Source organism: Loxodonta africana, chromosome 3 (genome assembly GCF_030014295.1).
Source record: "Loxodonta africana isolate mLoxAfr1 chromosome 3, mLoxAfr1.hap2, whole genome shotgun sequence".
Classification (NCBI taxonomy): domain Eukaryota; kingdom Metazoa; phylum Chordata; class Mammalia; order Proboscidea; family Elephantidae; genus Loxodonta; species Loxodonta africana.
This window is the reverse complement of record NC_087344.1, coordinates 99,636,352-99,708,440: the sequence shown is the minus strand read 5'-3', so window position 1 is coordinate 99,708,440 and position 72,089 is coordinate 99,636,352. Positions and strand designations below refer to the sequence as shown.

Genomic DNA, 72,089 nt, shown 5'->3' with positions numbered 1-72,089 from the left:
TCAGTGGAAAAGAGGAAAACCCTCAACAAGGTAGAATGACACAGTGGCTGCAACAAGGAGCTCAGGCATAAGGATTGTAAGAGGATTAGGGTGGGATTGTGACACCACCCTTACTCAGGCCACTTCCCCAATCCAATGTAAAGGGAGTTTCCCGGGGTGTGGCCTGCACCACCTTTTATCACTCAAGAGGTAAAAGGAAATGGAAGCAAGCAGAGAGTTGGAGACTTCATACCACCAAGAAAGCAGCACCAGGAGTGGGTCTCATCCTTTGGACACAGAGTCCCTGCACCTGAGATGCTCCTTGACAAGGAGAAGTTTGAGCACAAGGACCTTCCTCCAGAGATGACAGAGAGAGAAAGCCTTCCTCTGGAGCCAACGCCCTGAATTTGGACTTGTAACCTACTAGACTGTGAAAAAATAAATTTCTCTTTCTTAAAGCCATCCACTTGTGGTATTTTTGTTATGGCAGCACTAGATGACTAAGACAGAATTTGGTACCGAGAGAGTGGGGTGCTACTCTAACAGATACATAAAATGTGGAAGAGGTTTTGAAATTGTGAATGGATAGAGTTGTGACAGTGGCAGAGGACCAGAACAGCAGATGACCTGCAGCAGCAGAGAAGTGGCAACAGCAGAAACCCAACAGCATCGGAGCCAGGATACCAGTGCGAGACGGCGCCTTGATGGTGGCAGTAACCTCTGCAGTCCCTCCAAGAATGTAGTATTGCTTTTGGTTTACTATTTTCCTAGGTAGGGGCAGTTCTAATGCTCCCACTTAGCCTTTGCTAAACTAAGAGCCTTTAATCCATTTGTCAGGAGCCCAATATGGGGGTTTTGCCAATTGCCAAACATGTCTATTCCAATTATGCATTACAGAACTGGAGAAATCACTACAGGTTGGATTTGGGGGCCCACTGTGACAGACATGAGCTAAGACTCCATTAATAACCTTACCTCCATATGCACCCATCTGATTGGTAGGCTACAGTAACATTTTGGGTCTCCTGGAATTAGTGTCAGTTCAGAGCCAATATTCAGTAATCCCTGAAAAGTCTGATTATTTCCTTTTCCCCAATGAACAGTCACTCTTGTAAAAGGCTGTAGGTCACTTCGGGGAATGCTGGGAGAAAGATTAAGAGTGTAAATTTTTGGAAATGTGGTGGAGTACTTCCTCAAAGGAACCCAGCCTCTCATTCTTTCAAGAAGTTGTGGTTCTGTAAACTGGCTCATCTTGGAATTGATTGAGGGGCCGTGACTCTCTAATCTGGCAATTTGAGTTAGACTGCTGTTCACTTAACCTGGACTTCTTCCACTTGTACAGATAACGTAAATATTTAGTAGATTTTCCATTTATTTAACTCCTAAGTACGCCATGATTCAGTACCCAATGAGTCAGACTATTCTGATTACTACTTTGACTCTGTTGTCCATTACAGTAACCATGCCCACACTGTCTTTGTTGGTTGACTGCCACCACTTGGCCCCTAACACTGTGGGGTCCAATCAGCCCCATTGTAGGTACGTGTCTTAATTCAGTTAGGGCAGTTCCCACTGTCAAATCTGACTTACATGAAATAGCAGTCACTGCAGTCTTTAAGGATGCTGGGGCTCCCTTCACAAATTTGTTCCTCATTGTTGTGGCAAAAGGTGTGTCCTCTGGGCTCTCCATGTACGGGTCTAACCTGATAGATCAACTCTAATATACCAATTTCCCTAAGCCTTTGGCTACCTTCTTCTATAGTATAATAAGGCAGGTCTGGTACTTCAACTTAATTTAGTGTAGACGACTATCAGTCATTTAGTGGTGTTGTAACAGAAATACCAGAACTGCATGGCTTTAACAAAGAAAAATATATTTTCTCACATTAAAGTAGGCTAGAAGCTCAAATTCAGGGCATCAGCTCCAGGAGAAGGCTTTCTTTCTCTACTGGCTCTGGAGGAAGGTCCTTCTTGTCAGTCTTCCCCTGGACTAGAAGCTTCTCAGGTGCAGAGACCTCAGGTCCAAAGGACATGCTCTGCTCCCAGGGCTGCTTTCTTGGTTGTATGAGGTCCCCATATCTCTCTGCTCCATTCTCTCTTTTATATGTAAAAGGAGATTGGCTTAAGACAGTAACTAATCTTGTAGATCTCATCAATATAACTGCCACTAATCCATCTCATTACATCATAGTGATAGAATTTACCAGACATAGGGAAATCACTTCAGATGACAACCTGGTAGACAATCATACAATACTGGGATACATGACCTAGCCAAGTTGGTGGATATTTTTGGGAGACACAATTCAATCCATGACATTCCACCCTTTGGCCCTCAAAAATTCATGTCCTTGCTACATGTAAAACATATTCACCCCATCAGATCATAGCAAAAGTTTTAAATCAATTTCAAGTCTAAAATCCAAAAATTCATCTCCATCTGTGAAATCTAGATTACAAGTTATCTGCTTCCAAAGTACAATGGTGCAACAGCCACAAGGTAAATATTTCCATTACAAATGGGAGAAATTGGAGGGAAAGAAGGCATAACAGGCACCAGGCAAGTTAGCAGAACATGTTACATTTGCCCTCAAGACTTTGCAAATAATCCTCTGGAAACTCTGGTGGCATAGTGGTTAAGTGCTAAGGCTGCTAACCAAAGGGTCAGCAGTTCGAATCTGCCAGGTGCTCCCTGGAAACTCTATGGGGCAGTTCTACTCTGTCCTATAGGGTCACTATGAGCCGGAATCAACTTGACGGCACTGGGTATGGTATGGTATCTCTGAAAGAATTTACACAATGTTCCTGCCCTCCACACTCTAGGTATTGGCCACACTCTCTGGATTCTGAGTAGAGGCCCCTCAGCCCTGGGCTTCAGCTTTGCCTTCCAGGCCCACTGGGACGGCAGCTCTGCTCCCTCAACTTTACGCGTACCATTCTCCTAGTCCAACTGAGTGGTGACTCCAACCTTAGAAACACCAGAGGCCATGGCTCCACCCTTTGAAACCCTAGAGGTTGTGGCCGTACCTTTCGAGACTGAGGCAGCTCAGCTTCTTGCATTCCATGTCTCTTCAGCTTCTGCTTCCTGGATTCTTGGCCGCTCAGCTCCGCCAGCCTCACGCCCACATCTGGCCTGCTGGAGCAAGTGTTCCAAAGCTCTGTAGCTCCACCAATAAATGCCTGGAGGAACCACACTCAGCCAGGAAGCCTCCTGCACCAGGGCACTCAACTCTCTCAATCTGTCAGTTAGCTCCAGCACTGTCTGATATTGGTCTCCTGGTTCAGATGTTGCCGGTTCTCTGCTGCCACCGGTCGTCTGCAGCTGCCAGTCTTCTGTTGCTGCTTCTCGGCACCTGATAATAGTTCTCCTCACTTCCTTCTGAGTCCTCTATCCATTCACAGTTTCAAAACCACTTCCATATTTTAGATATTTGTTAGAGCAGCACTCCACTTCCAGTACCAAATTCTGTCTTGTTCATCTAGTGCTGCTATAACATAAATACCACAAGTGGATGGCTTTAACAAAGGGAAATTTATTCTCTCACAGTCTAGTAGGTTAGAAGTTCAAATTTGGGATGTCAGCTCCAGGAGAAGGCTTTCTCTCTTTGTTGGCTCTGGAGAAAGGTCCTTGTAATCCATCTTTCCCTGGTCGAGGAGCTCCTCAGCCACAGGAACCCCGGGTCCAAAGGGCATGATCTGTTCCCAGTGCTGTTTTCTTGGTGGTACGAGGTCCCCATGTCTCTCTGCTCACTTCTCTTTTATATCTCAAAAGAGATTGGCTTAAGACACTATCTAATCTTGTAGGTCCCATCAATATAACTGTCACTAATCCATCTCATTACATCATAGTGATACAATTTACAACACATAAGGAAATCACATCAGATGAAAAATGGTAAACAATCATACAATACTGGGAATCATGACCTAGCCAAGTTGACAGATATTTTTGGGGGGACACAATTCAATCTATGACAGCCACCATGTCATTCATGCTTCAGTGAACCAGCCAAATAAACAATTAGATACTTTCTTAACCTCTCAAGCTGAAACATTGAATATTCTTGTGCTTAGTGGGCCCATTTCAACAAACTGAGACTGACCCAATTTGATATTCCTTGCACCATTATCCCACACCCTTAAAAGCCATTCTCACACACATTCCCAAGGTTTCTGTTTGTACATATTGGAAAAGTCAAGCAATTCTTTTGGAGTGTAGCATACCTCCTTCTGGTTCACACTTTGTACTTCACCTTTTGGGTCTTGTTGGGACTTTACTTATAGGTCTAGAAGCAAAAATGGGTGGTAGGGATGTATTCTGAGAATATTCAGCAATGTCTTGTAAGGCATCTGCCGCAGGCAATGCCCCAGGCAATGACTAAGATGTCTTCTCAGGGGATGACTCAGAAAAAGTTTCTTCAGACACAGCTGGGTTAGTCTCATAAGATGGGAATGGAGGGACTCTTCAGGTGTCAGTGAGAGGGCTGGCTCTGTTGACAGGAGCGATTCAACAAAATTAGGTGCTAATTGTCTCCAGCTTCCTAATTATCTGCCCATATGTCCCCATGCCAAGTTTCTGGTTCCCACTTCTTCCCAAACAATGCCCTCACTTTAACTTCAGACACCACTCAAGGTTGCAAATTCAGTTAGCATTGTAATTCAGCCACTCTTACAGTAAGACTCTTGGTTTGGTTTTTAGCAATATCAGCTCTGTTACTACAGAGCACAGGTGACATTTTTGAGGTCATTTATGTGACTCTTGAGCTGTTACTCTGAAGCCTTGAGCTCATCTTTTTCTTTCATCACTTAGTCTAGAGAAAGTAGGATCAGTCAACCAGCTTCCTTATGCTTCTCATTCTGACTGTGATGGTTAAGACTATGTGTCACCTTGGCTGGGCCAGGATTCTCAGTGGTTTGGCAGTCATATGATGTTGTGATCACTTCTATGATGAGATTTGATATAACGTGATCACCTCCACGATGGGATCTGCTGTGAGTAGACAATCATTTGAAAGGGAGTTTCCTTGGTCATGTGGCCTGCATCCAATATAAGTGAACATTCTGGCAAGGCTTGGTTCTTTTGCTTATTCTGCATCCTGCAGCTGACTCCTGTTCATCTGACCTCCAGTTCTTGGGACTTGAGCTAGCAACTTACCTGCAGTTTTGCCTGCCCATCTTGGGATTCATCAATCTTTGTAGCCTCTGACCAAGAGCCCTGCTCTCTGTCCTGCTGATCTTGGGTTTGCCAGCCTCTGGAACAACGTGAATCAGGAGAAGCCTCTATCCTGACTCCCAGATTTGGGACATTCAAGCCTCTACAACTGTGTGAGCCATTTCCTTGATATAAATTTCTCTCTATATAACTTAAATGCTTTACTGGTTTTGCTTCTCTAGAGAACCCAGCCTAAGACACTGACAAAACTGTAGAAGAGTATTAAACATGCAATCACCCAGAGCCTCACTTCTCACCAGTATTTGAACTATTGGTGGTGATATTTTGCATATTTCGGTTGCCTACTCACACCATAAATTAGCAGTGCTCTCTTTACTACTGGAAGCAGTCATCAATATCTTTAAGACTAATCAAACTTGATAACCATAACCAACTTAGAAAACTCATTCTTAGAATTCTGTTTCTCTACAACCACTCTCAGAACTAAATGTCTTAGGCTGGGTTCTCTAGGGGAGCAAAACCAGTGAAGTGTATACTTAAATCTCTCTTTGTATATATCTACATCTATCTACTTATCTATCTATCTATCTATCTATCTATCTATCTATCTATCTATCTATCTATCTATCTATCTATCTATCTATCTATAGAGAGAGATTTATCTCAGGGAAATGACTCCCAGAGTTGTAGAGGCTGGCAAGTTCCTAATCCATGGACCAGGTATCAGATTTTAGGGTTCTTCTGACTCACATACCTTCAGTAGCTGATGAATCCAATATCAGCAGGTCAGACAGCAGGCCGCTGGCTCATAGGCTGCAAAGGTCAACAAACTCCAAGGTCGGCAGGTAAGCTCCTTGCTCAAGTCCCAAGAACTGCAGGTTAGATGATGATGAGCTGCATGCAGGATCCAGAGTGAGAACCTTGCTAAGTCATCCATTTATATACTGGAGGCAGGCTGCTTATAGCAGATCTCATCATGGAGTTGATTTTGTCATTACATAAATGCCAAATTACATCATTACCACCAAATCACTGAGAATCATGGCCTAGCCAAGTTGACACACAACCTTAGCTATCACACCAGGTGTTTTTTTCAAAGCGCTTCTGGGTGGACTCAAACCTCCAACTTTTCAGTTAGCAGTCAAGCACCACCCACAGATTACATTTTCTCTAGAGGCCCCATAAAATCATAGAATCTCTGGGTTAAAGAATCTTAAAGTGCTTCTATTCCAGCACCTTTCTTAACACATCAATTTCATCTTCAGCAATCTCATTCTAATTTCTCTTTGAATGCTGCTAGTGACAAAGAGCTCTTAGTATTGCAGTCCATTGCTGTTATAATCTATCTCCTTCTAAGTTATATTAGAAATGAAGAAACAAAAAGCAAAAAACAGATCCTTGAATCAAAAGACTTGGGTTCTGATTATGACCGTGATGATTATTCTGCCTTTATGGGCTTTGGCTGACACTTCGCCCCCCTGAATGTAATGGGCCATCTGTAAAATAGGAATTATAATACCACCTCAGAGAGATGGTATTAAGGCAAGAGACCTTGTGTATTAAGGAAGCTGGAATTAAACAAGCAGAGTTGGGAAAGACTGTTCCATCCTTCAAATAGGAACTAGAAAATTACGCCTACTGTCTTGGAAAACAAGACTGAAGGGGATTTTTTTTTAGGTTATACGTGAATGGAAATAAGGAAGAAAAGGAGAGACAGGAGGGAGGGAGGAAGGATGGAAGGGAGAGAGAGAGGAAGGGAGGGTGGGAGCGAAGAAGAAAAAAAATTAGAAAACAGAATCCCATATCCATACATCATGTTATAAAGGTGTGTATTTGCATTAAACCAAATGTTCCCAGAAATCTAAGCTGAGACATTAACATAAAATTGATTTGCCACATACAAAAACAAAAGGCTCCAGAACAGCCCAGTTCAAACAGTTCCGTATTCACAACTAGAATTCACAGAATTGCCAGAGAAAACAACTGCTAAAGGTGAGTTCATGATAAAAATTAAATAAACAAAAAGACTCCTAGAACTAGTAAGTTTAGCAAAGTCACAGGATATGTGGTCAATATTTAAAAAGTCAATCATATTTCTATACACTAGCAATTGGAAATTGAAATGAAAACCAAACAATTTAAAATGAAAGAGTGAAGCTTCTGCTTTATCCAGAACTATTTTTTAAAGGCTATGTACAATATGATTCTATTTATGGGACATCCTACGAAAGGAAGAATTATAATAACAGAAATCAAATCAGTATTCTACGGCCTGGGTAGGTGCAGGAGATTGATTACAAAGGGCAGGAAGGAACTTTGGGGGTTTAGAAAATGTTCTATACCCTTAATGTGATAGAGATTAGACGAAGATATATGTTTGCCAGAGGTCTTAAAACTACATTCCTATAATTTTACTGTACGAAAATTATACCTCAATTAAATTGACATAAAAGAGGATAAAAGCAAACTGGGCATAGTACTTGCAATTGGTATCACAAAGAAGTTCTTTCCCTGATATCCAAAGTGGTCCTAGAAATGTATAAGGAAAAGATCAACAATTTAATAAAAATGGAAAAAGTAATAATAGAAAATTCTTATATAGCTCTTACTATGTTCCAAACAATTATAGATATGTGTATACCCACATACGAAGTTGTTGTGAGAAGTGAATGAAAAAAAAAAAAACTGATAGATCAAGCAGAGGAAAAATTAGGAAGTATTCAGAAGACATGAATGGCAAAAAGACTTACTATGCACACAACAAAAATGGGGTAAAATTTATTGTTAAGGACATATGAACTATTTACAAAAAAATGCCTGCATGTAACTAAATAAAATACTTGAATCCAAAGTATAAAAAGAACTCCCACAGATCAACATGAAAAATGTAAATGGAATCCTATAAAATGTATTATGTCTTGTCTCTTTTATTCAATGTTATTTTTATAAGATTCATCCATGTTACTACATATAGCACTTGTTTACTCATTTTTATAGCTTTATACCATATTGTGACTCTACGACAACTGACTTATCCATTCTAGTGCTGATGGAAATTTGGATTGCTTTCACTTTGGGGCTGTACAAAAAAATGCCCCCTGAACATTCTTGAGCATGTATCTTGGTGCACATATGCTCAAAGTTATGCTAAAAGTAAAACTGCTGGGTAGTAAATTGTATTTTCAAAATTTTATGAAATACTACATAACCTTTAGCAATAACTCCCACTCTCCCCTCCTCCCCTCCCCCCAACGTCTACTCTAATCATAGGCAATCACTACTCTAGTTTCTGTATCTACGTATTTCATTTTTCGGGACATTTCATATCAATGGAATCATACAATGTATGTTCTATTGTTTCTGCCTTGTCAGCATAATGTCTTCAAGGTTCATCCATGTTGTGGGATTTATCAGTCTGTCATTTCATTTTATTGGTACACATTCTTTCAATCAATGTTAACTACCTACTGTAGGCTAGGGTCAATACTGGAAGCTTTGATATAATGCCTTTTAATCTTCAAAACACTTTTCAGGTACTGGACCTTGTTTAATATAGAACAACCCTGTGAGGTGTCTCAGACTGGTGGATTCATTTATTCCCCACCTATTGAGCCCTGCTGGAGCAGTGGTTAAAGCATTCAACTCCTAACCAAAAGGTCGTCAGTTTGAAACCACCAGCATCTCCTCTGGAAAAAGATGTTGCAGTCTGCTTCCGTGAAGATTTACAGTCTTAGAAATCCTATGAGGTCACTATGAGTCAGAATCAACTCCATGGCAGTGGGTTTTTGGTTTTATTGCATACTTAATCCTCACAACTGGACCGACCAATAAGCAACACCATGACAAAAGGAGAAACCGTTGAAGTTGTCAAGGATTTCACTTTACTCGAATCCACAATCAACACCCATGGAAGCAGCAGTCAAGAAATCAAACCATGTATTTCAACTGGCAGATCTGCTGCAAAAGTCCTGTTTAAAGCACTAAAAAGCAAACATGTCACTTTGAGGACTAAGGTGTGCCTGACCCAAACCATGGTATTTTCATTCGCCTCATATGCACATGAAAGCTGAACAATGAACATAGGAAGATCAGAGAAGAATCAACACCTTCGAATTACCGTGTTGGTGAAGATTATTGAATATACCACGGACTGCCAGAAGAAGTAACAAATCTGTCTTGGAAAAAGTACAGCCAGACTGCCAGTTAGAAGGGAGAATGGCAAGACTTCTTCTTATGTACTTTGAACATGTTATCAGGAGGGACCAGTCCCTGGAGAACGGACATCATGCTTGGTAAAGTAGAGGGGCAGTAAAAAAGAGGAAGACCCTCAATGATATGCATTGACACAACGGGCTCAAACATAGTAAAGATTGTGAGCATGGCACAGGACTGGGCAGTGTTTCAGTCTGTTGTACATAGGGTCGCCATGAATCAGAACGACTCCATGCCACCTAAGAATGTTTTCTGTGTCTCAGTTTCCTCACCTGCAAAACTAGGCTAACAAGATCATCTCCAGCATCACTTTGTCAGGCTGAGGTAACTTATGTAAAGAGGCGAGTGTGGTGCCTGGCGAATATTAAGAGCTCAGGCACTGTTAGGCGCTTCTGTTATTATTACTGTTGAACTGGCAGGATTCCAATCACTGGGTGAACAATGATTGATAAACAAGGAGCTGAAGTGCCTGTGGCGCTCCCTGAGATGTGTTAACACCGTAAACCCAAAAGTCCCAAAGATTTCAGAGAAAGGTGAGCTTTCTAAATAGAGAGAAAAGGAAAATGCTCATAGCCTGGCCTTTTCCAAGACCGTCTCCAGGGACTAGGTGCCAGTTCTTAGGGGAATCCAGCGCCTGGCCACTGCCCTGCTCCGCCCGCTAATGGCATCTAGGGGGCGGTAAGGCTGGGAGGGCCGGGACGCGGCGGAAAGGGGCTGGGGGTGGTGGGACGATTGGGGGGCGGGACGGTGCTGGGAGGGGGCGGGGCAGAATGAGGGCCGAGGCGGGGTTGGCCACAGGGCGGGGCGGGGGGCGGGGCGGTGCTGGGAGGGGGCGGGGCAGAATGAGGGCCGAGGCGGGGTTGGCCACAGGGCGGGGCGGGGGCGGGGCGGTAGGGGCGGGGGGCGGTAGGGGCGGTGCTGGGAGGGGGCGGGGCGGGGCTGGGAGCCGGGAGTCTGAGCGGGGTCTGTCTACTGCTCAGACTGCAGAAGAGCAGAGGGGCGACTGAGCCATGCTCCTGGCGTTGGGCTTCCTGGCGAACGCCCTCTGGGCAGGGTTGCATCTCCGGCCTCTCCTGCTGGGTGTCGTCGTCTTTCTGTTCTTTGTTGATTTCCTCAGAGGCGCCCAAAAAATTACCCGCCGGGACCCTGGAGCCTGCCTTTCTTGGACAACTTCTTTGTACTGTATTTTCAGCAGTTGCACTTGGCGCTTCACAGGGTAGGAGCGGGAGAGGGGTCCTGGTTCTGGTCCTGACCTGCAGGGCAAAAGGCATTGTGGGAACTGAGGGAAGCAGGGGTTTCGGTGGTTCTGCCGCTAATTCTGGTGATTTGAATACTCCCCGCTTTGAGCCTTGCTTTCTTCACTAGTTAACTAGCATTATTCCACCTGCCCTTGATAAAATAAGTGAAAAAAACGGACCGGTTGCGGTCGATTCGATCCCGACTCATAGCGACCCTATAGAACAGAGTACAACTGCCCCATAGAGTTTCCAAGGAGTGCCTGGTGGATTTGAACTGCCGGCCTTTTGGTTAGCAGCTGTCATTAAATGTTTCATGTATAATTAGTGTATTATTGAACGTGTGCTAGGCAAGTTATGCTCCTTAACTCATTTAAATGCGGGTTATCTTATTAAGTACTGCAACGCCCTTTTTATAATGTGGCTGTCTTGTCACCTTTAATATTATCCTTGAAAAATGCTGTAATTTCCTTCTTGAAGGCTCCATTTCCTGTATGTAAAATGGTGATGCTACTGATAATCCACACCGCTTTTCAGCTGGACCACTGTTACCACCACTTGAATTGAGCCCCTCTTCTTCAGCCTCCTTACCCAGCAATCCGTCTTACTAAAGTAATAATCTAAAAATATCATCCCCTTGCTTAAGTTTTTTCAGCTGCCCAGAGCTCAGACTCTTTACCAAGGCACTCAGGTCCCTTCTTGACCCATCCTTATTCCACCTCCTTATTCCCACCTCCCAAGAAAAAAAAAAGGGGGGGGGCTATCTAACTCTAAAAAAAACTCTAGCCACTCTGAATTCCTCAAGGTCCCCTCAAACATAGAACACTCTATCAAGAATCCACAGCTGGTACGTCCTCAGCATAGTTACCTGGCTGAGAGACACTCTGATAGGTGGTTATGAAGATTAAATAAGACAGCTGATGACCGACGTTAACATGACTTATAGTAGGCGCTCATGTACGTTTCCCTTTCCCTAGAATTGCCGGGACTCCTGTAAACGCATGTCTTATTGCTCAAGTACACATCTACTGTTGTTGTAGAAGTTGTTTCATTTCCAAGGGCTTGGAAATGTCCTTGTTATCTTTCTGTTAACGATTTCTAGTGTGACAACTACATGCTTTCTATAAGAAATTAATTTCTTGTAGAAAGCATATAGTTGGATTATCTTTTTAAGTTTGTTCTGCCAGTCTCTGTCTTTTAATTGGTATATTTAGATACATAATATTTTTAATGTAATATTAATATGGCAGGATTTGAGTCTCTCAATCTATTATTCTTTTATTACTTGTTTCCTTCTGTTACGCTTTTCCTGACTCCCTAAGTGTGACTTGCACATTTTTTTCTTAAGAATTCCATTTTGATTTATCTTGTTTTTGAGTGTATTTCTTTGTATAGTTTTTTTAGAGGCTGCTTAAGAGATTGCAGTGTACATATGTAGCTTATTGCACATTTTATCACTTCAAGTGGAATATTAATCCTTTCTTGATGATATGGAGCCCTGGTGGTACAATGGTTAAGAGTTCAGTGCTAACCAAAACCTTGGCAGTTTGAATATATCAGCTGCTCCTCAGAAACACTATGGGGGCGGGTCTACTCTGTTCTACAGGATCGCTATGAGGCAGAATCTACTCAATGGCAACAGGTTTTGTTTTGTTTTTATGATACAATTGCCTTAAATATTACTGCTGCATACTTTGAAAACCACAGCAGACACTATTATAATTTTTGCTTCTGTCAAACATAATTTTAAAAACTCAAGAGAAGAATAGTCTATTGTGTTTACCTCGTTCTTTACTTTTTCTGTTGTTTTTTCTTCATTGCTGATGTTCCAAGCTTTCTGCCATTATAATCTTTCTCTATAAAGAGCTTTCTTGAGTTTTTTTTTTTTTTTCTAGAAGAGGTTTTTTTGGCCAAAAATTCTTTTAGCTTTCCTTCATCTGAAATATATTTATTTCACCTTCATTTCTGAAATACATTTTTACTAAATATAGGATCCTGGGCTGACAACTCCATTTTTTCAGCACTTAAAAATGTGCCACTTCCTTCTGGCCTCCATGGTTTCTGATGAGAAATTTTTTCTCGTTTGAATTGTTGTTCTCCAAAGGTAATGAGCTCTTTCTCCCTGGATGCTTTCAAGAAATTTGTCTTTAGTCTTCAAAAGTTTGGTTATGATGTTTCTTGGTGTAGATATCTTTGCAATTTTCCTGTTTTGAATAGATTACTTTGTATTGATCCTGTCTGGGTTCACTTACGTAGTTCTGACTGTGTAGGATTAGGTCTGTAGCCAAAATTGAGGGTGTTTCAACCATTATTTCTTCAAATATTTTTTCAGCTAAGATTTTTTTGCCTCTCTTTCTTGGATTCTTGGACTCTGATGCCACTAATGTTATAAGATAGAGTATGATGAAATATGTGGTGTAACCCCCTAGTAATCAAATGAGATATCAGAAGATCACGACCAATGGAAAATCCTGGAGATAACCTATAGTAGAATGTGAGAATAAGTCAGGCTGAACTTCAAAGACACGTTTGGCATGTGGCAAAGTGGACTGATGGGAACAGAAGATTTTGAATGAGGGAAGAATGGCATGAGCTAAAACAGTGAGAGGAGAATGAAGAAATTGGCCTATTTCTATGGGATCTTTTCTTTTATTCCTGCTTCAAAAACTTTCTCTAAGGTGGCTATATGACCTATTATAATTGCATGTATTTGAGAAAATGATCTTATCAGACTAAAGTGGGAGAAGAACAGATAAGTTGGATAAATGATCAGTTAGGGCATATATGCAGTTGCTATAGGAACCTCAATATACAGTTGCATAATTAACATTCAAATTTATTTCTCTCTCACAAATGGGTTCAGAAGTAGTTGGGCAGTTCAGGATAGGGAGGGTGCTCTGTATCGTAAAATCATCCAAAAACTTGGGTTCCTTCTATCCATTACATTGTTCCCCCGTCAACACCATCATGTCTGACCCCTGTGTGTACTTAACTTTCTCCCATCGAATAATTTTTTTGTACAGAATAGTAATAAGAAATGGGTATTTATCTGTATCCTCCATTAGACTGTGAGCTTCTTGAAGTTAAAGACTTGTTGCATTTCCAGCACCTGATCTTGACCTACCACATAGTTGGGGTCCCTTAATTAATCTTAGCTCATTTGTCCCTGAGGTTTTTAGCTGTTCAATAAACACCCTTATTGAATGTTCCAAATTAGTAAAGAAATCCTTTTTGTAAAGCCTAAGAAGTTCACCCAGGCATCCAGCAAGATGAACTCAAAAGCCTGTTTGATTTATATCTTATACATCACTGCCATTTCTTAGGAGCAAAGGCATGTACTTTGGAGGCAGACCAACTTGTGATTGAATTTTGGCACTGTCCCTACTAGCAAGATAGGGCATGCTATGCTAGAAATGAATGAAGATTGATAGAGGATGCTGGACCATAAAAGTGTTGGAAGGATTGAATCCTGGCTTGGTCCTTAATGTGGGAGCAAGATGGTAGTATGAGACTGATTTCATTGTATTTGCTCTGATGGGGATGATATAGGTCCAGGGCTCTAAGGGTGACATAGTGAAGTTGAAGCGTATGAGGATTAGGAAGGACCAGAGCTACCTGGAGGGAATGGAGCCCTTCTGTTTGATACCCCTACCTGCAGCTAGACACACCCAGGCAGAAAAGAAGCAGAGGCAGTCTTTACTTGGATACAGTCATCTCTTGCATAGGCAGATTTAGAAAGACTTTGATTAACAACCGTTCGCGGTTACCCAACCCACACTTGCACACACCTGTACACTTGCGCATACTTATGAACACACCTAAACACTCTTCCATTCACTCTTACTTTCTTTCTTGCTCTCTCGCTCTTTCACTCTCACTAAGCCCTAAGGTTCAGAAACCATCTCAGGTTCATGTCTTTGTCCCCATATCTTACATAATGCATGGCCAATTCCATCGACCACTCATTAGTTTTGTCACCTTGGCTAAGCTGCCTCGTTATTGCTTTTCTGAAAGATGAGAAAAACCATTACTATTGCAGGGTGGTTGTGAGATTACATGAGACAAAAGGGGACAGTTGCTTTTACATGGCAAGCAGTATATGGCTGTCTTTGAGCCCAAGTGCCTTCCTCCCACACATCCTTGTGCTCTCCTCCTGTCTCTTGCAATGAGTCTGCATCCACATCCACTGCACACAGAGCCCATTCAGTCCTCAGAGACATGCTGAGTGGTGGGGTGACAGGCACCAGAAAACAAAGTGCCTTTCTTGTTGCTACTCATAGAACCTTTGAAGGAGGAATCGTTCCCCTCTCCTTTACAGTTGGAGAGCTGAGGTTCAAAAAAGTGAAGCAACTTGGCCAGCAACCCACAGCTACTGAACCACAGAGCCAGATTCACATATAACCTTGGAGCTAGAATGCTTTCTCCATACCTGGCACCAGCCCTTAAGACTGGGCCTTCTGATGGCCTTTAAGATAGCCCTTAACTTTCCATCATCTAGGATCGCTATGAGTCGGAATCGACTCGACAGCAGTGGGTTTTTGGGTAGTACATGTCAAGCAATGGGGCATTGTCTTCTGGTCAAACAGCCATTCTGATTTACTAGAAATTCATGTTTGCTATACCAGACTAAGAGTAACCATAACTCAAGCTGCTTTTGTGGGGTCAGTGTGCTGAAAACTTGTTTATTTATTCACAGTTATACCCTCAGTGCCTTGTTCTAGGAACACGTAGTGGGTGCTCACTGAATTCACGTGTGTTGAATGTATTACTAAATATTTTGGAAAGAACGTCCCAATCATTTGAGTTTGAGTCTAGTTGAGAGGAGAAGGAGAAAAGGAGACGGAGAGCAACACTCCCATCAGACCACAAGTCAGATCTTTAAACGTAGAAGTGGTCATAGTAATCAATCTTTGAAGTCCACATTTTCTGGAGTGTGAAACCAAGGTACATAGAGGTAAGAGGGTTTGCTGCATAGCAACAGAAAATCTGTGGCACACTGAAAAATGAATATTTCTGCTTTGAGTCACTTGGCCCCGTGTGCGTGGACGCACATACAAAGTTACCTTCAATACAAGCCCTTGTAACTACACACTTACTACCTTCATTCCTGTATGCACAGTCATGCACGTATTCAACTGTGACTATTTTTTAGCTTGTGAAAAAATATGGGAACCTGTTAAGCCTGGAGTTCGGAGATTTGCACACTGTTATTGTATCTGGATTGCCCTTAATCAAAGAAGTCCTTGCCAACCAGGACCAAAACTTTGTGAGCCACCCCAAGAGTGCTATCCGAGAGCGTGTCTTTAAGAAACATGGTAAGTGTCTCGGCTAATGTAAGACATGTGTGTTTGATGTTGTTATAGGCTGTCAAAGGTGTCTTTTGTGACTGTAATTTTTTGACATTCCCGAAGACCAGGCCCATTATAAAATTCCTGCCATGAAGGGAAGCTGGATGTCCATGTTCCTCAATTTAAGGCACCCGCTCTGAGGATTTGGCACTGTCAGTCTTAATGTCAGGGATTTGGGAGAAGCTGCACCTCCTACAGAAACTTACTCTGGATATTTTGATAATCAAGTAACCGCATCACTCCATGAGAGGTCAGGACGAGGCAACACATTCTCTCATTCTGCTTCCGTTCCAAACTTCTTCCCTTCAGAAAATGATGTGGATCTGCTGCCTTCTGCTGCTCATCTGCTTCCTTCTTCTTGCCTCTACTTCCTTAGGCTTCATCATTAAGACAGGGTGTCTCAAGTCTTATAGTCTGTCACAACCCAAGACACATTAAAACAAGGTGGCGTGAATGTTTTAAATTATTATTAAATAAACTTAAACATTTAAAAATTAAGATGAAAAACTCAAATCTATTACTTTATCAAAGCATCATTTTTTCAGGTGCTTCCCAATCCCTCTTTGAAATATTTCATCCTTTCACTCTACATCCATTCAGTGTATTTATTAATTACCTGCCATGTGAAGTGCTGTGCTAGGCACAAGGGATATAACAGTGAGTAGAACAGACAAAATCCCTGTCCTTATGTAATTTACATTCTACTTAGGGAGAGGCACAGTACCAGTTAGTTCAAATTCAAAGCTTGAAGTGTTATGAAGGTAAGTGCAGGGTGCACTTATTAGGGGTATCTAATAATCTAGTACAGGGGTTCAGGGAAAGCTAACCTAAGGAAATGACAATTTAATAAGGTGAAGAGAGAGGAGATTAAATCAGGAAGAGGGAATAGCATATGGAAAGTCCCTGAGGTGGGGAGAAGGACAGTGAACTTCAAGAATTGAAAGTTGGCCAGTGTGATGAGAGCACAGAGATTAGATGGAGATAATGACATAAGATGAAGCTGCTGAACTTGGCCAGGAATCGTTCATGCAAGTTCTTGTTAAAGATTTTGATTTTTATTCTAATAAGAATGAAAGCTATTGAATGGTTTTTAGTAGAGAATGGAATCATCATGTATATACTGTATATTTTTAATACTCATTTAGGTAGCAGAGGAAACCCTGGTGGTGTAGTGGTTAAGTGCTATGGCTGCTAACCAAAAGGTCGGCAGTTTGAATCCTCCAGATGTTCCTTGGAAACTCTATGGGGCAGTTCTACCCTGTCCTATAGGGTCACTATGAGTCAGAATCGACTCGACGGCAGTGTGTTTTTGGTTTGGTATGTAGCAGAGTAGAGAATGGAATGAAAGGAGCAAGAGTAGATGCAGAGAAATGCATTAATAGTTTATTGTAGCGTTCTAGGTTAGAGAAAGCGCTACCTTGGACTAGGGAAGTGGCAAGAAATGACAGTAGGTCAGACCAGAATGGTGGCAGTGAAGATGCATGAATTCAAGATATTCAGGAGGTAAATCCAATAAGATGTGGTGAGCTAGATGTTGGAAGTTTGAAGGAAAAAGAAGGTGTTGAGGTAGACATCCAGTGGAAAAAGGGAAGACTTTGAGGAAGACAAGGTGTTTGATATGGTTTGGGTTGGTGAGATGTTGTACAGCGAAAATCACGAATTCAGTCTTAAATATGCTGATTTAAAAATGTCTTCAGGGCCAAGATGGCAGAATAGACAGATGCTTCCGGCGAACTCTCTTACAACAAAGACTCAAAAAAACAAGTGAAATGAGTATATTTATGACAAGCTAGGAGCCCTGAACATCAAAGGCAAGGTTAGAAAATGAACTGGGGGGCGGGGGGGGGGAGGGGAGAGAGAGTTCAGAAACAGAAAGACGTTTTTGGACTTGAATTGCTGGGAGCCCTCAGGCAACATTCCCGGGAGTGGCTGCGGTGGGCTGGTACTAGCATTCGGCTCAGTTTCCTCAGGGAGAAGCAGCCAGCCACACAGCCTACTCACACCTCCGGTACCAGAGAATGACGCTCTAGGTAAAAAGCTAAGTAATTGCATATATTTTAAGTGCTCCCCTGCTCCCTAGCTGGCTTCAGCTGCTAATTTCCCTGGGCCTGAGATAGGCTTTGTTGAGTGCCTAGAGCCATCCTCCCAGCCTTGGAGAAGGAATAAATTTGCAATTCGGGAAAAAGATAATTTGCCAGCTCCACTAACCGGGCGAGCTCAGGACAGAAGCAGCTCCTGGCCAGGCAGAAATAGTCCGTGGACTTTGAATACCTTTCCCCTCTGCATGGACCTGCATGGGCCTATTTCAGGAGAATAGGCCCTTGTTGGCAGACTACAACTGTTTCAGCTGTGCGGTGGAGAGGTGGCTGTTTAATGTTTGACATTGTTTTGCCTGTTAAACAGGGTCCTCACCTACCCACATCAGGGGCCTAAGGACTGGTGGTTCCACTCAGGTCACCCAGCCACCCGTGACAGGGGGCCATGGATAACTGGCAACTCCCAGTCCTTACAACCAAAAACATTGGGTGCCCATGGTCCATCTGCAGAACCCACCCACCTGTACGCTCTAGGGAACAGGTACATGCTTTCCTCGGAGACACTCAGGAGATGATTCTCAGCCCCCTGCCTTGTTCAGAGCGTGACACCCTGCTGCAACCAGATACCGGCACCTACACCAATCACCCCGTCCCTCTAAGACTATAGGACAGAGCCTATACCACACACTTGATGATCAGCTACCTGGATACCTAAGCTTAATTCATGCAAGAAAAGTGAATGGACTCCTAGACTGATATACCTGATAACAGCTCTAGCCATCTGGGGACAGGACATCAGAGATCCAACGCCAAAAATAATCAAGCTAGCTCACTCAGGCAACCCATCTGGGCATATCAATACAAAACAAAGCAAGAAGCTACGACACAGTAAGCAAACATAAAATAAACTAATACAATGACTTATAGGTGCCTCGGAGACAACAGTCAGTGTCAAGTCACATAAAGAAACAGAGCATGATCACCTCAACAAGCTCTCAAAACAAAGAATCAAGGAATCTTCTAAATGAAAATGCCGTCCTGGAATTACCAGAGGCAGAATAAAAGAGATTAATATACGGAACCCTTCAAGACATCAGGAAGGAAATGAGATAATACACAGAACAAGCCAAGGAACACACAGATAAAGCAAATAAGAAATTAAAAAGATTATTCAGGAACATAATGAAAAATTTAATAAGCTGGAAAAATCCATAGACAGACAGCAATCAGAAATTCAGGAGATTAACAATAAAGTTACAGAAGTAGACAACTCGATAGAAAGTCAGAGGAGCAGAATTGAGCAAGTAGAAGCTGGAATTTCTGAACTCAAAAATAAATCATTTGGCACTAATATATTTGAAGAAAAATCAGATAAAAGAATTTAAAAAATGAAGAAACCTTAAGAATCGTATGGGACTCTATCAAGACAAATAACATATGAGTGACTGAAGTACAGAACAGAGAGGGATAACAGAAAATACAGAGAGAATTGTTGACGATTTGTTGGCAGAAAACTTCTCTGATCTCGTGAAAGATAAGATATCTATCCAAGGTGCTCATTGAAAGCCACATAAGGTAGATTTTAAAAGAAAGTCACCAAGGCATATATTATAATCGAACTTGCCAAAACCAAAGATAAAGACAGAATTTTTGAGAGCAGCTAGGGTTAAACAAAGTCACCAAAAAGGATAGTCAATAAGAATAAGCTCAGACTACTCAGCAGAAACCATGCAGACAAGAAGGCAAAGGGATGATTTATATAAAAAATTGAGAGGAAAAAAATTGCCAGCCAAGAATCATATATCCAACAAAACTGTCTCTAAAATATGAAGGTAAAATTAGGACATTTCCAGATAAACAGAAGTTTAGGGAATTTGTAAAAACCAAACCAAAACTAAAAGAAATACTAAAAGGACTTCTTTGGTTTCAAATCAATAATATCAGGTCTCAATCCAAGACGAGAACACTGGGTGGAGCAATCAGAAATCAACCCAGACAGGGAACGCACAAAAATAAATCAGGATTAAAAAAAACACTCAGAACAGGGAAAACCAAAAGAAACCAAACTCAGTGCCATCGAGTCGATTCTGACTCCTATTGCCCCATAGAGTTTCCAAGGAGTGCCTGGCAGATTTGAACTGCTGACCCTTCAGTTAGCAGCCGTACCACTTAACCACTACACCACCAGGGTTTCCTCAAAACAGGGAAACAGCAATATTATTATGTAAAAGAAGACAACATTAAAACAATAAAGAGGGACTAAGAAATGTAGTCATAGATCTTTCATATGGAGAGGAAGACAAGATGATACAAAGAAATAAAAGTTAGGTTTAAATTTAGAAAAATAGGGGTAAATATGAGGTAACCACAAAGGATATAAACTATCCTATGCATTAAAATAAAATACAAGAAAAAAACAGAGACTCAGCAGAAACAAAATCATCAACAACGAATATGAGGAAAGGACAATATATAAAGATAATCTACTCAGCACATAAAATTAAGTGGGAAGAAGAAACTGTCAACAACACACAAAAAAAGACATCAAAATGATGGCACTAAATTCATACCTCTCCATAATTACGCTGAATGTAAATGGACCAATAAAGAGACAGAGAGTAGCAGATGGATTAAAAAACACGATCCGTCTATATGTTGCCTACAAGAGACATACCTTAGACTTAGAGACACAAACAAATTAAAACTCAAAGGATGGAAAAAAATGTATTAAGCAAACACCAATCAAAAAAGAGCAGGAGTGGCAATATTAATTTCTGACAAAATAAACTTTAAAGTTAAATCCATCATAAAGGATAAGGAAGGACAGTACATAATGATTAAAGGGACAATATACCAAGAAGATGTAACCATATTAAATATTTATGCACCAATGACATGGCTGCAAGATACATTAAACAAACTCTATCAGCATTGAAACGTGAGCTAGACAGCTCCACAATGATAGTAGGAGACTTCAACACATCATTTTCAGCGAAGGACAGGACATCCAGAAAGAAGCCCAATAAAGACGTGGAAGATCTAAATGCCACAATCAACCAACTTGACCTCATAGACATATACAGAACACTCCACCCAACAGCAGCCAAGTATACTTTCTTTTCTAGTGCACATGGAACATCTGTAGAATAGACCACATATTAGGTCATAAAGCAAGTCTTAGCAGAATCCAAAACATTGAAATATTATAAAGCATCTTCTCTGACCATAAAACCATAAAAGTAGAAATCAATAACAGAAAAATCAGGGAAAAGAAATCAAAACACTTGGAAGCTGAACAATAACCTGCTCAAAAAAGACTGGAGTGTAGAAGACATTAAGAATGGAATAAAGAAATTCATAGAATCCAGGGAGAATGAAAACACTTCCTATCAGAACCTTTGGGACACAGCAAAAGCAGTGCTCACAGGTCAATTTATGTCAATAAATGCACACATACAAAAAGAAGAAAGGGCTAAAATGAAAGAATTATCCCTACAACTTGAACAAATAGAAAGAGAGCAACAAAAGAAACTCTCAGGCACCAGAAGCAAACAAATAATAAAAATTAGAGCAGAACTAAATGAAATAGAAAACAAAAACAATTGAAAGAATTAACGAGACCAAAAGCTGGTTCTTTGAAAAAATCAACAAAATTGATAAACCAGCATCCAAATTGACAAAAAAAAAAAAAAAAAACAGGAGAGGAAGCAAATAACCCGAATAAGAAATGAGATGGGTGATATTACAACGGACCAAACTGAAATTAAAAGAATCATACCAGATTACTATGAAAAATTGTACTCTAACAAATTTGAAAACCTAGAAGAAATGGATGAATTCCTAGAAACACACTGCCTACCTAAACTAACACAAACAGAGGTAGAACAACTAAATAGATCCATAACGAAAGAAGAGATTGAAAAGGTAATCAAAAAACTCCCAATAAAAAAAAGTCCTGGCTGAGAGGGCTTCACAGCAGAGTTCTACCAAACTTTCAGTGAAGAGTTAACACCACTACTGCAAAACGTATTTCAGTACATAGGAAAGGACAGAATACTCCCAAACTCATTCTTTGAAGCCAGCCTATCCCTGATCCCAAAACCAGGTAAAGACAGGACAAAAAAAGAAAATTACACTCTATATCCCTCATGAACTTAGTTGCAAAAATCCTCAACAAAATTGTAGCCAATAGAATTCAACAACATATCAAAAAATAATTCACCATGACCAAATGGGATTCATGCCAAGTACACAGGGATGGTTCAACATTAGAAAAACAATTAATGTAATCCATCATATAAATAAAACAAAAGACAAGAATCACATGATTTTATCAATTGATGAGGAAAAGGCATTTGACAAAGTTCAACACCCATTCATGATAAAAACTCTCAGCAAAATAGGAATAGAAGGGAAATTCCTTAACATAATAAAGGGCATCTATAATAGCCAACATCATCCTAAATGGAGAGAGCCCGAAAGCATTCCCCTTGAAATCGGGAAGCAGACAAGGATGCCCTTTATCACTGCTCTTATTCAACATTGTGCTGGAGGTCCTAGCCAGAGCAGTTAGGCTAGATAAAGAAATACAGGGCATCCAGACCGGCAAGGAAGAAGTGAAAGTATCTCTATTTGCAGACGATATGATCTTATACACAGAAAACCCTAAGGAAACCTAAAGAGGACTACTGAAACTAATAGAAGAGTTCAGCAGAGTATCAGGATACAAGATAAACATACAAAAATCAGTTGGATTCCTCTACACCAACAAAAAGAACATCGAAGAGGAAACCACCAAATCAATACCATTTACAGTAGCCCCCAAGAAGGTAAAATACTAAGGAATAAATCTTACCAGAGATGTAAAATCTTATACAAAGAAAACGACAAAACACTTCTGCAAGAAACCAAAAGAGACCTACAAAAGTGTAAAAATATACCTTGCTCATGGATACGAAGACTTAATATTATAAAAATATCTATTCTATCAAAAGTGATCTATAGATTTAATGCAATTCTGATCCAAATTCCATTGACAGTTTTTAATGAGATGGTGAAGCAAATCACCAACTTCATATGGAAAGGAAAGAGGCCCCGGATAAGTAAAGCATTACTGAAAAAGAACAAAGTGGGAGGCCTCACTCCACCTGATTTTAGAACTTATTATACCACCGCAGTAGTCAAAACAGTCTGGTACTGGTACAATAACAGATATATAGACCAATGGAACAGAAGTGAGAATCCAGACATAAACCCATCCACATATGAGCAGTTGATATTTCACAAAGGCCCCAAAGCAGTTAAATGGGGGAAAAGACACTCTTTTTAACAAATGGTGCTGGCATAACTTGATATCCATCTGCAAAAAAATGAAACTAGACCCATACCTCATGCTGTGCACAAAAATGACCTCAAAATGTATCAAAGACCTAAATATAAAATCTAAAACGATAAAGATCATGGAAGAAAATATAGGGACAACATTAGAAGCTCTAGTACATGCCATAAACAGTATATAAAACATTACTAACAATGCAGAAGAAAAACTAGATAACTGGGAGCTCCTAAAAGTCAAACACTTATGCTCATCCAAAGACTTCACCAAAAGAATACAAAGATCACCTACAGACTGGGAAAAAGTTTTTAGCTATGACATTTCTGATCAGCACCTGATCTCTAAAATCTACGTGATACTGCAAAAACTCAACTACAAAAAGACAAATAACCCAATTAAAAAAAGGGCAAAAGATATGAACAGACACTTCACTAAACAATACATTCAGATAGCTAACAGATACATGAGGAAATGCTCATGATCATTACCCCTTAGAGAAATGCAAATCAAAACTACAATGAGATTCCATCTTACTCCAGTAAGGCTGGCATTAATCCAAAAAACACAAAATAATATTGGAGAGGTCACAGAGAGACTGGAACACTTATACACTGCTGGTGGGAATGTAAAATGGTACAACCACTTTAGAAATCAATTTGGCGCTTCCTTAAAAAGCTAGAAATAGAGCTACCATACAATCCAGCAATCCCACTCCTTGGAATATATCCTAGAGAAATAAGAGCCTTTACACAAACAGACATATGCACACCCATGTTCATTGCAGCACTCTTTAAAAAAAAAAAAGACAATAGCAAAAAGATGGAGGCAACCAAGGTGCCCATCAGTGGATGAATGGATTAATAAATTATGGTGTATTCACACAATGGAATACTACACATGGATAAAGAACAGTGATGAATCCGTGAAACATTTCATAACATGGAGGAATCTGGAAGGCATTATGCTGAGTGAAATTAGTCAGTTGCAAAAGGACAAATATTGTATAAGACCGCGATTACAAGAACTTAAGAAATAGTTTAAACAGAGAAGAACATATTCTTTGATGCTTATGAGAGGGGGGAGGGAGGGAGGGTGGTAGAGGGGTATTCACTGATTAGACAGTAGATAAGAACTACTTTAGGTGAAGGGAAAGACAATACACAATACAGGCAAGGTCAGCACAACTGGACTAAACCAAAAGCAAAGAAGTTTCCTGAATAAACTAAATGCTTTGAAGGCCAGTGTAGCAGGGGCGGGGGTTTGGGGACCATGGTTTCAGGGGACATCTAAGTCAATTGGCATGATAAAATCTATTAAGAATACATTCTGCATCCCACTTTGGAGAGTGGCGTCTGGGGTCTTAAATGCTAGCAAGTGGCCATCTAAGATGCATCAATTTGTCTTAACCCACCTGGACCAAAGGAAAATGAAGAACACCAAGGACACAAGATAATTACAAGCTCAATAGACAGAAAGGACCACATAAAGCAGAGACTACATCAGCCTGAGGCCAGAAGAAATAGATCATGCCCGGCTACAACCGATGACTGCCCTGACAGGGAACACAACAGAGAACCCCTGAGGGAGCAGGAGAGCAGTGGGATGCAGACCCCAAATACTCATAAAAAGACCAGACTTAATGGTTTGACTAAGATTAGAAGGACCCCGGTAGTCATGGCCCCCAGACCTTCTGTTGGCCCAGGACAGGAACCATTCCCAAAGCCAACTCTTCAGACAGGGATTGGAGTGGACAATGGGATGGAGAGGGATGCTGGTGAAGAGTGAGCTTCTTGGATTAGGCGGACACTTGAGACTATGTTGACATCTCCTGTCTGGAGGGGAGATGAGAGGGTAGGGGACGTTAGAAGGTGGTGCAATGGACAGAAAAAGAGAGAGTGGAGGGAGAGAGCGGGCTGTCTTATTAGGGGGAGAGTAATTGGGAGTATGTAGCAATGTGTATATAAGTTTTTGGGTGAGAAAATGACTTGAATTGTAAACTTTCACTTAAAAGGGAGTAAAAATTAAAAAGAAAAAGAAGGTAGAAGGAATACACAGTCATTATAAAAAAAATTGGTCGATGTTCAACCATTTCAAGGGCTAGCATATGATCAGGAACCGATGGTACTGAAGAAGTCCAAGCTGCTCTTAAGGCATTGGCAAAAAACAAGGCTCCAAGAATTGAGGAAACATCAATTGAGATGTTTCAGCAAATGGATGCAGCGCTGGAGGTGCTCACTCGTCTATGCCAAGAAATATTGAAGACAGGTTCCTGGCCAAGAAACTGGAAGAGATCCATATTTATGTCTATTCCCAAGAAAGGTGATCCAACTGAATGTGCAAATTATAGAATAATATTATTAATATCACACACAAGCAAAATTTTGCTGAAGATCATTCAAAAGTGGCTGCAGCAGTATATGCATAGGGAACTGCCAGAAATTCAGGCTGGTTTCAGAAGAGGACATGGAACCAGGTATATCAATTGGTAATGTCAGATGGATCCTGGCTGAAAGCAGAGAATTCCAGAAGGGTGTTTACCTGTATTTTATTGACTATGAAAAAGCATTCATCTGTGTGGATCATAACAAAATATGGATAACATTGCGAAGAATGGGAATTCCAGAACTCTTAATTGTGCTCATGAGGAAACATTGCCTAGATCAAGAGGCAGTTGTTCAGACAGAACAAGGGCGATACTGGCTTAAAGTCAGGAAAGATGCGCGTCAGGGTTGTATCCTTTCACCATACCTATTCAATCTGTATGCTGAGCTAATAATATGAGAAGCTGGACTAAATGAAGAAGAATGGAGCGTCAGGATTGGAGGAAGAGTCATTAGCAACCTGCATTATGCAGATGACACAACCTTGCTTGCTGAAAGTGAAAAGGACTTGAAGCACTTCCTAATGAAGATCAGAGACCACAGACTTCAGTATGGATTACACCTCAACATAAAGAAAACAAAAATCCTCACAACTGGACCAATGAGTAACATCATGATAAACGGAGAAAAGATTGAAGTTGTCAGGGATTTCATCTTACTTGGATCCACAATCAACACCCATGGAAGCAGCAGTCAAGAAATCAAATGACTCTTTGCATTGGGCAAATCTGCTACAAAGGACCTGCTTAAAGTGTTAAAAAGCAAACTTGTCACCTTGAAGACTAAGGTGCGCCTGACCCAAGCCATGGTATTTTCAATCACATCATATGCATGTGAAAGACAGACAATGAATAAGGAAGACCAAAGAAGAATTGATGCCTTTGAACTGTGGTGGTGGAGAAAAATACTGAATATACCATGGACTGCCAAAAGAACGAACAAATCTGTCTTGGAAGAAGTGCAACCAGAATGCTCCTTAGAAGCAAGGATGGCGAGACTGCGTCTTACAAACTTTGGACATGTTGTCAGAAGAGATCAGTCCCTGGAGAAGGACATCACGCTTGGCAAAGTACAGGGTCAGCAGAAAAGAGGAAGGCCCTCAACGAGGTGGACTGACACAGTGGCTGCAACAATGAGCTCAGGCATAAGGATTGTAAGGATGGCGCAGGACCAGGCAGTGTTTCATTCTGTTGTGCATAGGGCCGCTCTAAGTTGGAACCAACTCGATGGCACCTAACAACAACAGATACCCATCAGTCAGCTCCAACAATTATCAACACATGGAAAATATCATTTATCTGCACCCACATCCTACTATTGCCCCCACTCCTGGATTATTTTTGAGCAAATTACAGACCTTGATTATTCCATCCATAAATATTTCAGTTCATTTTTCTGAAAGGACCTATTTTAATTAAAAAACCTATTGCTATACCTGAAAAATAGTAACAGTTGCTTAATATCCTCTAATATCTAGCCAGTGCCCAGATGTCCCTACATATATTTTAAAACATTTTTTAAATTGTGATTTAGGTGAAAGTTTACAGCTCTATTTAGTTTCTCGTACAAAAATTCATATACATACTGTTATGTGACCCTAGTTGCAATCCCTATGATGTGACAGCACCCTCCGCCTTCCCACCCTGGGTTTGCCGTGTCCATTCAACCAGCTCCTATCCCTTTCTGCCTTCTTATCCCGCCTCCGGCTGGGAATTGCCCGTTTAGTCTCATGTTTTTTTTTTTTTTTTTTTTTATCTACTTGAACTAAGACGCACACTCTTAAGGATTGTTATTCTGTGTTTTATAGTCCAGTCTAGTCTTTATCTGAAGAGTTGGCTTTGGGATGCTTTTAATTCTGGTTAAACATAGTGCCAGTGGGGCCGTGTCTTCTGGGTTCCCCTAGTCTCAGTCAGACCATTGAGTCTGGTCTTTTTACAAGAATTTGTGTTCTGCACCACACTTTTCTCCTGCTCTCTCAGGAACTCTCTGTTGTGTACCCTGTCAGGGCAATCATTGGTGGTAGTCGGGCACCATCTAGTTCTGGTCTCAGGCTGATTGAGTCTCTGGTTTATGTGGTCCTTTCTGCCTCTTGGGCTCATATTTTCCTTATGTCTTTTTTTTGGTGTACTTCATTCTTCTTTGCTCCAGGTAGGTTGAGATCAATTGATGCATCTTAGATGGCCGCCTGCTGGCTTTTAAGACCCCAGACGCCACTCGCAAAACTGGGATGCAGAGCATTTTCTTAATAAACTTTGTTATGCGAATTGACATAGATGTTCTCTGAAACCATGGCCCCCAAACCCCCTTTCCTGATACTCTGTCCCTCAAAGTGTTTGGTTGTGTTCAGGAAACTTCTTAGCTTTTGGTTTAGTCCAATTGTGCTGACTTTCCCTGTATTGTGTGTTGTCCTTCCCTTCACCTAAGATAATTCTTGTCTACTATCACTTGGCTCATCTAGTTAGTGAATTCCCCTCTCCCTCCCTCCCCACCCTCCTAATCATCAAAGAATGTTTTCTTCTGTTTAAACCTTTTCTCAAGTTCTTATAATAGTGACTCATGAAATATTTGTCCTTTTGCGACTAATTTCACTCAGCACAATGCCTTCCAGATTCATCCATGTTGTGAGGTGTTTCACAGATTTATCACTGTTCTTTATCGTTGCTTAGCATTCCGTTGTGTGAATATACCATAATTTGTCCATTCACCCGTTGATGGGCACCTAGGTTGTTTCCATTTTTTGCTATTGTGAATAGTGCCGCAACGAACAGGGTTGTGCATATATCTATTCATGTGACAGCTCTTGTTTCTCTACAATATATTCCAAGGAGTGGGATTGCAGAATTGTATGGTAGTTCTATTTCTAGCTTTTTAAGGAAGCACCAAATCAATTTCCACAGTGGTTGTACCATTTTACATTCCCACCAGCAGTGTATAAGTGTTCCAGTCTCTCCACAGCCTCTCCAACCTTTATTATTTTGTGTTTTTTGGATTAATGCTAGCCTTGTTCGGGTGAGATGGTATCTCATTGTAGTTTAGATTTGCATTTCTCTAATGGCTACTGATCCTGTGCATTTCCTCGTTTATCTGTTAGCTGCCTGGATGTCTTCTTTGGTGAAGTGCCTATTCATATCCTTTGCCCATTTTTTAATTGAGTTATTTGTCTTTTTGTTGTTGAAGTTTTGCAGTACCTTATAGATTTTAGAGATTAGACCCTGATCAGATATGTTGTAGCCAAAATTTTTTCCCAGTCTGTATGTTGTCTTTTCACTCTTTTGGTGAAGTTTTTTGATCAGCGTAAATATTTGATTTTTAGGAGCTCCCCGTTATCTAGTTTCTCTTCTGGTGTTTGTGCATTGTTAGTTATGTTTTGTATTATGTTTATGCCATGTATTAGGGCTCCTAGCATTGTCCCTGATTTTTCTTCCATGATCTTTATCATTTTAGAATTTATACGTAGGTCTTTGATCCATTTTGAGTTAGTTTTTGTGCATGGTGTGAGGTATGGGTTTTGTTTCATTTTTTTGCAGATGGGTATCCAGTTATGCCAGCACCATTTATTAAAAAGACTGTCTTTTCCCAATTTAATGGACTTTGGGCCTTTGTCAAATATCAGCTTCTCATAGGTGGATGAATTTATATCTGGAGTCTCAATCTGTTCCATTGGTCTCTGTATCTGTTGTTGTACCAGTACCAGGCTGTTTCAACTACTGTGCTGGTATAATAGTTTCTAAAATCAAGTAGTGTGAGGCCTCCCACTTTGTTCTTCTTCTTCAGTAATGCTTTACTTATCTAAGGCCTCTTCTCTTTCCATATGAAATTGGTGATTGGTTTCTCTATCTCATTAAAAATGCCATTGGAATTTGGATCAGGATCACATTGTATCTGTAGATCACTTTGGGTAGAATTGACATTTTCACAATGTTGAGTCTTCCTATCCATGAGCAAGGTATACTTTTCAATTTATGTAGGTCTTTTTTGGTTTCTTGCAGTAGTGTTTTTACTTTTCTTTGTATAGGTCTTTTACATCTGTGGTTAGATTTATTCCTAAGTGTTTTATCTTCTTGGGGCTATTGTAAATGGTATTGATTTGGTGATTTCCTCTTCAACGTTCTTTTTGTTGGTATAGAGGAATCCAACTGACTTTTGTGTGTTTATCTTCTGTCTTGATATTTTGATGAAATCTTCTATTAATTCCAGTAGCTCTCTTGTGGATTCTTTGGGGTTTTGTGTGTATAAGATCATGTCATCTGCAAATAGAGATATTTTTACTTCTCCCTTACCAATGTGGATGCCCTTTATTTCTTTTTCTAGCCTAAATTGCTGTCTAGGACCTCCAGCACAATGTTGAATCAGAGTGGTGATAAAGGGCATCCTTGTCTGGTTCCCATTCTCAAGGGGAATGCTTTCAGACTCTCTCCATTTAGGATGCTGTTGGCTGTTGGCTTTGTATAAATGCTTTTTATTATTTTGAGGAATTTCCCTTCTATTCCTATCTTGCTGAGAGTTTTTATCATGAATGGGTACTAGACTTTTTCAAATGCCTTTTCTGCATCAATTGAAAACATCATGTGTTTCTTATCTTTTGCTTTATTAATGTCATGTATTACATTTATTGTTTTTCTAATGTTGAACTATCCCTGCATACCTAGTATGAATCCCACTTGGTCATGGTGAATTATTTTTTAATATGTTGTTGAATTCTATTGGCTAGAATTTTGTTGAGGATTTTTGCATCTAAGGTCATGAGGGATATTTTTCTGTAGTTTTCTTTTTTGTGGTGTCTTTACCTGGTTTTGGTATCAGGGTTACGCTGGCTTCATAGAATGGGTTCAGGACTATTCCATTCTTTTCTATGCTCTGAAAACCTTTAGTAATACTGGTATTTTCTTCTCTGAATGTTTGGTAGAATTCTCCAGTGAAGCTGTCAGGGCCAAGGCTTTTTTTTTTTTAAGGAGTTTTTTAATTATCTATTCAATCTCCTCTTTTGTTATAGGTTTATTTAGTTGTTCTACCTCTGTTTGTGTTAGTTTAGGTTGGTAGTGTGTTTCTAGAAATTTGTCCATTTCCTCTAGGCTTTCAAATTTGTTGGAGTACAGTTTTTCATATTTCTGTTATGATCCTTTTAATTTCAGTTAGCTGTGTTGTGATATCACTCATCTCACTTCTTATTCACTTTATTTGTGTCCTCTCCCCTTTTTCATTTTTCAGTTTGGCCAGTGATTTATTGGTTTTGTTGATCTTTTCAAAGAACCAGCTTTTCGTCTTACAACTCTTTCAGTTGCTTTTCTATTCTCTGTTTCATTTATTTCTGCTCTAATTTTTGTTATTTCCATTTTTCAGGTTCCTGTGGGCTTCTTTTGCTGCTCTCTTTCTATTTGTTTGAGTTGTAGGGTTAATGTATTGGTTTTGCCCCTTTCCTCTTTTTGGATGTGTGCATTTGTTGCTATAAATTGACCTCTGAGTGCTGCTTTTGCTGTGTCACAAAAGTTCTGGTATAATGTGTTTTCATTCTCATTTGATGCTATGAATTTCTTCATTTCATCCTTAAGTTCTACTATAACCCAGTAGTTTTTGAGGAAAGTGTTCAGTTTCCATGTATTTGATTTTTTTTTCCTTGCTTTTCTGTTATTGATTTCTACTTTTATGGCTTTGTGATCAGAGAAGGTGCTTTGTAATATTTCAATGTTTTGGATTCTGTTAAAGCTTGTTTTGTGGCCTAATATGTGGTCTATTCTGGAGAATGTTCCATGCGCGTTGGATAAGAAAGTATACTTGGCTGCTGTTGGGTGGAGTGTTCTGTATATGTCTATAAGATCAAGTTGGTTGATTGTGGCATTTAGATCTTCCATGTCATTATTGAGCTTCTTTCTTGATGTTCTGTCCTTCACCAAAAATGGTGTGTTGAAGTCTCCTCCTATTATTGTGGAACTGTCTGTGTCTCTTTTCAATGCTGTTAGCATTTGTTTTATCTATTTTGGAACCCTGTCATTGGGTGGGTAAATATTTATTGTGGTTATGTCCTCCTGGTATATCAACGCTTTGATCATTATATAGTGTCCTTCCTTATCCTTTGTAGTGGATTTTGCTTTAAAGTCTATTTTGTCAGAGATTAATATTGCCATTCCTGCTCTGTTTTCATTGTTTGCTTGATATATTTTTTCCATCCTTTGAGTTTTAGTTTGTTTGTGTCATTGAGTCTAAGGTGTGTCTCTTGTAGGCAGCATATAGACAGTTCATGTTTTTTAATCCATTCTGCCACTTTCTGGCTCCTTATTGGTACATTTAGTTCATTTACATTCAGCGTAATTATTGATACGTTTGGGTTTATTGCTGATATTTTGGTGTTTTTTTGTGTGTGTCCTGTTGATAGTTTCTCTGTTCCACTTAAGTTTCTGTGCTCAGTCATTTTTCTTTATGTGTTTTCTTTTCATCTTCCTCATTGTTGTTGATTTTGTATTTGCTGAGTCTTTATGTTTTTCTTGTGTTTTATTTTGATGCGTAGGATTGTTAGTTTCCTTTGTGGTTACCTTAATATTCTCTTTTTCCCTAGGTTTAAACCCATCTTTTATTTCTTGATATTGCCTTGACTTCCTCTCCATATGAAAGTTCTATGGCTACATTTTTTAGTCCCTCTTTTTTGTTTTAATGTTGTCATTTTTTACATATTGATGTCTCTGTTTCCCTATTTTTAGTGTTTTAGCTTTGATTTATTTGTAAGTTCCCTGTCTGGTTTGATATCTGGTCTGTCCTGTGTTCCAGGCTTGGGTTGTTATCTGATGTTCTAACTGGAGGACTCTCTTTAGTATTTCTTGTAATTTTGGTTTGGTTTTTTAAAAATTCCCTTAACTTCTGTTTATCTGGAAATGCCCTAATTTCACCATCATTTTTTGAGAGACAGTTTTGCTGGATATATAATTCTTGGCTGGCAATTTTTTTTTGTTCAAGGCTTTATATATGTCATCCCACTGCCTTCTTGCCTACATAATTTCTGCTGAATAGTCAAAGTTTAGTCTTATTTACTCTCCTTTGTAGATGACTTTCTGTTTATCCCTGGAAACCTAGGTTGCATAGTGGTGTAGTGCTGTGGCTGCTAACCAAGAGATCAGCAGTTCGAATCCACCAGGTGCTCCTTGAAAACTCTATGGGGCAGTTCTACTCTCTAGCTGCTCTTAAAATTCTTTCTTTATCATTGGTTTTGGCATGTTTGATTGTAGTATATCTTGGTGACTTTCTTTCGGGAGTAGCCTGTGTCGGGTTCCATGAGCTTCTTTGATAGGTATCTTCTCATCTTTCATTATATCAGGGATGTTTTCTGCCAACAAATCTTCAACAATTCTCTCTGTATTTCCTGTTATCCCTACCTGTTCTAGTACTCCAATCACTTGTAGGATACTCCTCTTGATAGAGTTCTATTTAATATGGTATTTAATATGTTCTTTTATCTCTGTGTTTTATATATATTGGTAATTAATTATAGAGAATTGAACAGAATCATGTTTGCTTTTAGAAAGACTACCTTTTTAGGAAGTACATAATGTCTATTTGTCTCTCTTTTTTATGTTAAAATTGATCACTGGGTTCATGTATTTTCAGCCTGACCCATTTATGATATCATCCCTCATCAGCCCTTTACCTAATAGTTTTAGAAATCATTGATGATCATTGCCAAGATCCATTTTTGGGGAGAATTTAAAATGGTTATATTGTAATTCTTTTATTCTCTCTTTCCAATTGACTTTTGATTTCTGATTTTGTACTCATCAACTTTGATTCATTCTTATTAATAATTTGTCTATGGATGACTCTATAGATAATCCTATTGTATGTAAATAATGATAGCCTTGTTTCCTCCTTTGTGATCCTCATATCATTAATTTCTTTTTCTTGCTTCATTGTACTGGCTAGTGTAGAGAGTAAGGTGATCAGGAGTGATACTTGGTGATGGGTAAGCAAGGACCAGCTTGTGTAAGGGCTTATAGGCTCAGGTAGTCATGTAGAAGTATTTTCTGAGTATAGTGGAAATCTACTGCGGGATTGAGAGTCAAGGAGTGAAATAATCTGATTAAATAGTTAAAAGATCACTGGCAGCTCTGTGGGAAATAGACTGAGACTGGGGCTAATGGTGGAATCAGGAAAACTACTGGAGGCTGTCACAACATCCAGGTGAGATACGATGGTGGTTTGCACTATGTGGTTTGGACTGTGGAAACGATAGGGGTGGTGAAAAGTGGTCTGAGGCTGGACACTGAAATGCCTTTCCAGAAGGGTGAGAGAGAAAGGAGAGCCAAAGATGACTCTAAGGTTTAAGTGTAAGCAAATAAAAGAGAGGAAGAGTTGAAAAGAGAAGATTGATTCTGTGGTCTTAAAATGTAGAAAAGTGGCAGTATGTTTTCTCTATGATTGTTTTATTTTTATCAATTAGCTCTACAATGTCTTTCCCTGGATAATGAAATTCCTTCCTGGACTTCACCAAACACTCTTTAGCGACTGGGAGAAACTGAAAGTATTTGTTTCTCGTATGATTGAAAAACACAAGAGAGATTGGAATCCTGATGAACCGAGAGACTTCATTGATTCTTACCTCAAGGAAATGACAAAGGTGAGGAAATCAAAGCTGTTCCCTATGTTTTGTTCTTTAAGAGCAAATGGGGTATATTATCTTTCTATATTTTCTGTAATAAATTATGTGCTGTAATACATAATCATAAATTTAGTGGCTTAAAACAACATAAATATATTCTCTTATGCCTCTAGAGATCAGAAGTTTAAAATCAGTTTAACTGGGAAAAAGCCCAGGCGTCAGTAGTGCTGGCTACTACTGGAGGCTCTGAGGAGTTTTGTTCCTTGCCTTTTCAAGCTTTTAGAGGCTGTCTGCATTCCTTTGCACACTTCCTTTCCTCCATCTTCAAAACCAGCAGTATAGTATCTTCTCTCTTCTCTGACCACTGCTTCTCTCCATCCCTGTACATCCTTTCACTCTTTTGCCACACTCTTATAATGCCCTTCATGATAACGTTGGACCCATCTGGATAATCTAACATAATACCCTCATCTCAAGATCCTGAAGCTAATCACATCTGCAAAGTCCGTTTTCTATAAACCAAAACCTGTAGTCTTCAAGTAGATTCGAACTCATAGAGTAGAACTACCCCATAGGGCTTCCAAGGTTGCAAATCTTTATGGAAGCAGACTGCCACATCTTTCTCCTGTGGAGCCACAGGTGGGTTTGAACCAAACTTTCAGTTAGCAGCTGAGCATTTAACACCAATGCGCCCCGAGGGTTCTTTCCCTTTTCTATATAAGGCATCATATTCACAAGTTCTAGGGTTTAGGATGAGGACATCTTTGAAAGTCATTATTCAGCCTACCACAGAGGAAAAAAAAAAAAAAAAAGCACTATTCCAGAGTGTAGAAGTAGCATTAACTCAGGATTGCTGAGACAATTGGAAATAAAGATAAGGGTTTAAATGTATTTTGTTTGAGACCCTGGGAATACCCAAGTACTGCCTTCTCATCCCCAAGGCCTGCCCTCTACCCTTATTTGAAGGAGCTGTACACAAAAGGGAAAATAGAAACTGAGCATGAAAGCACTGTCTTATTATTAGATATGTCTGTGCCCAGTTGCCTGAGGAACCCTGGTGGCACAGTGCTTAAGTGGTCAGCTGCTAACCAAAAGGCTGGTGATTTGAACCCGCCAGCCACTCCTTGGGAGAAATATGTGGCAATCTGTTTCTGTAAAGATTACACTCTTGGAAACCCTATGGGGCATTTTACTGTGTCTTATGGGGTCACTATGAGTTGGAATCGACTTAATGGCAACAGTTTTGTTTTTGGTTTAGAGCCCTGGTGGCATAGTGATTAAGAGCTTGACTGCTAACCAAAGGGTCAGCAATTTGAACCCACCAGCTGCTCTTTGGAAACCCTATGAGGCAGTTCTTCTCTGTCCTATAGGGTCACTATGAGTTGGAACGGACAGCAAGAGATTTGGTTTTTGGGGGCCCAGTTATCTACTCCTATCTTTAGCCCCCATATAAGAGCATAAGTAAAGCTGAATGGGACATCAGAGTTTAGCCTCAGGGCCTAGGTGGGGCTTTTTTTTCCACCCACCCCTATATCACTACTTTCAATCATTATAGAAAAGAAGCAGGAAGAAAGCCAGGTTGAATGTATGGCCTTTGACACAGTGGCCCCTCCACTAAATATGAGTCACTGAATCAGTGTCTTGACTTTTGACTCTTCAAATTAATGGTTCCTCCTCGTGGAGTAGGCAGATTGATGGATTCCTTTCCACCTTCTCCCTTATTTCACCTTGTTGGCATAGCATTAATAGAAGCATTGTTTTCTCCTCAAAGGAAGAGACTGTACTTGCTGTATGGTGTTCCGGTATGGGACTACGCGTTAAGAGAAATGTTGACAAATTGAAGGATCCAGAGGAAGATGATAGTGTCAGGAGGAACAGGTGATCAAATTAGAGAGGGTAATCTAGAAAGGAAAAGGGGTTCGGGGAGATACATGAATTGTTGCATGAAAGGGGAATTGAGTTTATTTTTTCTGTAACAGTAAAACACTTGTTGATTATTTGCTGTGTGCCTGTTGCATCTCAGGCAGCTCATCACGTGATCTTAAGAGGGTATTTTACGTTATAGGAAACTGAAGCACAGAGAGATTAAGTAACTCGTCCTAGGTCATACAGCTAGTGAGGATGTGACTGACATTGGAACACAAGTCTATCTTTTTCACAATCCATGCTCTTTCTCTCTCCCAATTATAGGTGTAAGATAATGATTGTTTTGATTTATTCTGCTCAAGTGCTGGAAGCCGTAGGTAGCCTCCAGCACTTGGGGAAGGATGATACTGATGATATTGCTGTAATACCCTATGCTTTCTGAGAAAGCCAAAGGGAAAGTTGCTTCTCCTTGGGGCATTTCTTTCCAAATTCCTTCCCTAGGATGATGCCCCTGTGTTTTGTGGAAACTATGAAGAAATTAATAAATATTTTTCTTTCTAGTATACAGGCAATGCTACTTCGAGTTTCCATTAAGAAAACCTTGTCTGCAGCACGCTGGACCTCTTCTTTGCTGGAACAGATACAACTTCCACAACTCTGTGCTGGGCTCTGCTTTACCTGGCCATCTACCTGGAAATCCAAGGTGAGCATTCATGTGCCTGGACCAGACAGACAAATGCCTCCTCAAACATACTGCCTCAGGGCTGGGACCAAAAGATACCATGGTAGAATGAAAAGATAGGTGGAACAATCACAAGGTAGACTTAAGACCAACACGTTCTTTAATTTTTCTGTCAGGGATTCTGATGGGTCCTGGTAATGCAAAGGGTCCCTTTGCTCAAGAAGCTGAGAATCTAGTGGGGAAAACAGTAAAGTCGATTGACACTGTGTTAAATTTCACAGAAGAGTGACATTCTTGTATGAAAATCTGGTCTTTTTAAGAAATGGCTTGCCATTGCCCTTTGAATGATGTCCAGACTCCTCAGGTGTGCCCTTTTCTGCCACCATCAAGCCCACCCACTCTGCAGGCTGGCCTCACTAAATCACATGTCATTTGTCCATTGCACTGTTCTTATTATGGCTCTGTTCATTCACACGTGCTGCTCCCCCTACCAAAAATGCACTTCCCCAATTTCCCTAAACAGCAAACTTCAAACCCTTCTTGAAGAGTCTGACCAGATACTACTTCCCTTATGATGTATTCTGACTCCTTGAAGAAATTTCTAGCATTTCCTTTCTTTAGGGACAAAGGGAACACACACCTTTTCCTTTAAGGGCATGTTTGAAGTGTTAAGCATCACTTCTACATACATTCTCTTGACCAGAACTTAATCATATGATCACACAGTTGCAAGGAAGTCTGGGAAATGTAGTCTTTAGCTGGGCAACCAGGTAAAATCTTTATTACTATAGAAAAAGAGGAGAACAGATGTTGGGGGACAGCTAGTAATTTGTATCATTTATTGGGGTCTTACCTATATCAGTTTATGCAACTCTCAAAATATACTTAAGATGAATGTAGATTTATTCCCTCTAATTTATTCCCTCATATGAGGTAACTGAGGCTCAGAGAGTTTAATTAAATTGGATCATTAATTTTGTACAGCATGAGTTGATCCAGATTTGTCTTACAGCAGGGCCCACTTACCACTCTTATATACCTCCTTGAGAAACTAGAGTCTATGGAGCCTGTGTTAATCTTAATAGCTACAACAATGAACTCAAACATACCAACAATCGTGAAGATGACTCAGGACCTGGCAGTGTTCCCATGAGTCAGAGCTAACTCAATGGCAACTAATAACAATAACAACAACACTATAATCTTACCCATTTTGACCCTGGTTGTTCCATTCCTTAGCCTAACGAGGCTCAAAAAAATTATGGGGTTGAAATTTTTCTAAATAAGCCCTTTGAAGGATTAAGAACCATTTGTTTGTAACCCAATTACTAATTGAAGTACAACAGGTGAGACCTTGGAGACCACCCCTGCATCTCTGGAAGAAAGCATGAAAGTTTAAAAAAGAATAGAACCTTTTGTTTTCCAGAGAAAGTACAAGCTGAGACTGACAGAGTAGTTGGCCAGTCACGGCAGCCCAGCCTGAATGACTGAGAACACATGCCCTACACCAATGCCGTCATCCATGAGGTGCAGAGAATGGGCAACATCATCCCCTTGAACGTGCCCAGAGAAGTGACATTTGATACCACTATGGCTGGATACCACTGCCAAAGGTAACCAGGGACTCTCAGCCTCAGGTCTTCAAGTCCGTATTATTAGACAGTAGGAATCTGAATTGGAAAAGTGACATGTATTCATATCCTAAGCAATCACTCAAATGGGGAGAGAGAGATATTATACTTGATATAAAAAAAAAAAAATTTTTTTTTTTTATATAGTACTATTTTTTTTTTTTTCCTCCAAGTATGGGCTTTAGAACATTAGTACACCTGGGTTAATAGGTATTGGGGCAAAGATGGGGAATTCTGTGGCCAAATAAGTTTAGGGAAAGACTTAAAAACTTCTCAGAGTTTTTACTATACTAATTTGCATTGGAGGGCAGTGTTGGTTCAGTGGTAAGTGCTCACCTTCTATGCAGGAGACCTGGATTTAATTTCCAGCCAGTGCACTTCAGTGGGGTTCGAAACCACCAGTGGCTCCTTGGAGAAAACATGTGGCAGTCTGCTTCCATGAAGACTTACAGCCTTGGAAACCCTATGAGGTCACTATGAGCTGGAAGCAACTTGATGGCAATGGGTTTTGAACGCCTCATTGCAGCCACCCCCTGTCTGGCAGTGGAGGTTTAAGTGCTGCTGTGATGCTGAACAGGTGTCAGCAAAGCTTCCGGACAAAGAAGTTGGACTAGGAAGAAAGGCCTGGTAATCTACTTCTGAAAATCAGCAAATGAAAACCCTACAGATCACAACAGTCTGATCCTGTTGTGTGTGAGTCGCCATGAGTTGGGGGCAATTCGATGGCAGCTAACAACAACAGTGTGCACTGTCAGTCTTCATGGGGACACAGCAGGCAGGAGTTCTCAGTCATACATTGACACAGAACCTTTTTCTTTCTCTTGGCAGAACATCCTGAAGGACTAGACACTTGCTGCGTGTAATCCTGGGGCTATGGAATGTTAAAATATGAAGGGACATTTGAGGACAGTTGAGTCAACATCACATTAATGCTGGTGTTTCTAACATAATATTCCCACAGGTATTTTTCCAGCTTTCACTTACAGCCCAGTGATAAGGAACTTCCTGTCACAAAAGGGAAACCAACCCAGGTGTGCGCAACATTAATTATTAGAGTGAGAAAGAAGCCAGCATTTATCAAGCAATGATTGTGTGCTGTGGGCTATTGAAGTTCTTTCAAAATGCCTCACTCAGTCCTCGGAATAACTTTTTGTTATACCCATTTTTGAGGAGCCCTGGTGGCGCAGTGGTTAGGAGCTCACCTGCTAACCAAAAGGTCAACAGTTCGAATCCGCCAGCTGCTACTTGGAAACCCTGTGGGGCAGTTCTACACTGTCCTAGAGGGTCTCTATGAGTTGAAATCAACTTGATGGCAATGGGTTTTTGGTATACCTGTCTTTTAAATTGGCAAATTGAGGCTCAGAGAAATTAAGTACCTTACCTAAGGTCTCTCAGCTACTATGTGACAAAGTTGGGATCCAGAATCAGATCTGTTCTGCTTCCAAGGCTTGTCATCTTTTTTGTGCTGCACCACGTTTCCTCCACAAGAGTTGCTTTACTTTGACTTTAAAATTAGAGTCTCCCTGTAATTTTCCTCAATTGTTGCTGTTGTTAGTTGTCTTTGCGTCAGGCCTAGACTCATGGCGACACCATGCACAAGGGAACAAAACACTGCTCACTCCTGCGCATCCTCATGATTAGTTGCAGATTGGACTGTTGTGATCCACGGAGTTTTCAGTGGCCAATTTTTGGAAGTAGATTCCTGTGGAATTCCCCAGTCCTCACAAGGGAATTCTGATCCCACTCTCCACACCACTCAAAATCTCTGCAGACAGCCCTCCTGTGTCCTCTATCATCCTCTCTAGAGACTGTACATTCTCCCATCTCTTCCCTTGTTTTTTAAGCACCTGGGTCAGCCTCTGGGGATCCATTCCAGCTTGCCTATGTTCCTCTGAGTATATCATACCCAGGAACAATCTCAAGAGGCACAAACAGAGGAGCTTTGCTTACCCCTTGGTACTCCTTGGTCACCTCTTGGTTACTCCTTGGTCACCCCTTGGACACTGTCACTGCAGAGCCAGGAAAAGCAGCTGTGCATGCGCTGAGTTCCTTATTGACTGGTCATCTTGTGATGAAGGTTGAAGTCTAAATTCTAAGTGCTGTTTGCATTTTTCTAGCAAAGCCATTGATCTCCAAGGAACCAGCCCAGCTCAACCAACCCCTTCCACTACTGATTTTTAAAGTCAACCTCAGCCCGGGAACTAGGAGACCTAATTGACTGTCTAATGTAGAGACTGAGAGCGAGGGTGTCAGACTTGGTTCAAATCACAGCTCTGCCTTCTCTAACTATGCAGCTATGGGCACATTATTTAACCTTTTAGAGCTTTAATTTCTTCATCTGTAAAGCACATACAAAACCTCTCTGGCAGGATCCATCTAGAGGTAAAATGAGGTCATTTATGTAGAGCTCTTTACCTATAGTTTGTTGTAGAGAGAACAACCCTGAGCAAGAAAACAATCATACAAATGATTAGGCTAAATAATTACAAACCCTAAAAAGTGTACACGGTGCTATAAAATGCAAATTAGCTGGAGCAAGGAGTATGAGCAGGACTGGTCAAAGAAAGCTTCCAAAAGGAAGTGATGTTTGGACCGAGGATTAAAGAATGATTAAGGGTAGCTTGGCGACAAAGTGGGGAAAAAGAGCAGTCCAGGCAGTAGGGGAAAAAAGCCTTGAAATGAGGGGGAACAAGCATATTGGAGAAACTGAAAGCAGACCTCTGCAGTGTGAATGCAGACAGGAGGAGGAGGGTGGCCCAAACAAGGTCAGATGGTGGTCTTTAACCTAAGAGTAATGGGAAGATACTGAAGTGTTTCAGGTTCTGGGTGGGAGTGGATGGGTGAGTGTGGTTTGGTTTAATCATTTCCAATGCTCACTCTGCTTTCAGGATATAGAGTACATTAAAAGGCCAAGAGAAAGCATGGGACATATTTGTGAGCTGCCACAGAGTCGACCCTCAACTCATGGAGACTCCAAGCACTATAGGACTGTCGTGATCCATAGGATTTTCACTGGCTGATTTTTAGAAGTAGATCACCAACCTTTGTTCTGATCTTAGTCTGGAAGCTCCGCTAAAACCTGTTTAGCGTCACAGCAACACATAAATGGCAGCCGACAGGTGGGAGCTGTGCTTGAGGTGCACTGGCCAGGAATCAATCCCAGCTCTCCTGCGTGGAAGGCAAGAGTTCTACCATGGAACCACCACTGCCCTCAGGACATAGTTAGGAGGCTATTATAGGATTATAAGAAGTAAAGTGGTAGCCTGGGCAGTGAACATGGAATCAAGGTGAGAGAATGAAGAGAAATTCAGGAAGTAAAATCAGTGATTCTTGCTGATGGATTGGATGAAGGCAGAGTGAGGGGAAAGGATGCACTAAGGACAACACTTGGGTTTCTTGCTTGTGTAACTGGATGAAGATGGGTGCCTTTTACAGGGCTACCTGATTCTAGTTATAAACCTACTGGGAGAGGGGGTGCCATGTACTAGACATTGGAGGGAAGAAAATGGGAGAAACAGAGATGGCTGAGACACCCTTTACCTTTGTGGAGCTGCCGCAGTTATCCCCTCTCTGAGCAGCTGGATTGATTTTGGTACAGTGCTGTCTGGCCAGCTACTCCATTATTTTCTTCCTGCTGCATACATGTCCCCTCCCAAGTCCTACACTGACCTGTCTCTTTAGAGAAGATACATTCCACAGTGAATAGTAGCCAAACTTCCCTGGTAAAATTCCCAGCAGGCAGTTCTGATCCATCACTGTAAAGTGTCCCATGGCAAATAGCAGAGTCCTGGGGGTTTGAACTCAGGAGATGGTGGGCTTGGGAGGATAGGGGATTTCAGGGTGTAGTCAAGGTATAGGAGCCTGAGAACTAACACCATCTGTGTAGGTGTGTTGTGTGAGTGAAGCCTTGCCTGAGTCTTTGCTGCCTTCTGTAGGGGACCATGATCCTGAAAAATCTGACTGCGCTGCACAAGGACCCCGCAGAGTGGGCCACCCCCGAAACATTCAGTCCAGAGCATTTTCTGGAGAATGGACAGTTTAAGAAAAGGGAAGCCTTTCTGCCTTTCTTAATAGGTGAGTTGTAATAAATAGGAGTGTGAAGATCCGAAGTCCCTCTTTCAGCCTTCCCCAGTCCCCTCCCACTAGTCTTTTGCTTTAGTTGTAATGTCTTCAGATGGCCCTGCCCAGTGTGATTCCATCTTGCCACTGGTTACAGCCCCAGGATTCCAGGGCTGGGCATTGCTTTAAACTGACCCTTACCTGTAGAGCCTTCCCTTGCCTCTGATGGAGATTTCAATCTCACTTTGTTCTGCTCCCTCGAGTACTAGGGATAGAGAAACCTAGACCCTGCTTCTTGCTCAAAAAGAAAATTGGACATCTGCCATCTTTACAGAGTTTTAAAATGTCCCAAGTTCTTTTTAAGGACTGCCAGCTACATAGAGAAATAGAGGTGATTTATAATGAGGAGGGGGGAGGGGGCAAAGGCAGGGGTCTACTTACCATCAGAGGTGTCAGGCAGTGACTGTGAATGTCATGGACTTAACTAAATCAGGATCTACTCTGTAAACACTCCCTGAAGAGGTTCTTTTGCCTTTTTAAATTTTAATTACCTTTTTAAAATCAAGTGAACACATGTGCATGTTACACACATTGAAAGGTACAAAAGAGGTTGCAGTAGAGCTCATTGCCATCAAGTCGATTCCGACTCATAGCAACTCTATAGGACAGAGTAGAACTGCCCCATAGAGTTTCCAAGGAGTGCCCAGTGGATTCGAACTGCTGACCTTTTGGTTAATAGATGTAGCTCTTAACCACTACACCACCAGGGTTTCCATGTTTGCAGTAAAACCGTCATATTTCCAGGCCAGTTCTAAATAGATTTTTTGTTTGTTTTTTATTTTTTTGCTTAACTCATAACAATGTAAAACGAACAAAAAAAATTCTTAGCATATTACCAGTCTTGAGTTAGATATGTCACATGCATTATTGCAAGTAATTTCCCAGTGCCTTAGTTCCTTAAGTGCTTACTGAGAACCTGTTATGTGTCAAGCATTCAGCCCTGAGGATATGGCAGTGAATAATACAGAAAAAGTAAGCCTGCTGCCATAGACCATATGTTCTAGTATAAAACCCAGTGCCGTGGAGCCTTATGAAATTCAAATTGCTACCTCCACTATAGAGTTAAGGAAACTGAGGCTCACAGGGTTTAAGTATGGCAACTAAAGTCATAAAACTCACACTTGGTGGCACCAGGACTTGTCGCCAACCAGATTTGTCAAACTCAAAAACCTCTGCTCTTTATAGCGTATCTTCTAACAATCACCAAATTCCACATACAATTCATACTAGAGACGGCATGATAGTTTGCTTATCCTTAACTTAAAATAAAATAGACACTGATTTTCTGAAACTGCAATATTTTGCTGATGGCACTAAAGCTCTAAGAGAAAGGTAAGAGCTGGAATTTGAACCCATTTTGGTGGGACTCCAAAGCTCAAGCTTCCCCACTGTGCTGCATTGCCTTAAATGTATCTGGGCTAACTGTAATTACATCTCTTTGTATTTCTTCATCTGGTTCTCTGTCACCTTTGTTCACGCTGGACAAGTCACTTCCTGATAATGAAAGCTGATACTTAGGAATATCTTCCAATCATTCTGTCAGCAATAGCTTCAAGTTTTGTGTTACAGCACAGGCTTCCAGCCATATAATTCAATTATTATAATTATTCTTGTTCCTTGGATCTTGCAGCAGATCCATGTGGTGCTGAAATACTAGAAATGTGACCCTCTGTGTATCCCACGAAAATCCTGCACCTAATGCTTGTTGTAACTTTGATGAGAGAAGACTTAATAGATGTTCATGGCTTTAAGAGGAAGAAGGATCCATCTCAGCTGAGCAATGGCTGGATAACTTTCCTTCATGTGGCAGAAGCTTTTCTTTGCAGTTGTTTCATGTCTCCTCTGCTAAAAAATTCTCCCATCTTCATTAGCTGGAGAAGCATGAAAAGCTTGACACACACTACCTTGCTAAGACTTTGAGGTCGAGAATTGTATCATACCCTCTTAATTATGGATTTCATTTATAAGGAAATTATCTCATTTAACCCTTGCAGTAATCCTGTTATTAATAACTAGAAAGGAAGTGGATTGATATCTCTTTTTTTAATATAAGGAAATTGAGAATAAGAGAGGTTTTTTTTTTTTTTTTTAACCTGAGATCACGTGTCCAAGGCATTGGCAGAACAGACCTAAGAACCAAGTTCTTACACTTCTAATTTAGTGCTGTCTCCAGTACAGCTAGAATGTAATTCACCTTTGCACTTAAAGGTCCCTTTACTTTAAGTGCATTAAGTTCATACCATATGTTTTAGTAAGTATATTGCTGCATAACAAACAGCCCAAATCTCAGTAGCTTACAACAAGCAGCATGCATTATTGCTTGTAACTCTCCCGGTCAACTGTGAAGCTCTGCTGATCTTGGTTGGGCTGTCTTACTGGTTTTGGAGGTCAGCTAGCTGAAGACTGATCTAGGATGGCCTCAGCTGGGACAGGGGGGTTCTTTGCCATGCTCTCTGTCATCCTCCAGCAAGCTAGCCTAGACTTGTTCACATTGGGTCAATAAGATCCCAAGGTAGAGAATGGAAGCACACAAGGCCTCTTAGGGTCTAGGCTTGAAACTGACACACCATCACTTGCACTGCGTTCTGTTGGCCTATGCATGTTTTAAGGCCAGCCCCAACTCAAGGCGAGGTGTCTTAGTTTCCTAGTGCTGCTGTAACATACCGAAACAGAAATTTGTTTTCTCACAGTTCTTGAGGCTAGAAGCCTGAATGCAGGGCACTGGCTTTAGGGGAAGTTTTTGCTCTCTCAGCTCTGAGGGAAGATTCTTGTCTCAACTTTGTCTCTGACATTCCTTGGTTCCTCGGTGATCCTCAGTTTAGCATCTGTCTTCCACTGTTTATGTTTGGTTGTTTCTGTGTCCATGCTGCTCCTTATAACTCAGAAGTGATTAGGTTTAGGACATACCCTACACTAATATGGCCTCATTAGCATAACAAAGAAAGCCCTATTCCTAACTGGTATTATATCCATAGGTTAAAAAAAAAAAAAAAAAATTGCCATCCAGTCAGTTCCAACTCATGGTTATCCCACATGTTTCAGAGGAGAACTGCACTCCACAGGTTTTCAATGGCTGTAATCTTACAGAAGTAGATTGCCAGGCCTTCCTTCTGCAGTGCCACTGGGCAGATTCCAACTGCCAACCTTTCAGATAGTAGCAGAATGCAAACTGTTTTATCACCCGGGGACCATCTCCACAAGCGTGAGGGTTATGATTCCAATACATGTTTTAATGGGAAGCAATTCAATCTATAATAAGAGAGGAAAATGAGTACAATTTTTGATGGGAAGAGCTATGAAGTCACACTACGAAGGACATGGGTCCAGAGGTGGAGAGAATTGGAGTGTTTGGGGTTTTTTTTTTGCAATTAATTAGTCTCAGCAATGTCTGACTGAGAAGAACGAAATTCAGAGAACGCAAATGATTGTCCTGAGGACTGCCATAAAAAGTATGGCAGAATGACGACCAGGAAATAGAAACCTGAAAAATCCAGTAGGTTAACAAAATGGCAGCACAACTAGCTATTTTTTTCCAGCGCACTTCCAGCATTGGCAGACAGTTGCTTTTCCTCACTCTTGTTCTAGCTTTTTCTAAAGACAGCCTCCCTGAAGGCATGAGGCATTGACAACTCCTGCCCTTCTCATGGAAAAGATGACCAGGTGTGGAATTACCATATGTGCATAATCAGGGCGGATTACAGAGCTGTTATTACAAATTCAGATTTTCTTTTTCCCACATAAATCCTCCCTATTTGATCCAACAAAACCTCAGCAGCTTCATGAAAGGCAAGATCTGGTTTTTCATTTCTCAAATACAATTATTAGATCATAAGAGATAAGGTTGGAAAGATCTTTGTCAAAAACCTAGGTCAGCTCTCTCGTTTTACTACTGAGGTAAATGACCTGGTTGGTTACTGATAGCCAGTTAGTGGAAGCACTAGGGAGAAGGTCCAAGGTTCCTTGAATCTATGCCAAAGCTTTGAAATCAAATAATCCTCACATTCATGTTTTAAAAAAAAATACATACCTGCCATCTCATTGAGATCCTTGCTGAGCGACATAAAATAGTTAGGAGAGAGATTATTTCACTCATCTGAGAAGTGATAAAACTGCAGCGCCGTAAGAATGAATGGTTACTGACGTCTACATAGCTGGTTACTGATGGAACCGGTACTCTAACCCTAGTTCCTGACTCTCTAGGCTCAGTTTTGTCACAACATGTGGATTCTTCTAGAGGAATCTCAGCATTTACAATACATAGATTCAGCACCATTTTAAGAAATTTGCTAATTATTCTATTTGTGATGGGCAAAGAGATAAAGGTGAGGGGAACAGAGATAAATTAGGTACACATTTGGGAGAAACAAAAGAATACAATGATGTTATCATTGTGAGCACATTTATGAATATTTTTGTCTATATTATCTAATTTTATTTCCTCAAAAGACCTTTATAGCAGAGGACAAAATAGAAACATACAATAAATTCATTCTAAGAATATTTCACAGGGAAATACAGAGTAGAAAAGCAGTGTATAGAATTAACTAAACCCAAACCAAAGCCATTGCTGTCCAGTCGATTCTGACTCATAGTGACCCTGTAGGAAGAGTAGAACTGTCCCAAAGGGTTCCCAAGGCTGTCATTTTTATGGGAGCAGACTGCCACATCTTTCTCTCATGGAGCCTCTTGTTGACTCCAACAGCCGACCTTTCAGTTAGGAGCCAAGTGCTTAACCATTGCGCCACCAGGGCTCCTCATAGAATTAACTACAGACCGTAAAACCAGTTTTATAAGCAAAAACAGTTTTGTGCAGTTGAAACCCTGTAGGGACTACCAAGAAATATGTCAAAATGTTAACAAAAGGTTTGTCTGGATTACTTTTCTTTTTCAGGCTTTTTTTTTTTTTTTTTTTTTTTAACACTGAATATGTATTACTAAGAGAGGAAATAAGCTATTAAAAACATCTACAAGAGAAGGGTGGCACTGCTGGCAGGGACTGTTGTAGCACGAGTCGGGTGAGGAGGGAATTCACACAGGGAAGGGGCAGCAGGAGTTCAGAGCAGGTGTCGGAGTCCAAGCGAGATGAGGAGGGCTCTGCACAGGGCAACCATGGCAGTGATGGGAAATTAGCTATATACAGGGGAGATTGACCCAATACGTAAATATGTTGAGAATAATGGGAGGGAGATACAGATATGGAAGGGGAGAAAATAGAATGAACTCTGTTGTGTTGGGTTGGAATCAGAGGTTACTGATGGAACTCAGATTTTATACAGATGGATGATGGATGGATGGATGGATGGATGGATGGATGGATGGATGGATGGATGGATGGATGGATGGATGGATGGATGGATGGAGATATGGGTGTTCATACATATATTTGTATGTGTGTTCACATTATATGCATACATATATATATTCCCCATTTGTGTCCACTGAGATGACCCGGGCACAATAAGACCCTGATATCAGTGAGCACGCCTAATGTCCAGATCTTAGTTTCTAGTTATCATTATCCACTAGAAGGAATGGGGCTTTGGGAGAAATGATTGATTTCAGGGATGAGGAAAGGAAAATGTAAGATGAGCCTAGAACATTTTATTGTGGCAGAAAGTAAGGAAATGACTTGCTTGATTTGCCATCCAGTGACCAAACCTGGAGTATTCTGAGCACAAAATAAATAGTGATAGTAACAGATTATAACCCTTTGACTAAAGACAGGAATCTATGAATCCGTGATGATATAAATAAATAGGGATGAGATCAAGCATTTCCTTATATTAGCATGCCAACTAATAAATGTGGAAGGGATGATGCAATTAGAAAATCACCATCTGGCAACCATCAGAGTAAAAAGTAATTCGGCCAGGAAACACAAATAGATGATAAAACTAGTGGATGAAAGTTCAGTGAGTAACGTTTTATTTACACAGTCTCAAAATATGTATTAATTACAAAAGGAAAAAGAAGAATTTTATAGAGGAGAACCTGTGATCAAAGTTAACATCACCAATAATAGAACAAATCAAAATCATTACCACCGGATAAGATGCAACAATAAGAGCATAACACCATTTTGGTGATGTTCCTACCAAAGATGCATAACCAACAATCTGAATCTAACCTTGAGGAAATGTGAGAGACATTTTACAACATGTCTGTAAAAAGGAGCTCTGGTGGCACAAAGGCCAAGCGCTCAGCTGCTAACAGAAAGGTTAGCGGTTCGAATCTACCCAGCTACTCCACAGGAAAGAGACATGGCAATCTGCTCCCATAAAGATTACAGCCAAGAAAACCCTATGGGGCAGTTCTACTCTGTCATGTGAAGTCACTACGAGTCAGAATTAACTTGACAGCACCCAACAACAATCTTCAAAAATGTAAAAGTCATGAAAGTTAAGGAGAGACTGAAGAATTATTCTAGACTGAAGGAGAATAAAAAGACATAACAGCTAAATGCAACATGTGATTCTGAACTGGATCCTTCTATAATAAAGAATTTTTATTGGGACAGATGGCAAATCTTGAATGGATCTGAGGAGAAGATGGTGGTAATACATCGATATTAATTTTCTGACTTCGATGGCGTATTGTGGTTATGTTAGAGAATGCCTTGTTTGTAGGAAATGCATACTAAAGATTTCACAGATGATGTAGTCAACTTACTTTCAGGTAATTCAGGAGAAAAAGTTCTTTGTATTGTCATGCAAGTTTTCTGTACATTCGAAATTATTTCAAAATAAAAAGCGCATTATGGAAAGTAGAGAATTGTAATGTACAGGAAGCCATTTTGGCGCTGCTACCACCCAAAAAGTATTATTTAAAAGCAGTCTTTTAAACTGCATTCTTCTCTGTTTTGGAAATTAAATATAGTTCTGATGGAACTATGAGAAACAAGTCAGTCATACTAATTTTCCAGATCAATTTAATGATAAGCTATTTTATAGTTAGAATGTTTATTATTATCAAAGTGACATTGTAAAATATGTATTTTGCCATATAAATTAATGAATGATCTAGTCTATTTGGATTCAGCTTGCAGTCTACACAGTATGTAAAGAAGTAAAGTTCTCATTGTAAGCATACACACACACACACACACACATTTTCTCTAAATGCCTAGGGAGATTACTTAATCTACTCAAATCATATGGCTAGGAAGTGGGAGGAGCTGAATTGGATCGTCATCCTTCCACTTCCAGTTTTCCAGTCTTGTATCAGGAAGTGTGACAGAGTACAGGGTCAGCGGAAAAGAGGAAGACCCTCAACGAGGTGGACTGACACGGTGGCTGCAACAATGAGCTCAAGCATAACAACGATTGTAAGGATGGCGCAGGACCGGGCAGTGTTTTGTTCTGTTGTGCATAGGGTCGCTATGGGTCAGAACCGACTCCACGGCACCGAACAACAACAACGACATTGGAAGTGGGAGGTGGCCAGGGCGGTGCCAGGTGTGAACTGTGGAGAGAAGGATCAGCCTTGGGCTCCACATTAGCAGCAGAGGCCTTTGTTTGGAAAGGACCTCTGTGTATAAGGAGGACCGCTGTGAGAGTCAGAGAGGCTGTTCCAGTTGAGAGGACCATCCGTGTCACTGAGGTCCCCAGTAATTAAGGAGGAAACCGTGACATAGTGGAAAGATGCTGTATTCATTTTCTACGACTGATTTGACACATTATCACAAACAGTGTGGCATAAAACAAGAAAAATTTATTCTCTCACATTTCTGGAAGCTAGAAGTCTAAAACCAAGGTGTAGGCAAGGTTATTTCCTTCTGGAGGGCTCTGAGGGAGAGTCTGTTCCATGCTTCTCTCCCAGCCTGTGGCAATTTTCTGCAGTCCTTGACACTTCAGTGTCTCCATCGTCACGTGGCGTTTTTCCTTGTGTGTGTTTCTTGTTGGATTGAGGACCACCCTTATTCGAATATGACCTCATCTAAATTAATTACATTTGCAACGACCCTAATTAAAAAACAGCTCACATTCCAAGATTCTGGGGAGGACGTAAATTTGGGGGGGACTCTATCCTACCCAGTAGAGAAGGTTTGCACTTTAGAACCGCTGCTCTGACATTCACTTGATTGTATCTTTGAGAGTTTCCTTCAGGGACAGAAAATTTTAATGCAGAGTTTTTTTATTGTTTTGTTGTGTGCTTTTGTTATTGTTTTTAATATTTGAAAGCCTTTAGGCTAGATATCCACTTTCTAGATCAACCCAGGCCTCCTTGTTCTACAACCTGCACCTTTACTCCTGTGCTTCCCCTGCCTGACCCTTGAAGGCATTTGAGTTTTTGATCTGGACTGACTTTCTGTGCCTCAGTTTACCCAGGTGGTTGTCAGACTTAAATGAGCCGCTGTAAATAAAGCCTTGGGGACTAGCAGGTCCTCCCTCTGCTCAGGTTTGACAGGATGGGGGAGAGGATTTCAGTCCCTGCCTGGCATCTCCTTCACAAGGAGAGAGAATTCAATTTTATGTCTTTGCCTTTCAGGAAAGCGGGTTTGCCTTGGAGAACCGTTGGCCAGGTCTGAGCTGTTTATTTTCTTCACTTCCCTTGTACAAAAATTTACCTTCAGGCCCCCAGCCAATGAGAAATTGAGCCTGAAGTTCAGAATGGGCCTCACCATTTCCCCTGTCAGCCACTGCCTCTGTGCTGCTCCTAGACCATGATGCTTCTGGGAAAGGAGCAGCAGGAAATGCAAAAAGAAACATGGACTGTGTTCTGAAGACCCTAGTGCCTGCTCAGAAGTGAGAGAACAGAACAGAAGTGGCTCTGAGGAAAGATTGCAGGAATTGGACTCAGAGGAAACTGAATCCAGATCCCGCTCTGCCGTCCCCTCTGATGTCGCCTCAGGCAGATCATCTACATTCTGAATGATTTGCCTTTTCACCCAGAAAATGAAAGGGGGATAATGACTCCTCCCTAAAAAGAGTTGCTGTAAGCATCAAAGGAAGTAATGGATGTAAATGAAGTGGTTTGTAACCCATAAAAGTATGTCAGAAAAGTTATAGCTGTGGTCTGCTTCCCTCTTCCTTAGACATGTGTTAGCTTCTGGCTTGTTGATAAAACTCAGTTCATTGAGAAGAGTTAGAAGTTGGACCCTGGGACCACGAAAGAGGGTAGCCATAAAGGCTCCATATTCAGTAGTCCTGTGTGTGCTTTGAGTCCCTGGGTAGTGCAAATGGTTAACACACTCAGCTACTCACCAAAAGGTTAGAGGTTCAAGACATGAGTCCAGCTAGGAGCACCTTGGAATTACAGCCCTAGTGATCAATCAGCCATTGAAAGCCCTATGGAGCACACTTCTATGCCACACAAATGGAATCACTATGACTTAGAATCAACTTGGCAACTGGTTTTCAAAGTGGAGTGGGGTAGGGTGAAGTGTCCAGGGACATCCAGCTTTGTCTCCCCTCAACCTCTTACTGTGATCTCAAGGAAGACATTTAAATCTGCAAGCCCCTTTTTCCTTTTCTAAGGCATGACCATGACAGCAGAAATCTTGCTGTGTATTGGTGAGGATGAAACCCAAAACATGAACTACTACCCTCTTTGTAACAGCTGGATTGATGGCATGGGACTCAGAAGGGTGCAAGCTGAAAGTAGCTTTATCCCTCCTCCTCCTCCAAACACACTCTGTGGCCTCCCTCCCTCCCTCTCTCTCTCCCTCCCTCCCTCCCTTCCTTCCTTCCTTCCTTCACTCCTAAATTAAATTTTGAGCAGGGCCCATCACTCTTCTGGCCATTCTTAAATAAAAAACATTCCTCGTACTACATTCAGTCCTAGGAAGATACATTTTGGTCAGTAGAGTTTGCAGCTCATAAGTGTACTATCTACCTAACACCATACTCAGGTGATTTAGCTCTTCCTGCTCAGTGGTTAAGTGCTACAGCGGCTAACCAAGAGGTTGGCAGTTCAAATCCGCCAGGCGCTCCTTGGAAACCCTGTGGGGCAGTTCTACGCTGTCCTATAGGGTCGCTATGAGTCAGAATCGACTCGACAGCACTGAGTTTGGCTCAGTTCAGCTTTAAAACTGGAAGGTTGCCTGGCAGGGTAGGTGGGGGAGGGGCACAGCCACCTCTTCTTTCCATACCATGTGTCCCCCTGTCATCTCCTTCCACACACACTCAAGGTTCCTCTTGGCTTGCAAGGAAGGAGGGCAGAAAGTCTGCCATTAATGGGGTCCAGTCCCAGGCCTGATCCTTGCTCTCCTAAGGCCTGTTTCACCAGGGCTCTCCATCTGCAGCACCCATGACAGGTATAGAGTTTGCTCTTTAGCTCAGCTCCCATCTGCCAGCTCAGATCCTCTTCAGGTGACATTATCCCTCCAGGCAGTCCTCTTGTTGGAATTAGGGATCACCACAAGCTATCTGCTTCCATGGCCCTACATAGAGTCCCACATTATGCATAGCAGTTAGGTTCCTTCACAGTTGTCCCTACACAGCCTCTTGGCTATAGAAGGTTCCAAGCCTCAGTGTTACACTCATTCTTGGTACTCCAGAAACTCTTCAACACACAGGGAAACACCTCTCGGCTTGAAGCCTCTCACCTGGTGAGGGTAAGCCATGCTCTTCCCCTTGTTCATGTTCATGGGGCTGGGTGGGTGGGTGGGAGGAAAGAAGGCCCTCCTCACCACAATCTCCCCTACACAACACTTTAACAACTCACCACAGAAGTCTCCTCTCTCCCTTTTCCCTTAATCCACCACCTATTATATCCTCTAGAGAAGTAATGGGTTATAAAACCCATACCAAACCCATTGCTGTTGAGACAATTTCAATTCATAGCAACCCTAAAGGACAGAGTAGAACTGCCCCATAGTGTTTCTATAGCTGTAAATCTTTATGGAAGCAGACTGCCACACTTTTCTCCCACCAAGTGGCTAGTGGGTTTGAACCACCGACCTTTCAATTAGCAGCTGAACGCTTAAACACTGCATCACCAGGGATCCTTAATGGGTTATAAGGGTCCCCAAAATAGCTTTCAGATGCCCCTGTGGCAAGTCCTAAGTAGGATTTCAAGTATATTACTTTCAAACTGTGGGGTTAACCAGCACTTGATATGGATTGTTTGACTTACAGAAATTGGGACTTCAGCTGAAACTAAAAGGAAGAAATCGATTTTCACATCCTGTTACAAATACCCAGCACACAATAAGACCCTAATAAATGTTATCTTTATGTGATGAAAGAAGGAATACTTAATGACCATAGGACACTTGAGGACCTTGCTGTGTGCCATTGTGAAGAGACAGGACAAGATTGTAGCAGAAATTGGCCTAAAGCTTGACTGAGCTGTGACATACCTTATGAACGATTCTTTGCCTTGTTTTGATTTTTACTCTATCACATATGACCTTGTTTTTCTGTCACTAAGTCTCTGAAAGAAGAGTTCAAAATATATTTGTCAAGAGGATACTCCTCTGTTTCATTCTGATTAGCTTTGGATGTGTGGTAGCATCACACTGTACGGCTAATATGTTAATATTTTCTTATTTGGTAAAATTGCATTGTCTCCTCCAATACCCACGTACTATGGTGATGTCTTCCAAAATGTGGAAAACAAACAAACAAACAAACCCTTAGGAATAGTTTCTTCTACTTAGAAAGAATAGATGGTGTGCTTTGGAACCAAACCGCATGTTAATAGTGTTTTCAAGTCAATTCAACAAATAGGTAATGAATGCATACCATATGCCAGATATACAATAATTTATAAGGAGAGGTATGAGGCCAACCCTTCCTAGAACTTATGGTCTAGTGATGATGGAAGTGGGGAATTATAAACATATAAATAAGCACGTGTAAAACAGTAGTCCCCACTAGGGAACGGACACCAAAATCCAAAGTGAATGTCTTCAAACATATACAGCGTCATAGCATTTTTCGTCACTGCATTAACAATCTTAAGCGGAGGGATATGTGTTGATATCCTTCCAGGTTAACCCCACACCCCACCGCATCACTGTCAAGAATCAGTGCAGTACATTATACCCTGAATTCTTTCCATGTTTTCTTCTTTTTGGGGGGAGGGGGGTGGAAGGAGTCTCAGAACGACTTTATTTTTGAAGAATAATTTCAACAGATATAAAATTTTATATTAATAGGCTTTTTTTTTTTTTTAGCACTTTGATGATACTATTCCATATTTTTCTGGTTAATATTGAATTCTGGCTAAAAAGTCCAGAATGATTCATGTTTTTGTTCCCCTATTCATTTTGAGTCTTTTTTTCCTCTGGCTGCTTCTAAGATTGTTTTATCACTAATTTTCTGGAATTTGATTATAATGTGCCTGGGTATAGTCTTCTGTTTCTTGGATCTGTGGGCTTAATTTGGAAAAATTTTGGCCGTTATTTCTTCAAACATTTTTACTGAACTACTCCCCTCCCCCACCAAACCTCCATATTTTTGGGATTTCAATCAATGTGTTAGACCACTTGATACTGACCCACTGATCACTGAAGTTCTGCTAATTTTTTTTTTAAGGCTTTTTCCTCTGTTTTCTGCAGTTTGTATAGTTTTTATTAACTTGTCTTCAGGTTCACGTTTTCTTTTTCTACATTATCTAATCTGCCATTGAGCTCATCCATTTTTTTTATTATTATTACATGTATTTTTCTACTCTAAATGCACCAACTGGTTCTTTTTTAAAGTTTATATTTCTCTTATTTTCATGTTTTCCTTTAAATTCTTATATATGTTTATAATACCCAATTTAAAGATCTTGTATGATAATTCATCATTTCTACATCTTTTTCTATTGCCTGATTTTTCTCCTGATGATGGGTCACATAGTACTACTTCTTTACAGGTCTATAAATTCTGGATTGACTATATAAATTTAACATTGTTGAGTGTCTACATTGTTGTCTTCCTTTAAAGCCTATTTTTATTGATAAAAATATACACAACATAAAAGCATTTTCACACCCACAATGTTATGCAACCATCACCACTATTTGTTTCCAAAACTCCTTCATCACCCTCGATGAAAATTTTGTACCCATTAAGCATTAACTGCATTTTCCCTGCCCCCAGCCTATGGTAATCACCAACCTACTTTCTGCTTTATGCATTTGCCTATTTTAGATATTTTATATAAGTGGAATCATGTAACATTTTGCCCTCTTGTGTCTGGCTCATTTCATTTAGCATAATTGTGTTAGAACTTCATTCCTTTTTATGGCAGAATAATATACCATTGTACATGTATACCACATTTTGTTTATCCATTCATCTGTTGATAGATACTTGGATTGTTTCCACCTTTTGGCTATTGCAAATAATGCTACAGCGGACACTGGTGTACAAGTATCTGTTAGAGTCCCTGCTTTTGAGTCTTTTCGGTATATATATACCCAGGAGTGGAATTGCTGGGTCATGTGATAACTCTATGTTTAACTTTTTGATGAAATGCCAAACTGTTTTTTATAGCAGCTGTACTATTTTACATTCTCACCAGCAATGAACAACGGTTGGAGTTTCTTCCAATCTTCACCAACACTTGTGGTTTTCCATATTTTTGATAATAACCATCCTAGTGGGTTTGAAGTGGTATCTCATTGTGGTTTTGATTTGCATTTCCCTAATGACTAATTATGTTGAGCATCTTTTCATATGCTTACTGGCCATTTGTATGTCTTCTCTGGAGAAATATCCAAATTCTTTGCCCAACTTTTCATGGGGTTGTCACTTTGTTGTTGAGTTGCAGGAGTTCTTAATATATTTAGATGTTAAATCCTTATCAGATATATTATTTCCAAATATTTTCTACCACTCTGTAGGTTATCTTTTCACTTTCTTATGTCTTTTGATGCACAAAAGTTTTTTTTTAATCCAATTTATCTGTTCTGTTTTTTGTAGCTCCTGCTTTTTGTGTTGTATCTAAAACTTCATTGTCAAACACAAAACCAAAAACCAAACCCAGTGCCGTCAAGTCGATTCCAACTCATAGTGACCCCATAGGACAGGGTAGAACTGCCCCCTAGAATTTCCAAGGAGCTCCTGGCAGATTTGAACTGCCGACCCTTTGGTTAGCAGCCATAGCACTTAACCACTACTCCACAAGGGTGTGAAATATAAGATCCTGAAAATTTACCCCTATGTTTTCTTCTAAGATTTTATAGTTTTAGCTGTTATATTTAGGTCATTGATCCATTTTGAGCTAATGTTTTGTATACAGTATGAGGTGGGGTTGAGTTTTATGTGGACAGGCAGTTGATTTACCTACAGAACAATTTGATTCTTTTGAGGCTTGTTTTAAAGCTTTGCTAGGGTAGATCTACAGTATCTTTTTTCAGTCCTTCAAGAGTCAACCTTCTGGAGTCTCTACTGATCACCTGAACTGTTCGGGGTGGTCTCTCTTCTGTGGTTGGTCAGAACTCGAATATTTCCAAAACTATGTAAACTATGGTAGCTGTTAATCCTGAAAGTTGCTTTAGCCCTGGTAGCTCTTCTTCTCTCAGCCTTGAGTTATCACACACTACATATTAACGGCTTAGTATTTAGCGGATCTCTCTGAAGATATGGAACTGTTTCTTTATATAGCTTTCCCTTTTCTGTTTCTTTGCACTGAAAATTCTACCCACCTTAGTCTCCCTAAACTCCAGTCTCTATTCTCCCAACACACCAAAGCTATAATGTTGTGCTTGGTACCTCCTTCTTTTTATGGAGTACAGTAAATGCCTCCAGGCATAAAGCCAGAGATATTGCAGAACTCACCTCATTTGTTCCTTTCTCTTGGACTGATCCTGCACTGATAGTTTTCCAATATTTGACAAGTTATGTTTATTTACTTTTTCCACTATTCTGATTGTTTATAGTGGAAGGACTAGTAAAGTACTAGTTAATCTGTCATAGCATGAAACAGAAGCCTTATCACCCCATTGTATTTTTTTATGGAACTTAAGGCTATCTGAATGTCTAGGTGGTAAAAACGTGCTTGGCTGCTAACCAAAAGACTGGAAGATTGAGTCCTGCCAGAGGCTCCTCAGAAGAAAGGCCTGCTGATCTAGTTCCAAAAACTCAGGAATTGAAACCCCTAGGGAGCACTGCTCTACACGGGGTTTTCATGAGTTGGAGTCGACAGCAAATTGTTAAAACTAACTGAAGTAGTAGCTAAAAATGGCCACAGCTATCCCCTTCCCTGTTCCACATCCATTTTAGTGTGAATTTACAGCTCCACCCATCAAGAGATGGAATCATTTTACCTTTCCCTTTCATTTGGACTGGTAACCTATTTTGACCAATAAAATGTGGAGGAAGTGGCTTTGCTAAACTACAAGAGACTTTGTATGCTTCTTTTTGGGAACTTTGCTACCACCATGCAAACACACATGTGCTAACCTGCTGGATGATGAGAGACACATGGCTTGGTCACTCTGTCGTGTTGCCCTTTCAGCTAGCCATTCACAGAGCTGGGCACAAGGCCATCTGAGAACAGCTGGACCCAAGTGTATAGAGAAGCTCAGTGCAGATGCATGAGTGAGCCCAGGTGAGACAAGAACTGCCCAGCTGAGCCCAGCCAAAATCACTAACCTGTAGAGTTGTTAGTTAAATGGTCATTGTTTTAAATCACTAAGTTTTAAGGCCAATGTTACACAGCAATAGTTAACTAACGCAGTCCTTGAAGGCAGGAACAGTATCTGTCTTATTCACTACTGCATCCACAGTATCAAGAACAGTGCCTGGAATATTGCAGGGCTCAAAAAATAGTGAGTTAATGAACAAAATAAAATAGAATCAATGTGAGCTGATGCTAGATTGGACTTGTTACCAGAAATCAGATCTCTGCTACTACTACTCTGTCTTAGTCACCTCACCCCAATGATCTATTTCCTAGTCCTGATGTTGATGTCTACTTTAATTCTTTAGGAACATACCAAACTCAAACCAAACCCATTGCCATCGAGTTGATTCCAACTTGTAGCTACCATACAGGACAGAGTAGAACTGCCCCATAGGGTTTCTAAGGAGCAGCTGGTGGATTCTAACTGCCAAACTTTTAGTTAGCAGTTGTAGCTCTTAACTACTGTGCCACCAGGGCTCCTTAGGAACATAGTGGAGGAGTGTAGGATTGTTGTTAGCACACTGCTTCATTTCCAGTTCCCAGCTGACTAACTGGAATGGGGCACCCCTCCCATATCCCTATGTTTCTTTCTCAGGAATAGGGTGATGTCCCTGGAAGGCTGTTTTGTACTTTCCGCACCACACTGTGTTTTGTGCATTCACCATTAGCTATTTGTTCTGCTCTGAGAAGCTAAGATCTTCTCCTTCTTTGGAAACAGCAGAGAATTTAAAGTAAGCAAGAAGAAAGGGTCAACTGCAAAGGGTTATTTGCAAGGGGTGGCACAGAATCGTTGATGATGCCAGCTCCAAAAATCAGGATGAGAACAGTGGTTTCTCTCTGCCCAAATACATCAAGGGTCCACAGATATCACAGGGCTCTGATGCATACGGAACTACACTAAAAGATCCAGCGGGTGGGGTGGGGAGTTAGATGAACAGGAGACCAGGGCTTTGTGCTTGTTGGTAAAGCTCAGTTCTTTGAGAAGAGTTAGAAGTTGGACCCTGGGACAACCAAAGAGGGTAGCCATACAGGCTCTACATTCAGTAGCCCTGTGTGTGCTTTGAGTCCCTGGGTGGTGCAAATGGTTAACACACTCAGCTACTCACCAAAAGGTTAGAGATTCAAGACATGAGTCCAGCCAGGAGCACCTTGGAAGTAAAGCCCTAGTGATCTATTTCCAAAAAAAAATCAGCCATTGAAAGCCCTATGGAGCATACTTCTACTCTCACACACACGGAGCCGCCATGAGTTAGAATCAACTTGGCAACTGGTTTTCAAAGTGCAGTGGGGTAGGGTGAAGTGTCCAGGGACATCCAGCTTTGTCTCCCCTCAACCTTTTACTGTGATCTCAAGGAAGACATTTAAATCTGCAAGCCCCTGTTTTCCTTTTCTAAAGCAAGAGCATGACAGTAGAAATTTTCCTGTGTGGTGGTGAGGATGAAACCCAAAACATAAACTACTACCCTCCATGTAACAGTTGGATTGATGGCATGGGACTCAGAAGAGTGCAAGCTAAAATTGGCTTTATCCCTCCTCCTCCTCCAAACACGCTCTGTGGCCTCCCTCCCTCCCTGCCTCCTTTTCTCCCTTCACCTTCCTCCCTGTCTCCCTCCCTCCCTCCCTCCTTTCTTCCTTCCCTCTTTCTTTTCCCTTCCCTCCCTCCCTTCCTTCCTACTTTCACCCCTAAATTAAATTTTGAGCAGGGCCCATCACTGTTCTGGCCACTCTTAGATAACAAACATTCCTCATACTACATTCAGTCCTAAGAAGATACATTTTGGTCAGTAGAGTTTGCAACTCATAAGTATACTATCTACCTAACTCCATACTAGGGTTATTTAGCTCCTCCTGCTCAGTTCAGGAAACCCTGGTGTTGTAGTGGTTAAGTGCTACAGCTGCTTAACAAAGGGTAAGCAGTTCAAATCTGCCAGGTGCTCCTTGGAAACTCTGTGGGGCAGTTCTACTCTGTCGTATAGGGTCTCTATGAGTCGGAATTGACTCGATGGCACTGGGTTTGGTTTTCAGTTTTGCTCAGTTCAGTTTAAAACTGGAAGGTTGCCTGGGAAGGTGGGTGGGGGAGGAGCACAGCCACCTCTTCTGTCCAAACCACATGCCCCCTGTCATCTCCTTCCACACACACTCAAGGTTCCTCTTGGCTTGCAAGGAAGGAGGGCAGAAAGTCTGCCAATAATGAGGTCCAGTCCCAGGCCTGATCCTTGCTCTCCTAAGGCCTGTTTCACCAGGGCCCTCTGTCTGCAGCACCCATGACAGGTACAAAGCTTGCCCTTTAGCTCAGCTCCCATCTGCCAGCTCAAATCCTCTTTAGGTGACATTATCCCTCCAGGCAGTCCTCTTGTTGGAATTTGAGATCACCCCAAGCTGGCTGATTCTACTGAGCCCACATAGAGTCCCACATCACGCATGGCAGTTCAATTCCTTCCACAGAAAACTATCTCTTCTAGGCCTCCACAGTTGACCCCACACAGCCTCTAGGCTATAGGAGCCTCCAAGCCTCAGTGTTACACTCTTCCTTGGTACTCCAGGAACTCTTCAAGGCGTAGGGAAACACAACACTTTAACAACTCACCACAGAAGTCCCCTCTCTCCCTTTTCCCTTAATCCTCACCTATTATACCCTCTAGAGAAGTAATGGGTTATAAAACCCATACCAAAGCCATTGCTGTTGAGTTGATTCCAATTCATGGCAGCCCTAAAGGACAGAGTAGAACTGTCCCATAGGGTTTCCATGGCTGTAAGTCTTTATGGAAGCAGGCTGTCAGGTTTTTCTCCCGCCAAGTGGCTAGTAGGTTTGAACCAGTAACCTTTCAATTAGCAGCTGAGTGCTTAACTACTGCATCACCAGGACTCCTCAATGGGTTACAAGGGTCCCCAAAATAGCTTTCCTATGCTCCTGTGGCAAGTCCTACATAGGATTTCAAGTATCTTCCTTTGGAACTATGGGGTTAGCCAGCACTTGATATGGTTTATTTGACTTGCAGAAATTGGGACTTTTAACCTGAAACTGAAGGGAAGAAACCAATTTTCACATCATGTGATACCCAACACACAATAAGACCCTAATAAATGTTATTTTTATGTCATGAAAGAAGGAATAGTTAATGACCATAGGACACTTGAGGACCTTGCTGTGTGCCACTGTGCAAAGACATGACAGGATTGTACATTTAACAGACACTGGGCTAAAGCTTGACTGAATTGTGACATACTATATAAAGGATCCTTTACCTTGTTTTGATTTTTACTCTGTCACATATGAGCTTGTTTTTCTGTCATTACATTTCTGAAAGAAGAGTTCGGAATGTATTTGTCAAGAAGATACTCCTCTGTTTCATTCTGATTAGCTTTGGATGTATGGCAGCATCACACTGTATTGCTAAAATGTTAAAATTTTCTTGTTTGGTAAAATTGCTTTCTCTTCTCCACTACCCACATACTCTTGTTGTGTCTTCCAAAATATGGAAAAAACAAAGAAACAAACTAAACCCCTTAGGAATAGTTTCTTCTACTTAGAAAGAATAGATGGTGTGTGCTTTAGAACCAAACCTCATGTTAATATTATTTTCAAGTCAATTCAACAAATATGTATTGAATGCATACCATATGCTAGATATACAATAATTAATAAGGAGAGGTATGAGGCCATCCCTTCCTGGAACTTATGGTCTAGTGATGATGGAAGTGTGGAATTATAAACATATAAATAAGCACATGTACCACGGTGGTCCCCACTAGGGAATGGACACCAAAATCCAAAGCAATTTTGCTCAAGCATATACAGTGTCATAACATTTTTCATCACTTTCTTCACTGTATTAACAATCTCCAGAGGAGGGATATGTGTTGACAAAGTCCCCCAGGTTGACCCCACACCCCACCTCATCACCATCAAGAATCAGTGCAGTACATTATGCCCCGAATTCTCTCCATGTTTTCTTTTTCGTCTTTTTTTGGGGGGGGGGGCAGGGGGGAGGTTGCAAAAAGTCTCAGAATGTCTTTATTTTGCCTTTATTTTTGAAGTATAGTTTCACCAGGTATATAATTCTATAGAGTTGGGTTTTTTTTAGCACTTCGATCATGCTATTCCATCTTTTTCTGATTTACATTGTTTCTGAATAAAAGTCCACAAAAATTCATGTTTGTGTTCCCCTATTCATTATGAGTCTTTTTTCCCCCTGGTTGTTTGTAAGATTGTTTTATCATTAATTTTCAGAAATTTGATTATAGCTGGGTATAGCTTTCTGTTTCTTGGATCTGTGGGCTTAATTTTGGGAAAATTCTGGTCATTATTTCTTCAAATATTTTTACTGAGCCAACATCCCCCCCCCCCCCGCCCAACTTCCATATTTCTGGGATTTCAATCAATACGTTAAACCACTTGATATTTACCCACTGGTCACATTGGTTCTGCTAGTTTTTTTTTTAACCTTTTTCCTCTCTTTTCTTCAGTTTGTATAGTTTGTATTAACTTGTCTTCAGGTTCACTTTTTTTTCTTCTTCGACAGTATCTAATCTGCCATTAAGCTCATCCATTTTTTTTTATTGCATGTATTGTACTTTTCCGGGAAACCCTGGTGGCATAGTGGTTAAGTGCTACTGCTGCTAACCAAAGGGTCGGCAGTTCGAATTCGCCAGGTGCCCCTTGGAAACTCTATGGGGCAGTTCTACTCTGTCCTGTAGGGTCGCTATGAGTCAACTCAACAGCACTGGGTTTGGTTTGGGCTGGATTGTACTTTTCCACTCTAGGAGTACCAGTTAGTTCTTATTTAAAGTTTATATTTCTCTTATTTTCATGTTTTCCTTTAAATCCTTAGATAGGTTTATAATATCCATTTTAAAGGCTTATCTGATAATTCATCATTTTTGTCATTCTGCATCTTTTTCTATTGCCTGATTTTTCTCCTGATTATGAGTCACATAGTCCTACTTCTTTACATGTCTATAAATTATGGATTGACTATGTAAATTTTACATTGTTGACTGTCTGCATTGCTGTCCTCCTTTGAAGCCTGTTTTTATGATAAAAACATTTTCACGTTCACAATGTTGTGCAACCATCACCATTACTTGTTTCCAAAACTCTTTCATCACCCTAAATGAAAATTTTATACCCATTAAGCATTAACTGCATTTTCCCTGCCCCCAGCCTATGGTAATCACCAATCAACTGTCTCTCTTTATGCATTTGTCTATTTTAGATATTTTATATAAGTGGAACCATATAATAGTTTGCCCTCTTGTGTCAGGCTCATTTCATTTAGCATAAAGTTTTCAAGGGTTATCCATGTTGAAGCAGGTGTTAGAACTTCATGCCTTTTTATGACAGAATAACATACCATTGTACATCTATGCCACATTTTGTTTATCCATTCATCTGTTGATAGATACCTGGATTATTTCTACCTTTTGCCTATTGCAAATAATGCTGCAGTGAACATTGTTGTACAAGTATCTGTTAGAGTCCCTCCTTTCAAGTCTTTTGGGTATATATATACCCAGGAGGGGAATTGCTGGATCATATTTTTGTTTTATGATAATTCTATGTTTCACTTTTTGAGGAACTGCCAAGCTGTTTTTCACAGCAGCTGTACTGTTTTACATTCCCACCAGCAATGAACAACGGTCCCAGTGTGTCCACATTTCACCAACACTTGTTATTTTCCATTTTTTTGGATAATAACCATCCTGCTAGGTATGAAGTGGTATCTCATTGTGGCTTTGATTTGCATTTCCCTAATGACTTTTTTTTTTTTTAATGACTAGTTATGTTCAGCATCTTTTCATACACTCACTGGCCATTTGTATATCTTCTCTGGAGAAATATCCAAATTCCTTGCCCAGTTTTTCATGGGGTTCTCATTTTTTTGTTGAGTTGTAGGATTTCTTAATATATTTAGATATTAAACCCTTATTAGATGCATTATTTCCAAATATTTTCTACCACTCTGTAGGTTATTTTTTCACTTTTTTCCCGATGTCTTTTGATGCACATTTTTTTTTTTTTTTTTTGGTGAAGTTAAATATGCCTGTCTTGGTTTTTGTAGTTCATGTTTTGGTGTTTCATCTAAAACTTCATTGTCAAACACAAGGTCCTGAAAATTTACCCCTATGTTTTCTTCTAAGATTTAGTAGTTTTAGCTGTTATATATGTCATTGATCCATTTTGAGTTAATGTTTTATATACAGTGTGAGATGGGGTTGAGTTTTATGTTGACAGGCAGTTAATTTACCTATAGAAGAGTTTGATTATTTTAAGGCTTGTCTTAAAGCTTTGGTTGAGTGGGTCTAGAGTATCTTTTATTTCAGGTCTTTTAAGAGTCACCTTTCTGGAGTCTACTAGTCACCTGAATTGTTTGGCATGGTCTCTCCAGTCTGGTTGGTCAGAACTCAAATATTTCCAAGTCTATGCAAGCTATGGTAGCTGTTAACCCTGATAGTTGCTTTAGCCCTGGTAGTTGCTCTTTTCTCAGCCTCTTGTTATCATATGCTGCACATGAAAACCTTACTATTTAGTTGATCTCTCTGAATTTTTATGGAGCTGTTTCTTCATATAGCTTTCTCTCTTCTGTTCCTTTGCACTGAAAATTTTATCCACCTTAGTCTCCCTAAACTGCAGTCTCTATTTTCCCAACACATCAAAGCCACGGTGTTGTGCTTGGTACCTCTTTCTTGTTATGGAGTCCAGTAAATGCCTCCAGGCAGAAAGCCAGAGATATTGCAGAACTCACCTCATTTGTTCCTTTCTCTTTGTACTCACAGGACTGTGATCCTGCAGTGATAGTTTTCCAGTATTTGAAAACTTATGTTTATTTACTTTTTCCACTATTCTGATTCTTTATGCTGGAAGGAGTAGTTAAGGACTAGTTAATCTGTCACAGCATGAAACAGAAGTCTTATCACCCAGTTGTATTTTTTATGGGACTTATTTGAATCTCTAAGTGGTACAAATGTGCTTGGCTGCTGACGCAAAGATCTGAAGTTTGAGTCTTCCCAGAGGGTTCTCAGAAGAAAGGCTGGCTGATATACTTCCGAAAAATCAGCCATTGAAAACTCTATGGAGGATTGCTCTACTCTGACACACATGGGGTTGTCATGTGTTGGAGTCAGCAGAAATTGTTAAAATTATCTGAAATAGTGGTCAAAAATGGACACAATTATCAGCTTCTCTGTGCCACACCCATTCTAATGTGAATTTACAACTCCACCCATCAAGAGATGGAATCTATTTACCTTTCCCTTTAATTTGGCCTGGTTACCTGTTTTGACCAATACAATGTGGAGGAAGTGACTTTGCTAAATCTCAAGGGATTTCATATGCTTCTTCTTCTCTTTGGGAACTTTGCTACTACCATGTAAACGTGCACATGCTAACCTGCTGGATGATGAGAAACATCTTGCTTAGTAACTCTTTCACATTGCCCTATCAGCTAGCCATTCACAGAGCTGTTCACAAGGCCATCTGAGAACAGCTTCACCCAAATGTACAGAGCAACTCAGTGCAGATGCATGAGTGAGCGCAGCTGAGTCAAGAAGACCTGCCCGGCTGAGCCCAGCCAAATTCACTAAACTGTAGAGTTGTTAATTAAGTGGTCATTGTTTTTAAACCACTAAGTTAAGTTAAGGCCAATGTTACACAGCAATGGTTAACTAATGCAATAAAAAAAAAAAATGCAATCGTTAACTAATAATTAACTTGAGGGCAGGAACAGTACCTGTCTTATTCACTACTGCATTCGTAGTATCAAGAACAGTGCCTGGAATATTGTAGGGCTCAAAAATTAGTTAATGAACAAAATAAAGTAGAATCAATGTGAGCTGATGCTAGATTGGACTTGTCACCAGAAATCAGATCTCTGCTACTACTACACTGTCCTAGTCACCTCATCCCAATGATCTATTTCCTAGTCCTGATGTCAATGTCTATTTTAGGATCATACCAAACCCAAACCAAATCCATTACCGTCGAGTTGATACGACTCATAGCAACCCTATAGGACAGAGTAGAACTGACCTGTAGGATTTCCAAGGAATGGCTGGTGGATCCTAACTGCCTAACTTTTTGTTAGTAGCTATAGCTCTTAACCACTGTGCCACCAGGGCTCCTTAGGAACATAGTGGAGGACTGAAGGATTGTTCTTAGCATGCTGCTTCATTTCTAGTTCCCAGCTGACTTTCTGGATTGGGGCCGCCCCTCCCATTTCCCTATGTTTGTTTCTCAAGAATAGGCTGATGTTCCTGAAAGGCTGTTTTGTACTTTCTGCACCACACTGTGTTTTTGAACAAATACAGAAGTATTTTGTTCTGCTCTGAAAATATAAGAGTATTCTGTCTTCTTTGGAAACAGCAGAAAATTTAAACTAAGGAAGAATAAAGGATCCACTGCAAAGGGTTATTTGCAAGGGCTGGCGCTGAATCGTTGAGGATGCTATCCCTAACGATCAGGGTCAGAACACTGGCTTCTCTTTGCCCAAATACATGAAGGGTCCACAGATCTCACAGGGCTCTGATGCATACAGAACTACACTAAAAGATCCAGGGGATAGGGTGTGGAGTTAGATGAACTGGAGGCCAGGGCTTTGGTGCTAGGCTGGCATGAATTGAATCCCTGGCTTTACCATTTATTAAGTTTTGCTTACGAGTAGATTATATGATTGGACAAAAGATCCACTGTCATTTCCTGGGGTACTTTTCTTTGTGGTGCTCCTCTCTGTGGGAGGCTTATACATCACCTTGTTGATGCAGGAATGGCCATGTGATTTTCTTTGGCTAATAAAATAAGAGTTACAGTTCCATGAGCACTAAAGAACCTAATTAGTGGTTCAGCATTTTTTCTATTACCCTCTGCCATGAGATTAGCAATGTATTAAAAAGGGCCTTCCAGTCTGCCCATGTCTTGGGTTACAAACATATGAAACAGAGCGATAGTAAAACGTTGGCAGTATGAATCCACCAGCATCTCCTTGTAAACCTTATGGGGCTGCTTTACTCTGTCCTAAAAGGTCACTATGAGTCAGAATCAACTTGACAACAAGAGGTTTCATTTGTTTTGGAGACTGATCATGAGAAAGTAGTGATGGAGAAACAGGAGTAGAATGTTGGTGAGGCCAAACATTGCCCGTCACTGCAACCAAGAACTGTGCCTGCTCCAAGTACCCCCATGCAGCTCTGCCAGCCTAGGACTATTGTGGAGAGCCTGCACCACACACTTGGTGACCAACAACCCAGACATATGTATGTGTCCTGAATAACCACACCCCTGCAAGAACAGTGAACAGATTCCTGGGCGCACACATGTAGTAGCTGCTCTGACCACCTGAAACAGGACGTGAGAACCTTAATGATACCAACAACCAAAGTAGGTCACATGCCCAATTGACTTGGGCATATCAAAACAAAATAAAAATACAGGATCCAGTAAACAAAATATAGAATAAGTATAATAATGTTTTGAAGCCTCAGAGACAACAGTCAATATCAAATAATGCAAAGAAGCAGGACAAGATAGCTTCAGCAAGTGACCAAAATAAAGAACCAGAAAACATTCCAGAAGAATATGAGGCAATGAAACTACCTGAGAAAGAATTTAAAAGACTAATATACAAAACTCTCCAGAAGATCAGGCAAAACTCAGACCAAGCCAAGGAACACACAGACAAAGCAATAGAGGAATTCAGGAAAACAGTACAAGAAAAAAAACATAAGAATAAACAGGCTGGTAGAAACCCTACAGAGACAGCAACCAGAAAGATTAACAATAAAAATTCACAACTAGACAACTCAGTAGAAGGTCTTAGGAGCAAAATTGAGAAAACAGAAGTCAGAATTAGTGAGATTGAAGATAAATCCCTTGACAACAATTTGTTTCAGGAAAAATTAGAAAAAAAATGAATAAAGCCTAAAAATTATATGGGATACTATCTAGAGGAAAAACCTACACATGATCGGACTATGAGAACAGGGGGGTAACAGAAAATGCAAAGAGAGTTGTTGAAGATTTACTGACAGAAAACTTCCCTAATACCGTGAAAGACGAGAATATATCTGTCCAAGATGCTCAGTGAACTCTCTGAAGAGTAGACCCCAAAAGAAAGTCACCAAGATGTATGATAATCAAACTTGCCCAAATCAAAGATGAGGAAAGAATCTTGAGGTCAGCTAGGGATAAACAAAATGCCATCTACAAAGGAGAACCAATAAGACTAAACTCTACTATTTAGCAGAAATTATGCAGGCAAGAAGGCAATGGGATGATATATATGTGTGTGTATATATATATATATATATATATATATATATATATATATATATATATATATATATATATGTATAGCCTTGAAGGAATTGTATATCCAAAAAAATTGTCTCCCAAATATAATAGTGAAATTAGGTCATTTCCAGGTAAACAGAAATTAAGGGAATTTGTGAAAACCAGACCAAAATTACAAGAAATATTGAACAGAGCCCTCTGGTTAGAGAACCAACAATATCAGGCAACAATCCAAGACTAGGACAAAGGACAGATGAAAGAGTTATTAATCCAGGTAGGGAATTCACAAAAACAAATCAAAAACTAAAAGACTGAAAGTAGGGAACCAGAGACTTCAATATGTAAACAATGACAATCTCAATACAAAAAAGAGGGAATAAACAGTGTAAACACAGAACTTCCATATGGAGAGGAAGTTTAAACTTAGAAAAATAAAGATGAATTTCAAAATAACTACAAAAGAAGCTAACAAACCTACACATCAAAATAAAAAAGAAAAAATCATAAAGACTCAGCAAACACAAAATCAGCAATAATGAAAGAGATGAAAAGAAAATACATGAACAAAAAGAACTCAGCACAGAAAATTAAGTGGAACAAAGAAATTATAAACACCACAAAATAAAAAATACATCAAAATGAAAGCAGTAAACTCATATCTATCAATAATTACACTGAATGTAAATGGCCTAAATGCAACACTAAAAAGACAGAGAGTGACAGAATGGACAGAAAAACATGATCCATCCATATGCTGTCTACAAGAGACACACCTTAGATACAAAGACATAAACAAACTAAAACTCAATGGATGGGAAAAATATAGCAAGCAAACAACAACCAAAAAAGATCAGAAGTGGCAATATTAATCTCTGAAAAAATAGACTTTAACGCAAAATCCACTATAAAGGATAAAGAAGGACACTATATAATGATTAAAGGGTCAATAAACCAGGAAGACAATGATAATAAATATATGTGCACCCAATGACACGGCTTCAAAATACATAAACCAAACTCTAACAGCATTGAAAAGAAAAATAGACAACTCCAAAATAGTAGTAGGAGACTTTGACACATCAGATTCAGTGAAGGACAGAACATCTAGAAAGAAACTCAGCAAAGATATGGAAGATCTTAATGCCACAATCAATCAACTTCACCTCATAGACATATACAGAACACTCCACCAAACAGCAGCCAAGTATACATTCTTTTCCAGCACACATGGAACACTCTCCAGAATAGACCACATATTAGGCCACAAACCAACTCTCAACAAAATCCCAAACATTGAGATAATACAAAGCATCTTCTGTAATCATAGTGCTATAAAAGTAAAAATCTATCAGAAACAGAAACAAACAAATCTAATACATGTAAACTGAACAAAACCTTGCTTAAAAACAACTGGGTTATAGAAGAAATCAAGAACAGAATAAAGAAATACATAAAATCAAATGAGAATGAAAACATATCTTACCAAAACCTTTGGAACACAGCAAAAGCAGTGCTTAGAGGTCACTTTAAAACAATAAATGCACACATCAATAAAAAAGAAAGGATCAAAATCAAAACATTAACCCTGCAACTCAACTAGAAAGAGAGCAGCAAAAGAAGCCCTTGGGCACCTGTAGAAAGGAAATAATAAAGATTAGAGCAGGAATAGATGAAATAAAGAAAACAAAAACAATTGAAAGACTCAACAAGACCAAAAGTCATTTTTTGGAAAAGATCAACAAAATCAACAAACCATTGGCTACACAGACAAAAGAAAAACAGGAGAGGAAGCAAATAACCCAAATAAGAAATGAGATGGGTGACATTACAACAGGCTCAGCTGAAATAAAAAGGATCATAACAGAATACTATGAAAAATTCTACTCCAACAAATTTGAAAACCTAGAGGAAATGGGCAAATTTCTAGAAACATACCACCCACCTAAACTAACACAAACCAAGGTAGAAAAAGTAAACAAATTCATAACGAAGAAGAGTTTGAAGAAGTAATAATAAAAAAAAACAAACAGAAAGGCCATGGCCTGGAAGTTTTCACTGGGGAATTCTATCAACTTTCAGAGGAGAGCTAACACCAGTTCTACTAAAGCTATTTCAGAGCATAGAAAAAGAAGGAATACTCCTGAACTCATTCTAGGAAGCCAGCATAACCCTGAAAAAAAACCAGGCAAAGACACCACAAAAAGGGAAAACTACAGGCAAATATCTCTCATGAACATAGATGCAAAAATCCTTAACAAAATCCTAGCCAATAGAATTCAACAGCATATCAAAAAATATATATATACATCATGAGCAAGTGGGACTCAAATCAGGTATGCAAGGGTGGCTCAATATTAGAAAATCAGGCAATGCAGTCTACCACATAAAAAAAAAAAAAAAAAAAACACATGACGTTTTCAATTGATGCAGAAAAGACGTTTTACAAATCCACCACCCATTCCTGATAAAAAAACTCTCAGCAAAATAGGAATAGAAGAGAAATTCCTAGACATAACAAAGGACACGGAGAGAGACTGAAAGCATTCTGCTTGAGAATGATAACCAGGCAAGGATGCCCTTTATCACCACTCTTATTCAACATTGTGCAGGAGGTCCTAGCCGGAGCGAAAAGGCAAGAAAAAGAAACAAACTGCATCAAAATTGGTAAGGAAGAGGTAGAATTACCACTATTCACCAATGATATGACCTTGTACAAAGAAAACCCCAAAGAATCCACAAGAAAACTGTGGAACTAACAGAAGATTTCAGCGAAGTATCAGGATATAAGATACACATACAAAAATCAGTAGGATTGCTCTACACCACCAAAGAGAACTTCAAAAAGGAAATCACCAAATCAATACCGTTTACAATACCCCCAAGAAGATAAAGTACTTAGGAATAAATCTAACCAGGGACATAAAAGACCTATACAAAGAATACTACAAAACACTAACACAAGAAAACAAAAGAGACCAACATAAGTGGCAAAACATACCATGCTCATGGATAGGAAGCCTCAACATTGTGAGAATATTAGTTCTACCCAAAACAATCTACAAATACGATACAATCCTGATTCAAATTCCAATAGCAGTTTTTTTTAACAAGATGGAAAAAAAAAATCACCAACTTTATATGGAACAGGAAGAGGCCCAGGGTAAGTAAAGATTACTGAAGAAAAAGAACAAAGTGGGAAACCACACACTACCTGATTTTAGAACCTATTATACTGCCACAGTAGTCAAAACAGCTTGGTATTGATACAACAACAGACACAAATCAGTGGAACAGAATTGAGGACCCAGGTGTATATCCGTCCACCTGTGAGCAGCTGATATTTGGCAAAGGCCTGAAGTTCATTAAATGGGGAAAAAACATTCTCTTTAACAAATGATGCAGGCATAACTGCATGTCTATCCATAAAAATAAAATGAAATAAGGCCCATACCTCACATCATACAAAAAAAAAAACTAACTGAAAATGGATCAAAGATCTAAATATAACATCTAAAAAATAAAGATCATGGAAGGAAAAATCAGACAATGCTAGGGGCCCTAATATATGGCATAAATAGTATATAAACCATAACTAATGATGCATAAACACCAGAAGAGAAACTAGATAACTGGGAGCTCCTAAAAATCAAACACTTATGCTC

General features: G+C 40.3%; 1 pseudogene; it reads left to right on the top strand.

Annotated features, from left to right (window-relative positions):
• Window positions 1-16,702: 16,702 nt before the first annotated feature.
• Window positions 16,703-51,426, top strand: LOC100658965 (cytochrome P450 2J2-like; annotated as a pseudogene).
• Window positions 51,427-72,089: the final 20,663 nt, after the last annotated feature.